At 26.7% G+C, this 63,153-nt stretch overlaps 2 protein-coding genes across 5 annotated transcripts; one reads left to right on the top strand and one right to left on the bottom strand.

The window, feature by feature from the left end:
* Positions 1-6,000: 6,000 nt before the first annotated feature.
* LOC129988948 (uncharacterized) lies at positions 6,001-31,607 on the bottom strand. 4 transcript variants are annotated; one of them, XM_056097241.1, is made up of 18 exons: positions 31,500-31,607; positions 26,226-26,420; positions 25,493-25,930; positions 23,790-23,967; positions 23,076-23,191; positions 21,865-21,921; positions 21,540-21,710; positions 20,436-20,626; positions 18,419-18,686; positions 16,590-17,504; positions 16,061-16,128; positions 15,700-15,828; positions 14,692-14,858; positions 14,306-14,425; positions 13,309-13,465; positions 11,536-11,665; positions 10,406-10,611; positions 6,001-6,865 (listed from the first exon to the last, which is right to left on the bottom strand). In XM_056097241.1, the coding sequence occupies exons 2-18, from the start codon at positions 26,416-26,418 to the stop codon at positions 6,713-6,715; spliced, it is 3,657 nt and encodes a 1,218-aa protein (XP_055953216.1). In that variant the 5' UTR covers positions 26,419-26,420; positions 31,500-31,607; the 3' UTR covers positions 6,001-6,712. The 4 variants fall into 4 exon arrangements, with proteins under 4 accessions (XP_055953216.1, XP_055953217.1, XP_055953218.1 ...); XM_056097242.1 differs by lacking the exon at positions 31,500-31,607 and adding an exon at positions 31,285-31,344; XM_056097243.1 differs by lacking the exon at positions 31,500-31,607 and adding an exon at positions 30,099-30,204.
* Positions 31,608-31,936: 329 nt separating this feature from the next.
* Positions 31,937-61,139, top strand: LOC129988947 (E3 ubiquitin-protein ligase UBR2-like). The gene is made up of 11 exons (XM_056097239.1): positions 31,937-32,072; positions 32,976-33,370; positions 40,219-40,339; positions 41,897-42,124; positions 44,428-44,692; positions 45,366-47,904; positions 50,369-50,592; positions 52,546-52,745; positions 55,906-56,723; positions 59,596-59,960; positions 60,440-61,139. The coding sequence occupies exons 2-11, from the start codon at positions 32,997-32,999 to the stop codon at positions 60,631-60,633; spliced, it is 5,328 nt and encodes a 1,775-aa protein (XP_055953214.1). The 5' UTR covers positions 31,937-32,072; positions 32,976-32,996; the 3' UTR covers positions 60,634-61,139.
* The last annotated feature ends 2,014 nt before the right edge of the window (positions 61,140-63,153 follow it).

Here is a 63,153-nt window from a genome sequence, read left to right as displayed (position 1 = left end):
TTAGTTTTCGTATATATCCTACTTTTCTTTCACCTTAAAATTTGAAAAAGAAAAAAGAAGAAATTAATAAATGAATAAAATAGTATAAATTTTCAAAGCAGACAAATGTCCGTTTTTGTAATTTCGCCAAAAGCAAGATGAGATTTGTATTAATTTATCGTAAAAAAATTTGAGAAAAGCATAACAATTTATAATTTATTGAATATATTCAAGAATAACTAAAAAAAACTCTTGAAGAATAGCTAAGAACTCTTGATTTAAAATCTTTTTCTCAGAAATTTATTGATCTTGTTTTCGAAATAAAATTATCGACACTTCACACATAACTAAATCAAATGGAATTTCATTCATAAATAAATTTTTTATTCAAAAATCAAGTAAATTTTACTAAAATGTTTTCATTTCAAATTATACAATGCGTTGCTTTTATTTAATAGAATTAAAAACATATGTGGTAAAAAGTTATTTTAAAATGCTAATTAACTAAATAGTCAATTAGATTTATCAGATTTTCAGTGAAATCAGGATGATCCCACGTTTAAAAGTATTTAAAAAGGTTCAGGACTTATAATCAAAAGTGGGACTAGCTATTAAATTAAGCATAATGGTCGAATCTAATGTGGTAATTAATCCATTGGGGTAACTGAAAGAGGGATAAATTCAATTGGTTAAATGGAAATAACTACAGAACAGAATTTCATTTAATTAACAAGGAATCCTTGCATTTAAAAGAAAAAGAAAAAAAAGAAAAAAAAAAAAACGAAACATGCTGGAGCAACATTTTCCTTACCGTGTCGCAATTAGCAACTCTTTTCGATATGCAGGATTTTCTAGCTCTAGGCGATTCACATTATGAAACTCTTCTGTCAATAAACCGGCCAATTTAGTTTTATATTTTTAACGTATTTCGATATATAAATATCAATATATTTTCAAAATATCGATATATTTTCGATTATTTTCTTATTTTAATATCTTTACGAATCACTTCTTTTTATTTATTTGTTACTACCAGCCGGTTCACCAATCTTAATGCTCGTTAAAATTTTAATAATTAAATATTTTATGTAACTCCTATTCTAATAGCTTCTTCAACAAAATATTTTAAAGCTACAAATTTTGGTAGTCATATAATTCATTCATAATATTATAAAGGCCTTCAATCATAACGTAATATGTATCTCTCTAATTTTCTTTTAGCTCCCGTAGAATTTATACTTTAAATTAAAGTAGAAATGGTTAAATTGCAATTAATATAAGGAAATTTTTTACTGAAACGAAGCCTTTTTTTTTTTAAATATGAGTACTGAAAACAGAGTCGCTGAGTATTTAAACTAAACCTTATGGAATCTGAAAGATCGATTAATTAACAATTTTTAATTTTAAATACATCAAACATTAAGAAAATAAACACAATCATTTGAAATAATCGGCAGAAAAATGTTAAGCCTAGCCTGATTACTGATGGGAAAAAAAAAAAAAAAAACTGAAGCCTTACTCATTTGACGTTGGGGTTTTTGGCGGGAAAGTTAGTTCTTAATTAATAGTTAAAATACTAATTAAAAATTCAAAAAAAAAAGGAACCCCAGGTGCACATTCCCGACTTCCAAGGTATACATGTACCAAATTTGGTAGCTGTAGGTCAAACGGTCTGGCCCGTAGAGAGCCAACACACATTGAGCTTTATATAAGTATAGATAGATGATTCATCAAGGCGCGACATCCACGCTTATATATTATTATATTTATGCAGACACTTGGTATTTATAAATTCTGTTGTTATTAAGTAAGCATAATAAAGCAGAAAGAAACCTGATCATCAACACTTGATTTTCTAATTCTGAAAATTCTTATTTTTATTAATTAATTTATTTATTTTATTTGGCAACTAAGATATTTATTTGGCAAATTGGATAGCAACAATTTTTAATCGATTCCCCCCCCCCTTCAACTCAGCGATCCTAGGCAGCTACCGTCAGAAATCTGGCACTGCTAAAAAATATATACAAATGGTCAGAAATGAAAATACCTAGCAATTAAATAGTAATTAGTCATTTACCTAACAATATCTTTGTTCTAAATTTACCTATTCTTTTTGTAGCTGAAACTTTTTTATACTAATATAAAATTTAAATTTTAACTAATTCAAAATAAAAGTAAAATAATTTCATAAGTTAAAAATAATTACCATAACATACGCAAATTAATTGAAGTTCAAAAGTATACAGAAATTAGTTGAAGTTTCTTTCAGAAAGGGAGGAGGAATTGAAAATACCACAACAAAACCTATCCGGGATTTAATTTTGAACTCAAATTTTATATAAAAGCTAATACATTTTTATTATATATATTTCAAATATATACATAATTTTTTAAATATAAAACATTTTTCAAAAAATTTGAAGTTTTTACAGTTTTGTTTTAAAATAACTATTTTCAATCTTGAAATAAAATCTATTATTTATTAAATTTAATAAAATATATTGTTACTATTATTCAGTCGTAAAAAAAAAAAAAGAAAAAAAGACCTAAGTATAAAGTAAAATATTTAAATATAGCTTTTTTCGTCCATTTTATTTCTAAACATTTTTATGATTTAAATAGACTGATTTAGTTTCAGACAAATATATTTTAAATATTAAATATTATTCAATATATGAGATGATGGAAGGGAAATATTCCCAAATGTTTTACAATAAAAAAAAATCTATAATATCGCATTGAAAGTAATTAATGAACTTAGAAACAGTATCAGAAAAAAGAAATTCTGTAAAATATCTTATCTATATAAACATTATATCATATTCAAAAAAAATTTATAATATTGTGAATTCATACTCATGTGATAGCCATTAAGTGTGCTACATAGATTAAAGTTTTGGAAGTGCACTGTACAATTTTCAGTTGGAAAACGGATGATAGGTCACAGTTTAGCGTAATCGTTAACTTCTCCGAACAGTCAGAAGGCAGACGAAAAAATTTAATTGATAGGACGTCGCGATAACATTGGCGGTAATCAAGTTTGAGTCCTAAGGAATATTGTCTGCCACATTAAAACTCCACTTATAGGAGGCACTGACATCCTATCAGCAATAAGGGATAGTCACTCACCAGAGCAGCGAGAACCAACCACCATTCTGGAAGCTTCTCATTGACATGGCTGATATATATCCTGCAGGGGGATCATAACTCAATGTAAGAGAATGTGAACTTAGGTGACAAACACAGTTACTTTTATTGACTATGAGGGCGGAATGTTCAAGACTCATTCAGCCCGAAATCTTCTACACTAATTAGATTTTCAACCCGCCAAATAAATTATTTTAATTTATTTTATTACTAGCCGCCTTTGGCGACCAGCCGGATTGCCAATCTTAATGCACGTTAAAATTTTAATAATTAAATATTTTATAGAACTCCCATTTTAATTGCTTCTTCATTAAAATATTTTAAAACTTCAAGTTTTAATAGTCATATAATTCACTCATATTGTAAGGCCTTCAGCCATAACGTAATATGTATCTCTCTCATTTTCTGTTAGCTCCCGTAGAATTTATGCTTTAAATTAAAGTGGAAATGATTAAACTGCAATAAATATAATATTTCTTTTTTTTTACTGAAACGAAGCATTTTTTTTAAATATGAGTGCTGAAAACAGAGTCACTGAGTATTTAAACCTTATGGGCACTAAAGAATATTTTTCTTAATTTATATAATATCTCAAGAAGATTCCAACAAAATTTTCAATGATTCATCATGAATAGATCGATGAATTAACAATGTTTAGTTTTAAATGCATCAAACACTAAAAAATGAATCAGAATCGTTTGAAATAATCAGTCGAAAACATATTAAACCTTCAAAACCAAGTCCGTATCCTTTGTTAACAATCAGAATACAATGCACATGCGTGAATTTTCAACGCCAATTATGGTAACGCAAATGCGCATAACGCAGTTACGCAATTGGGGTAACGCTATGCAGATTAGAAATTTTTAATTTCTTTTATTCTGTTTTATTTTAATTCAAAAGTACTTCAGAATGAATCTGAAAGATCGATAAATTAACAATGTTTAACTTTAAATGCATCAAACTTTAAGAAAATAAACAGAATCCTTTGAAATAATGTGCCGAAAATTTCTTAACCCTATCCTCTTTAGCGTAGGAAAAAAAAAAAAAAAACTGAAGCCTTACTCATTTGGCGGTGGGGAAATGAAATGATTTTTTTGGCGGGAAAGTTAGTTTTTAATTAATAATTAAAATTCTAATTAAAAATTCAAAAAAGGGACCCCAAGTGCACATTCCCGACTTCCAAGGTATGCAATTGCCAAATTTGGTAGCTGTAGGTCGAACGGTCTGGTCTGTAGAGCGCCAACACACAGACATTGAGTTTTATATAAGTATAGATTACCTGATTGTGAGAGGATTTCATTGAACATTCCAATTCAGTTAATACAAACTGCTTAACGATGATATAATATTTTCACGATATTAGTCGGCACTCAAAATATTGAAGAATATCGTGGAGATATTGTACAATATTATGTGAAAATAAAATAACCAACAGTGGAGGTTATGCCCTACGGCCATCGAGGTTCTGTAATTTATACAATATTATGCATTAATGCTTTTTGGCACAAGTTTACCTTTTCTATATAATTTTGAAAAATAAAATCAGTAATTTTTTTATATAATACGGTTATTTTTTTCAATGAAACTAAGCTAATTAAATTTAATAAAACGCTGTACTTAAAAGTACTTGTTAATTATATTATCTATAATCCTTACTCTCATTTATAAACATTTTCTCAACCGTGATTGAACAGAGGGAGGAGGCATGAAAGTGTAATGTTAAGATAAATATACATGCAGTGATGTCATTTCATATTTATTTAAAAGAAAATATTTTATAGTTGAATACTTTTTAATACATTTCTATTTATCATTAATTATCCTTCACTTCTTTTTATACATTTTAAAATTTTAGACTTTCAAATGTTTTTTACAAAAAGAATTGTTTGTATTTTCGTCTTCTAACATTCTCAGTGTGCATCTTTGATAGCACTTTCTTGCCTTCAAACACCTTATGGTATAAAATAAAGGTACTATATTACTGTCCAAATGCAATAATTGAAAAGCGGTAACACGTCGGTATTTTAAAAAGCAGTAATTTAAAAGTTATTACCGTCTATGAAAAGAGGAATATCATAGCCCATGGAGATTGAATGCTATAATTGTAATAGATATAACTATTAAGAGTAAAATTAAATCATTCCTCCCCACCCTTATGTTTAAAATATTAGTGGCACTGAAGTTCCATAGTGCTTATGTACGAGCAATCCCTACAGTTGAATAGTAAAAAGGTGCTGCACTTTGCTTGAATAAAACAAATGTTGCACCACTCATTCGTTTCTACAATCAACAGCGGTGGATTTAAGTAGTTAGTGGCACTAGACAGTGAACATTATGAGACCACTTATATAACAAGCTAATGATCTATTTTAGTCTTAATGTTTTTTTTTTGTGTGTGTGTATGAAAATGTGTTTGTTTCTATTTATTTATGGTACTTGACTGCTCGGCATCCACATTTATGCATAACATAATTGAAGCAGTCACTCATTGTTTATAAATATTCTAAAAAATAAGTGAACAGTATGAAATATTAAAAAGTATAATTTGTCAGACATTTATAATACCTTATATATGTTAATAATATTGCAATATTTCATAATTCATAAAGTTCATATTTCTTATAAAATTTGTAAAAATGGCATGTACTGAATAACTTGTGGTCTCTTTGCAACTTAATTTATGTAGTTGGAACTGGTTCTGACCATCAAGACTCAATGAATTGCTTTTTGCATTGCTTTATTGGAAATAAGTTTAAAACAATTTGACCAACAGGCATGAAAAACATTTTGAAAAGTAAAAAAAAAAAAAAAAATGAAGTACAAAACAATTTTACAAAATTTATTTTATTTATCATTTTTTTTCACCAATCAAACAATTACCAGTAACAAAATTATAAATAAATCTCATATCTTTGAAATGCTCACTTATTAGTCATGAAAGAAAATATAACATTATTTATTCAAACGAACAGTGAATAATAAATTATAAGACACAAAATGGCAATGAAAAGGCAGTAGAGTATGAATGATAAGGCTCTAATAAGTTAACAATGAACAATGAAAATTCCATGAAATTTATACAAAATATCAGTATAAAGAGTACTTTATCCCAGAACAAGCAACATGTTTAGTTATATACATACCTTATGGCACACATGCTTTTAAAATGCATAAAAGAAAATAGCACTGTACAAAATTATACAAAACTTTTCTAACAACAAGATACAAAAATACAACTTTGAATTTTTCGAAATGGCTCAGACATTTTGATTTCAAACTTCTTTTACAAACAAATAATCTCCCAAATTTAAATTTGAGGCAAAAAGTCAACTGGATTAAAGAATTATTAACAATAAATGTAAAATAAGTTCAATAAAAAAGAGCATTGTTTATAAGTGCTTTAAGATTACTTTTTCACATTTTCATATATAAAATTCAAAATTTGAATAGATTGCAATAAATGTTAAATACTTTTTCTAGTTAAGGCACATTGATTTATTTTATTGAGCTAAGGCAGAAAAATCAGGTTTTGAACAGATAACACACTAAAGGAAGATTATTCGTTAGAGTTAAAAAGATGTTAAGTAGTCACTTCGGGTTCAAATTCAGACAGAAAATAAGTTTCTGTATTATTGCTTTTGTCTGGTGTTGTTATCACACCTTCCAAATTTGTTGAAGACAGATCTTTCAATGGGAGTGCAAAGTTCCTTCCATCAGCAGAAATTAATGTAATCTGTGAGAGATCAAAGAAGATTAAATTAATAATGGCAGACGAGCATAATGAAATACAAAAATATCAGAGCATTATCATAAAAAAAGTAAAACACAACAAACAGGTGTGTTACAAAGTTCTAATACTTGAGCTAAATTACATGCAGAAATTAGTATTACATAATACATATTAAGTTTTATTCTTTTTACATAATAATAAAAATTTTTCTCAAATTTTGCAGATTAATTTTACTATTTTTCTTTCTTGTATAGAGATGATGTGAAGAACTGCAATATGTACATTCAGTTTACGACTTTAAACTGTTTATGCTAATCTTAAGTCAGGAAGAAGCTGCAATATTTTTTTACAGAATTTAGTTAGAGTATTATCATAATTGAAAATAAAGAAAATACAAGAAAATGGTGAAATAAATGTTATACTGAATCTAGAAAAGAAACACTTAAAAAAAAATTACTACACATTTCATTAAGCTACAGTAATTCTTGCACACACATAAAATAGATATTCAATTAAATGCCTTAATATAAATATAAGAATAATTATCTTTTTGCTATTAGCAAAATGGAAAGAATGAACTTTTAACTGAATCAATTCAACAAGACAATCTCAAAACAGAATGCATCATCTAATTAGTCGTCTGAGAAAATTGCACAATTAAGGAGTTAAATTGTACATATATTTTATAATATCCTTATTGACAAGCTCTTTTTATGTACACATATTCAGCGAAAACTTTAAATCATTTTTGTGCATACATATCCATGCAGATAATTGTGCAAATTTCATTTGTTTAATAAATGCACAATCTCAAAGTTACTGCATAAAATATTGGAATGGAAAGTTCAAACCTTATCATGATAAATTCATTACTTGATCAGGAAGGATTTCAACTTTATCAATCAAATGGGAATGATTCTTATTCTGTTTCCTTTTCCTGTCTATCACAATTAATTCCATTTGGTGAATTTATAATGTACATATGAGAAATTCAAATTAATCCCTCAAATTTATAAATAAAAAAAACTTTATTTATTTATTTTTTGTTTTGCTAATGCAGCATACAATAGAACAAAAAAGGATTTAAAAAAAAAAGTGAGATGGAGACAATATGATGATGAAATGTATTCCAGACTGAAGTTATGTTTTGGATTTAACAATATTTCTAGCATAGTTTGGCATTCAAGAATGATGGAATTATCCTCTTTCTATTAGAATTTTAATTTGTGAAACTGACATACAGAATGCATAGTGGAGGAAAATTTACTGTTGCTGCCCTAGAAATAAACTAAGATATGATTAATCGGAGGAAAAAGTTTCCCAGTCTGTCAAGGAGCAATATATATTTTTTCAAGTAACTTTATACCAGCTATTAGCATTTATTTTAATGTTTCATTTAAAAAAACATTAGATTTCTTCTGATAAAGACAAAATTATGAAAAAAAAAATTAGAAAAACTAATGAATATATACTGCAGGTATGTCCAATAAAGTAAAGGGTTGAACTAAAATTTTTCAATGATTTAAAATCTGGACTCCAAATTGAGTTGCCAAAGCACAGACAGCAGTAAACTTCTTCATTATAAATACGCAAGGAGAATAGATGGAGCCACAACCTGCTTCAGAAATTTTCTTTAAATGCTAACAAAAACTTTCTTTAATTATTTTTCAATTTATTAAACATATGAACTGCCTCTTTCCCTTATATTATATAGATTTTTTATCATCTTAATATATATAAATTACGTGTCACGTTGTTTGTCCGCGATGGACTCCTAAACTACTTAACCGATTTTAATCAAATTTGCACACCGTGTGCAGTTTGATCTAACTTAAAAGATAGGATAGCCCTTTTTTTGAATTTTTAATTAGAATTTTAATTATTAATTAAAAACTAACTTTACCGCCAAAAAAATCTTTTCATTTTCCCCGCCGCCAAATAAGTACCACCAACGATGTGCTTCGTGCACGGTGTAGGGGTGGAACGCCGCCAAATAAGTACGGCTTCAGTTTTTTCCCCAATAGTCATGAGGCGAGGCTTACGATTTTTCGGCTGATTATTTGAAACGATTCTATTTATTTTCTTAATGTTTGATGCATTTAAAATGAAACATTGTTAATTAATGTTTCTGGTCATGATGAATCTGAGAATATTTTGTTGACAAATTCTTGAGATATTACATAAATTAAGAAAGATATTCTTTAGTGCCCATAAAGTTTAAACGCTCAGTGACTCTGTTATCAGTAATCATATTATAAAAAAATGCTTTGTTTCAGCAAAAAATATTATTATATTAATTGCAGATTAATTCTTTCCACTTTAATTTAAAGCATAAATTCTACGAGAGCTAACAGAAAATTAGAGAGATACATATTACGTTATGACTGAAAGCCTTTATATTATTATGAGTGATGACTGAAGACCTTTATAATATTATGAGTGAATTATATGACTATCAAAATTTGAAGTTTTAAAATATTTTGATAAAGAATCTATTAAAGTAGGAATTGCGTAAAATATTTAATTATTAAAATTTAAACGAACATTAAGATTGGCGAACCGACTGGTCGCCAAAGGCGGCTAGTACACATATATGAGGTTAGCATTCCTCCCTAAAAAAACACCTTCAAATTCATAGATGGTGACACAGAATATTTTGTAATCAAAATCGAGTAGAAAGTGAAAATAATTCGAAAATGATACTGAACTAATTTATTGATTATATTTCAGCAATGTTACTTCTGCAAAAGTACTTTATTTAGAAATTCTCCCTGTTTATGAGATATTATATGAAAAAAATACCCCAAAAAGTAAACATGAAATGAATGAATTTTGCAATATAATAGAGTTTTTTGTAAATCAGTCAGTAATATTTAAATGCAGGTTTCTTCTACCATCAGAGTTTTGAATTTTATTATTATTTTGAAATCTATATCTGCAATGATTTAAAAAAAAAAAAAAATAGAAACGCTGGAAACTTTATTTTTTTTTTTTTTTTTCCTTTCCTACAAACTAAAGTGCCAGACTTATATGGAAAGATCAAATATCAAAAAGAATATAATGATAAGTCAGAATATGATAAACCTGATTTCAAATTTCTAAATTCAAAAAGAGACACCAAATACTTTTAAATTTTCCAGCATCATTTTAATGTCTAAATTTGTTGCAATCAAAGCAAATAGCTCTTACAATGTGAAAAATATCTAATCTTTATTATGCTTCAAATAATTAATCAAATAAAAACTGAATTCTTTTTATGATATTCAGATCTCTAAACATTTTTTTCTTATTATGCACTATTTGAAAAAAGCACAATCCACAATGTTATTTACTTAGTTTAATAAAATATCTGTTCCCCCCCTCCCATTCTGCTGATGATATTTTTTTTTTTTAAATTTCTTACGAAAGTCATTAAAATAACAGAATTTTAGCTGGAGCAAAGCTGAGTTTCACTTAAACAATTTAAACTAAATTTTTAAAAAAATTAAATTATACTGATGAATTCTACACTAAAAAAGAAATGTATAATTAATGAATACCAACCAATTTATTGGAGTCATTTCCCACAGGTAATAGAGTAAGGCTTTCAGGGGAAAACAAATCAACTCCTTCCAAACCATTAACAATTATCTGTCCATTCTGTAAGTTTGTAATTTTATCAGAATTCAATATAAGCTGGTTTGACTGTACAGGGGACACTTTTTCTTCAGCAGTTTCAGTAGGATTTGATTCTTGGTTATTTACAGTTTCTGTAATAGAAGAGATAAACAAATAATATAGATAGGCAGAAAATATAAAATATTACAAGAAAAGAAAATTTAAAAGAAATTCTAAGTGCCAATGTAATTTCACAATAGAAAAATGTATATCAGTGTTACAATTAAAAGTTGTTTTTGCATTTAATATTGCTTTCTTTAATTAAAATATAATTACTTCAATGTGTGAACTCAATTAAAAAAAACATTTCCTAAGAATTTGTTCAAAACTGTACAAATTCCAGAAACAATATTAATTCTTCTTCTTCTTCCTTAAAAATGAAAAGGGACTATAGATAAGATTTAATTAAGAGAAGTTAATTTAAAATTGATTATGTATTATCCTCTTACAGAAACATAATTAATCAAATTAGTATCCTTCATTATTTTTAATGAAAATAAATCAATGTAAGGAAGTTAACAAAAAAAAGTCATTAAAATTTTGAGTTGTGAATTTTATGAAAATTTATAAATGTTACTTAATAAAAAATGCATATAACATTTGGTTGATAATTTTCTAACACAAGAACATTTCTGGATATTTGTTGGAAATAATTATCTTAATAATCCATGACAAAAGTTGAAAAGGGAAACATAGGAAAACCAGCAAACATAATATGTGGCTCCACATGATATAGAATTATAGAAAGTGCTATGATTTAATTATGTTCTTTTTAATACAAAAACTCAATACATAAAATATAAATTATTGCTGCTTATACTTAAATGTTTCGTTTAATTACATTAGGATTAAATTTAGAACTATTTATCTTGATATGACACCTTTTATCTTCCTTACATTCTCAAGTGAAACTGTCATTGTTTAGCGAGACATGATTTTGAGAATAATTCTAATTGCTTGATAAGATAACTATCATCAAGATATATTTTAAAAGAAACATAAAATAATATTCTTACCTCCTAAAATATCAAGGTGTATTTCTGATGCCTTTTTTGCTTCTCCTTTTCCAAGGCTCACAACACTTCCCTCCATCACCACAAGATTTGATTCAGATGCCAGTTGACAATTACCATTTGATTTATGCCTCTAAATAATAACATAATACAAGAAAAAAAGTTATTATAAAATGTGGTTGATTTATAATTACAGCTGTGGTTAATTTATACTATATATTTATATAAGTTTTGGTTCTCAATAATAAAATAAAAAGTCTGAACAGTCCAAAGCATTAATAAATAAAACAATATATACATGGTTCCATCAATTAAATATTTTTAAATATTAAATTGCCATAGAAATTAAAGCTATGTTATTGTAAGAATTTTACACCAATACCTTTAATCATATATATGAACCTTCCTAATGAAATGAAATTTCTTAAAGTCTGGAAAAAACTTAAGTCTCTGGTTAATCTGGTTTAATTGCACAATGTAACCATAATATAATTTTGCTTTCTGATTCCTCATTTAAATTGTGTGAATAATAAATGGAGTATTTTTTAACTTAGCTTTAAAAAATCAGAGGAAATTTCAGAATTAAACTTTGATGAAACAATGAGAACTGTTTGAATTTCATAGAAATAACGTTTGTCAAAGGATTCTAAAATCTTCTGTGCTTTTCTGTATGCATTGGGATGGATTTAATTCGGTAAAATAGGTGTGAGAGGAAAGGTGGATATGTTTACATTTAACAATAAAGTAAATTACAGAAATTTGTACAACCTTCCGCATATCACCCCTTAGTGAGATAGAATCGTCAAAAAGGGGTAATGATATCCATTTTATAAATTATGCAAAAAATAATAACAACCAAATAAATAAAAAAGTTTGAAGAAAGTCAAAATTTAGGAAAAATTTACATGAAAACTAAATTGGTATTACTAAAAACCTTATTTTAAAAAAAAAATTAAACTTTTAAATAATGCAAAAATCACTTTTCTATAATATATGTACAAACTAACACAGGAAAATGCCAAAATATCATTTAATTCTTTCTTAATTAAAATTTCAAAAAATAAATCACACTGAAACCCACTTTTCAAAGTATATTTGCACCAAATTTGATAGGTCTAGGTCAAACGATCTGCAATGCTGAGTGAATTTGATATGGCAGTCCTTGTATATTGGATGGATAAATGGCCAGAACTTTACAATCTATTTAATATACATTTAGCATGCATATCCATAATATTAGCTGATATTTACATATATACATTAGATGTAGTTAAGAGATGATATATCAGCATATTGACAGTTCAATAAAATTCTACAATAATAATATTAATTTTGAAAACTGTAAAATGTAAAATAAAACACAGATTATAAATAGTCTGGATGTTCAATTCTGTCTTTTAGAAGAATACATAAATGTAGAGCATCAACACACACAAACATTCTCCTTTATTAATAGTAGAGATGTAAAATAAAGAATCTTTATCAAATAAGTAGTATAACATTTGATGTTGCAGCATAATATAATAATATTAATGTTACAACATAATAATAATAATATTTAATGTCCAGCAATAAACAGCATAAATATTGGTAAAATAAAAATCAAAAGGTTAAATTTTTATTACATCCTCATGGCTACAAAAAACTGCTATCCCCCCCACCACCACACTTTTTTTTAATTACATGATGGCTGCATTTAAAGTGACATTTTGATTAAAATGCTAAAAGATTTTCCTGTCTGTAATCTGTTACATATATGTTCAAAAATTTATTTACCTCTAATTCATCTTTGTTTTTAAAAACTAGCCCACATTCTAAACATGTACCAGTTTTAGCATCTGTATGCCGCCGTTCAATGTGTTTTCTGATATCTGTAAAAGTGTAGCCGTAGAACTCACAAATTCCACATTTGTAATCTCGTTGCTTCTTATGTCTATGGAAAGAAAAATCATATGAGTATTAAAAAGGATTAAAAATAAAAGAACATTATAAGATGTTACAGTAACAAATTCATTTTAAAGTATGATTCATTCAAAATACTGTTAATGTAACCCTAATGAATATAAATCAAACAACTATATATGAAATTATTTTTCAAGAATGATTTTTAATTCAGCCCCTTTTAAATATTCTTTTTTATGAATATGTCAAAATTTATGAAATATTTGTTAGTAATTAACAAAAAGTATTAATTATTATTTAATAAATAAATTAATATTCATTCACAATAATACTCTGATGATTCCGCTCTTTAAAAGCTCATGTTTAATATAGGAAGATTCAAATTTAATCATGTTGAACAATGAAAATAATCATTTGTAAAATCTACTACAATTGCAATCTGAATTAATCATCGTATAATTCTAAATGTATGTTCAAAAATAAATTCAATTTATTTCCTTTTATTTGAAGTAAAAACTTACTATGACCAAACCAATAAAAAAGAATTCTCAATTTTTAAAGCAAATTAGAAATTGCTAGCATTATCAGATGAGCAAGAATGCAAATAAAAATGCAACTGGATACAATGCTCAAATCAATCAATCTAACTCAGTGCTGCCAAAAATCTAAATAATCTATTGATAATAAAAACAACCTACATTTTAAAAACACTTTCTTAAGTTTAAAATGATGCTTTTAATAATTTGTTACATTTTATTACGCTTTCCTTAAAAAAAAAAAATAAGAAATACAATATATTGATTGGACTATGTTTCTGAAATTAATATAAAAAAAGATTGCATTTCAATCAGAGATATGAAAAGGAAATTACCTTTTTACATGCAGTTCTTTATTTTTCAAATGACGAAAGGCTTTCCCACATCTTTCACACTTATGTTTGGGTGCTTCATGAATAAGTAGATGTTTTGTGATGTCTGATTTTTCACAGCCTCTATAAAAAAATAAAGAAGTTGTCAATGGATAAACATATTTTATCTTTTAAATTATATTCAAGATATTTCTAACACTGCAGTGTGTAACTAGAAGCATCACAAATAATAATAATAATAATGATAATAAAAAGAATTAGCATGAAAATTTCAATTCATAAATCTAAAAAAAATTAGGCATAAAAAAACTAAAACATTAAATAGCATAATTTTTTGTAATAACAAAAATTTAACAGATTTTCTGTGATAACAGAAAAGTATACAATACCTATAACTGCAAAATGGACATTTAAATGGTCTATGAGGTGCATGAATTCTTAGATGACGTTTTAGATGAGCTTTCCTAGTAAACTTTTTTTCACATATTTCACATGTAAACATAACTTCAGCAGGCATATGAACCATTTTTATATGCATTTTTAAAATATAATGATCCTGTAAAATGTGCAAGTTTCATTGAATAAAAAGCATTAAAAATAGGAAGGTATTATACAAAGTCAAGATCTATCTAGAGAAATATATTTAAAAAATAATATTAAAAACATTCTATAAAACTAATATCCTTACATATTCTATGTAATTTTTAGATTACATTAATTTTTTAACAAAACAAATTCTTTATATTAGTAAAATATTTAAAATAATTATTTCCTTATAGATAATAAATTATATTTCATTAGTCCTTTAATTCTAATAACAATTCAACTAAAAATACAAAATTTTGGAAGAGATTTCCTCATCTTTTTAAATTTTTCTCTTTCCTTTAAAATTTTATTTCTATGCTCAGACTCTTAATAATATTAAATACAATTAATGCAAAACAATACTTTGATCAGTAAACTTTAAAGATCATTTGTTTAATCATTTCTCACTAAAATCTGAATGATCTTAGATGGAAAAAAAATCAAACTTTTCACTTAATTTCATCAGAATTTTCTAAAGCAGAATATAAATGGCTACTAATTAAAAAATTTCATCAAAAATTATAAGTTAAAAAAATAAAAGTTTCTTTTCATTAAAGAAGGAAAAAATCATTTTCAGGATCACGAAAAATTTTAAATGAATACTTAACAACATTGCATAAATTCTATGAAGGCCTATTAAATTCTATGAAGTTTAATAATTCAAATTGAAAAATTTAATACATTAGCTAATCAATATAAATAATTAAATATGTCAAATTGCTTTATTATTCAAATTCCTTAAATATAAAAAAAATTGTCTGTCAAATATTATTTACAATATGACTAAATGTACTATTTGAAGCAATTAATACCTTATAATGTTTCCCACATATATCACAGACAACACCATTTTCAATATGTCGAATAGAATGCCTCTTTATCACATATGCATGTTCAGCCATGTAATTACACTGATTACAGATACATTTGGGATGCTCTGCCTACAAATGTTAAAAAGAAGTTATTAATTGAAAATAAAATAAATATTTTTAAGATTTCACTGAAATGTTTTGAGATTTAAATAATTAGAAAAATAAATTGACAAGCTTAGAAAAACTTCATTAGACATAATGGAGACATTTTTCAGTAAAAGAAAAAAAATATATATATGAATACCAAGATATTTGCATTTTCAAAATCTTAAAGGATAGTTTGCATGTTATATATTTATACCTTAAAGTGTTTGATGATTTCTTCATCTGTGAAATAAGGCCTCTGACAAACTTTACATTTTTGTGCACCTGTAAAAAATTATTAATCATCACAATCAAAAAAGAATTCATATATAAGGGAAAATTCTGAGCAATTTAATTTATTAAGAATATCAGTTTTCTTATGACTAAATAATTCTAATATTCTTCCTTAATTACAACCCAAATATTCATTATTTAATTTAATCTTTTAGTATTAAATTAAACTATTTTTTTAAATAAGTGACAGATGTTGCTAACAACACAGAGTATCTAATATTGATAATATTGAGGCCCAAAGGATATCATATTTTTGAAATATATGAATGTATTAGAATAATACAAAGAAACTGAATATGTTCCAAGTTTGATATGTAATGAAAAAACACATTTTTTAGTCTCTGGCTGAATTTAAAAAATTAAGAATGTAACTTAATGCCAGCATGAATTGAGAAAAATTATTAACATTTAAATAAAAAATTTATTTAAAAACATAATTATATACCACTAACCTGGCAATTCCTGAGGAGAAAGAATTATTGGAAGCATTTTATCAGACAACTGTAACTGTTGATTTGAAGAAACAGGTACAACGGTAGCTGCAGGGACAGAAAGAATCGTACCTTCACTGTTAACAGTTGCTTTTTCCAAAGGTAATATAGGTTGAAATATTTTTTTATTGGCACCAGCATTTGGTTTGGCAAAACTAGATTCGGCACTTTTGATTTTTTCAGGTGCAGGTTGACTCTGAATAAGTAAATTATGATCATGTACAATGCTGTCAATAATGGAATGAGTCTGCGATGAGTCTTTTTCAGTATTACTGTCCAGATTAGAATTTGAAATATCACAGTTTAAAAAATCAAAATTTTTGGTCAGTTTCTCATTTTTAGTTAGACTTACTATTTCTTGTGAAATAAACTGCTTCTCATTTTCAGTACTTGCAACTTTTAAAGATGGTGGAGCAAAATCATTTTCAAAGTCTTTTAAGTTGTTATTTTCATTCAGTATAAATTGTACCTGTACATCTGATGTGGAAATATCCTTAGTATTTGAAGACTCTCCTTGTTCTACACAGTTATCTGATAGTTGGGATGCAGATGTATTAACAACGTTGTCCAATAGCTGATTCAGGTTCATTTTACCTTTTATAAAATCACTATTAATCAAAAAGTCTTTTGGTATTTGAAACTGATTGAAACTGACTTCTATATCTTCAGCTTTATTCTGGTCATTTAGATTTTCAGGAAGAGTTTCTATCGAAGAAGTTATATTGTTTGAGGAATTCGAAGTAGGAATATTCAGAGAGAAGTTGTCTTCAGCACATTGAGGTATTTCTAGGTTTGAAAATTGAGTAGGATTTTGCAGGATATTTTCAGACAGAAGATTTTCAGTTTGAGAACAAGGAATATTGACACTGTTTTCATCTAATAAGAAAAATCATCCATTAATCAATTTTATATTTATAGTGTATTTATTAATATGATTAATCAGTTATTTCAAATAATTTATTGCTTATTCTTAATAATAAAAACAGTGATTAATCACAGTGACAACAACATATACATGACCTAAAATACTAATGACATTAATCATGAAAATAAAAAAAAAAAATCATTAAATTTAAATTTATTTAACCCATTAACTGTTTTTATTATCTAATTAAATAACATCATTTGTTTAGGGAATGTACTGTCTTCCTGGTTCAATTAAGAATTTACAGAATACTTAAGATGCTTGAGAATTATGTGCAATTTTTATATTGAATTACATTGTATTTGACTGAATTCAAATTTAATTTCAATTTATGAGTTTAAATATATTAATTAGTTAATGAGATAAATTTTTATCCTGATCAGTGAAAGTTAACAGCAAAATGAAATTTGATTCCTTAGAGAGCTAGTTCTACTAATTCATTCTCACTCCAACCCTAAAAAGTTAAATTTTGTTCAAAATATTTTTTTTTCTTCAAAAATGCTAATTAATTATTAGATTATTTAAAAATGTCTCCATATTTTAAGTATATAGAAATTAAATGATAAAAGCACAGAATAATATGTATAACACAAATTTTTCCACAAGCAAAAATAATTCCTACTAATTAAAAAGACTTGAAACTCCATTTCTTAAATTTATAATATAGTTATATCTCTAAAGAATTTAAAAAAAAATGATTTTTAAAAAATTGGAAGATAAATTATCAGCATGATCAGATTTAACACTGAATTGTAAACCATAGAAAAAATACACTTATTTTAAAAACAAAATCCCTGAATGCACTATCACAATTCATACTTAAATGCTAACTATAAAGAAACTATAGAAATTAAACCTAGCATACTTTGTAAAATAATTTCTCTGACTTGTGAATCTTCCACTGAGTCAACAATTATATCATCTTTATCTGAGATGATCTTTTGTTGTGAGTCTTCTGCCTCATTTTGTACACTTTCTGTATTTGAAAACTGGTCAACTGAGGTGAAATTTGTTGTACTTCCAATGGAGTGATCCTGTACAGCTGGCTCAGATGTATTTCCTGCAGTATTAATTAAACTGTTCTTTTGTTCAGCATGAAGAATATTTCCAATATCAACAGGAGGGGAATTTGTCTTCAAAAGAAAAAAAAAATAAAGATTTTTTATTTTGATATTTACAAATAAAATATATAAATCAATCTTTTTAAGAGGTGTGATCAAAGAATTATGATATATATATATATATATATAAGCAAATAAAAATAATACTGACAAACTTGTCTTAATATAAATATCTTGTCTAAATTGAATATTATAAAATAAAATAAATTTACAGGCATTTGGTAAGTAAAGGAAAAGTATAGTTGGCTAAAGATCAAAGTAAACATCTTTTATTGAATTTGACCAAATTATAACTTAATTTATCAAATACAAAAGTACAAATAGTAATAAGGAATTTTTTTTAAGTACATTTTTTTAAATGGTATTTACAGATTGCTAATAGTAGCAGTAGTATGAACAAATTTAAAAACATTTATAAAATTTCTGTCTCCTTTTTTTTAATACAAAATGTTAAATTAAAATGCATGTATTTTAGCTAACAATTATCATTGTAAAATGAATAAGGAAAAATAATAAAAGTGTGATAAACATAGATAGTAAATGCAGCAAATATTTACTTCATTGGAATAGAAATACAACTGTTTCTAATTTTTGAATCGCTTTATTTCTTTTCAATAAAACATAACTATTTTAAAATCACACTGATTTTAGTAAACAGCTTCTTTTGTTTGAAACTGCATAAAAATGTATACAGTAGTAAGACCAAATATTCTCATTCTTTGTGATGGATTAAGCATGTTTCTTTGAAACAAAGTATTCCTGAATACAAAATAAAATATTTACATGTCTGTGTTATGTCTGTTATCTTAGCCATGTGTTAGCCATCTATCTTTTTAACAGGTGTTATGGACATGCCATAATATATTACAAAAGATTATAACTTTCCTCCTCTCCAAAGCAGAAACTTAAAATATATATTATAATCATGCTGATTATGTATTGGCCTTTGCTAAATAAAAATAATTATTTCAAAATATTAGCTTAAGAAGATAGTATAAATGATTGTGAAATGCATCACAGCTTTGCACATGCTCCTTACACTAAAATTTATTATAGACAAAGAAAATACATTTGAATGATTGAATTATTTATATCATATGTTGAAAAGGGGTTTGATTAATGACAGACAGCATAAAATCTTGGCACACTAAAATGTCTAGCCTGTTCATTATCTTCCTAATTTTGTAACATTGTGACTTCATTTATTCCTTCATCTTGTAGACTATATATATATATATATTGAATACTATATTATATATACATACAGATTATATTACATCTATATTATACAGAATCCCTCTTTTTCAGCTTTAAATAATGGAAGAAAACCATGCAATTAAAAGTTTGATGAAACAATGAAAATTATTTGAATCTCAGTCAAACAATGTTGCCAGAAATTTAAAAAAAAATATATTTTTAAAAATCACCAAAATTTCATGAAAAATTCACAGTTATTAAATTGGTATAATTAAAGAAATAACTTTTAAAATTCAATGGTAAAAAATTAATTTCTGAGAAATAATAGTTTTGAAAAATGAGGAAAAACCACTAAATTCAGCTTAATTTTCATTAATTAAAATTTTAGAAAAATTATTCTGAGACATACAATTCTACTCTCCAAGGTATGTACGTACCAAATTTGGTAGCTCTTTGTCAAAAGGCTGGTCTGTACAGCATGTTTATTTATACGTAAATATGAATGATCATTTTAAAAATCAGATACAAAAATCAATTCCATTAAATAAATTAAAGAGTACATACCTGACTTAAACCAACATTAAGTCTATTAGCAATATTTTGAGCAACTTCCTGTAAACTGACTCCAGGTGGAATACTTGATAGAGGAACTTGCATCATTAAAGTTTGACCATCTGCAGTTTGTACTAAAAATGCCTGAGTTGGTTCATTTTCAAGGACTTGCTTTTTTGGCCTTCCTCTTTGACGTTTTACACCTAATGCCAAACAAATCAATATCAATATTGCAGGAATTAACTCAGATATTTATGTTTAGACAAGATTTAAGTTTTTAAAAATCTATAGTATCATTATGTTTTAAGAAACTTATTATCTATTATCCATATGGGCACAAAAAAAAACTTAAAATAATATAGAAATTACATAAAAGTTATTATTCATTTAAAGTAAAATTATTATTTCGCAGTATTGTGAAAAAATACTCCAAGATCAGCTTCAGCACAAAAATACGACAACAGCAATTAAGAGCTGAATTCTAGATCAGCAGATGCAGAGATAAACCTTAATTTATGGTTCTCTTCTGAATGATGTTAATCTGTAAAGTGTTTTTGGTAGACTAGCTTCATCCAGCAAATCATAAGGAAGGATAGCACAATCAATCATTAACACTGATCTGAACTGCTCAGCATATAAAGACACTTTTTACAATTAAAGAATAAAAATTTTTAAAAGTTTTAGAATAAGATAAAGATTAAGCAGATGAAAGAAAAATTTCAAAGGGTTTGAAATAAGATAAAGCCTAGGTTAATAAAAGAAAATTTCATTGAAAATACCTATCAAGTTCATTCTTGAAATAAGTGCAATAAATTTTAGGAAATCTGTAATATTCTTATCTTTCTAGTTTTTTTAACATACTATTTATCATACAAAATAAAAACGACAATAAAACCATCACAATATTTTTTTATACATTTATCCAAACAGAATTTTTTTGTTTGTTTTGATTTTTTTAGAAAGATATATATGACTAAAAAAATTACTTTCAAATTATATTAATAATTCATCAATTAAGGATGAAATTCTTGTTCATTGTTAAACTATCAGAATGCTTAATAAAACTAAAAGGAATCTGAGCAGCTCTGGAAACACTTAATATGACTGATTTCTCACCATTTGCTTCAGTAGTAACAGATATATCTGCAGAAGTAGAGGGATATTTTCTAGGTCTTCCTGGTCCTTTTGGTTTTCTTTTACGGGAATGAAGTTCTGGATCAGTATCAAGAGTTTCTGGATCTTCAATATCACTGCCCAGTTCCTGCTTCAAATTACCTGTTTCATAATCTATAAAATATGAATTAATTAATCTTTAATTTTTTGAAATAGAAGGTAAATTATAAATAAAATACTACAACATGAATCCAATGCAAAATTAAAATAAAGGGTGAAAAGTAATACAATTTGAATTATAGTTTCTCTCTTTTCTTTTCATCAATACCTTTTAAAACTTTTGCTTTTTTTCTTCTCCGTGTACTTCTGCGAACTAATGCACCATCTATTAGGAAGAAATAAAATCATGATTTAATACTAAGCAGTTGTCCACAGCATTCCTAATACAAAAAATAAGTCAATTTACAATAACATACATCGTAAATATATTTATAGTTATAAATATTCCACATATCTTGACTGAGATAATCAAATATTATAAAAATTTTGTTTAATAATCGAAATAAATAAATAAATTTATAAAATGTTTGTTTTAATAATTGACATATAACATTCAAAAAGATATTCTGTTTCACAATTATGATAATTCTATAAAATGTTGATAAAAATATCAAAATGAAACAATATTAATTTAATTATGAAGCATTTATCAAAGCTTTAAAGTTTTGTTTTCTTTAAGTACCTTATTGCAGATTATTTATATCTTAAAGTAATTATAAGATATAAAATTTTAGGACGAAAACAAAAAATAATGATTTAAAACTGAATAGGCTTTAAAATACACTCTAATTTCTTATAACATTTATATAATTTATCTTATATTTTCAATATGTGACAAATTTGATTACTATTATTTAAACCCCATATATGGCGGGAGGCATACTTTTTCATTATTTAGTAGTTGTAGAGCTGGTTGTGTGTATTTAAGCCAAGGAAAGATGCTTTCTTGTCCTTTCTTATTTATTTTGCACACACACACATATAACAACACATGGACGATGACTTCACATATACTATATACAATACTATAATAATACTATATAATAATAATACTATATACTATATACACATAATACTATATACAATTAAAGTAGAAATTGCCGCTAACAAAGAGCGAACGAATACTTCTTTTTGCCGCTAACAAAAGAGCGAGTGGTGCCTACTTGCACCAGTTTCACACCAACTCTCAGGGAGAAGTGTTTACAAAAACAGCTTAAGTGCGCTTTCCCCACATTCCAAACATACATATGGGTTAGCGCATACTGCGCCATCTATGTTCAGTATTAATCTTTACTGTATGAATACATTTACAAAGAAACAAAAATACAAATAAAGTAATTAAATAAAAACAAAATATTATAAATAATAAAATCACATAAACAGTAGTGATTGATTTCTTGTAGAAAATTTCAACTTATATCTTTGTAAAGTATATTACAGTACAAATTAAAACTATAAATGTAAACATCAGATAGTTACCATCCGTGACTACTTCCAGTAAACCTTTTCCTTCATCAGAAGCAGCTTCTGGTTCAGTAGGAGACAATTCAGAATTGAGTGAAGTTTCTTTTGAACTCAGATCAACTGAAGATTTCCTTGGAAAAAGTAAACACAATTTCATTATTGTTCCATTTAATCTGCATAAAATTTACATTTTTTAAAAAAATAATTTCAATACTTCTTGCAGTTTATTAAAAATGTTTAGCCCATTGCAAAAAGTATCCTTATTTTTCAATGAACCCAATTAATTAGATATTTATCAAATAGGACAGCTTCATTCCGATTTTTTAAAAGTTTATTAACAAAAAGGCTCATTACAATAAACTAATTAGAAAGACTTTTTTTTTTTTTTTTTTTTTTTTTTTTTTGCTCAAACAGCTTGGTTTTAATAGGAATTATTGCAATGTTTCATCTTATTGAAAGTTTAATATGTATGCATTCAGAAAAAGATCATTCCGGTGGAACTTGTAATTAATTATCAGTTATTTAAGTAAAAAAAAAATTTTTTTAATGCAAATTTAAAGCTTTACAGCTTTTTCTCTCTCTCTCTTTTCTTTTTACATAATAACTATTTATTATGTTGTTAAATTCATTTAACATAGTTTTTCATTGCAACTTTCAAACTTACGCGTGATAAAAAAAGTAGCACCAACACAAGAAATTTCTGTTTTGTTATCAATACATTTTTACTACCTTGGTCTGCCTCTTTTTCGGCGAGGTTTTTCTTGTTCTTTTACTGGATATGCAATAACTTGTCCTGTTTGTGGATCATGTTGAAGTACACATTTTTGACCATTGACCATAATGAGAGAATTTTGGGATAACTGAATTGGCTTTGATACATCAATCATGACAATACCTTCAGTAGAACCTTAAAGGAAGAAAATAATAATCATCCTTTAGAGCAACATAAAAAATAAAACCATTTATATGCTATAAATAAACTATATATAAACTATGCTATATATAAACTCGAAAAACCATTTATATGCTATCAGTTCTAATTATAATTATAAATTCACTTGTTTCAGAAGTTTCATTAATTTTAATGATATTTAGTTATTTAACAACTTTATAAAATATAGTTACAATTAAAAAGCAGAATCAGTTAGTTATTAAACTTACATATAACCAAATTTCATGAGAAATCTATATTTATAATAAGAATAAATGTGTATGTGTTGGTGCTCTGTGGACCAGACTGTTTGATCTACATCTACTAAATTTGGCACATATATATCCTGGAGGTCAGGAATTAATACATTTTTTTAAATTTTTAAACAGAATCTTAATTAAGTAAAAATTAAGCAAAAATTCTGGCTTTTTTTCCATGATAGCTTCCAAAAATATTACAACAGAAAACTGAATTTTACATCATCTAAAGGCTCAAAAAATAATCTTTTCAGTACTACAAATGTTTTAACCTATAGGTTGCTTCTATTTATAATGAATTAGAAAATATTTTAATCATATTTTCCAATAATTTATTTCACACAAAATATAAATAAAATATAGCCTGCATAAGCACATTATGAGTTGAATGGAAAAAATTAGTTTTTCTCAGCACGTTGACAAAAACTCAAACTCTAAGATTAAATTAACTCACACTGCAAACTAAACCAAGGAAAGTGCAATTTTCAGCACATGTTTATATGAAATAGAATAAATATGAAATGTGTTTTAAAGAATACATGAAAAAGTTTTCTGTGACTAACCTATATTATTAATTAAGATTTATTTAAGGTGCATATAGCTTAATACATGCATGATATCTATTCTAAATAGGATAGAGCCAGATCCTCTGTTCTGTGAATCATATATAATAAAATATTCTTGAGATACAAATATTTTAAAAGAAAAAAAGTTATACTCTTTTGCAAACAAAACTTACTGAGTTATAAAAATTTAAATGACTATTCTATAAAAATGTGTAATTTTAGACCTCTTCATAGAAGAGAGTACACCATTCAAGGTTTGAATTTCCCACATGACTAATTGTCTAAAATAATGGTACTCAAAGCTTTAAAACTTGATCTCAGAAAATTTGAACGTTAGACAGTCAAGTTAATTTTACTGAATATGATTCATAGAATCGAAGAATTGTATAAAATTTAAACTTCATCACTGTTTTCAGAAGTATATTGATTGATTGAAACAAAATAAAATATTATTTACTGCATTTAAATCTTTTTGAAAGTAAAACTGAATTTTATGATGAATCAGAAAAATGCTTATTGAATAATTCTTATAAAAAATAACATCATTCTAGATTTAAAAACTATAACCAAACTTACACAAGTTTTCTGAAAACAAAGGGATTTTTTAATCCATTATATTTTATATATACAATAGTTAAGGGAGGACTAAGAAATACAAGATAACAAAAAAAGTCAAACCTTCAGATTCCTTTGGAATATCAGGTACCAATCCTTGAGAGTCTTCAGCATTGTTTGATTGACTATCTTGACTGACATTCAAAGTTTGAGGTGAAACAATTGGTGTTGCTTCTTGAAGATCCTTATCTGTAGAATCATTCAAGCTTTTAGTGAGGGGTGCTGTAACTGACTCTTCAGCTTCATTTAAAAAGCTAAGATCAATGTCCGATATATTTCCCTCAGAATACATAGGAACTTCTGATCCAAGTGCTCTATTTTGATCATTGGTTTCCACCAATAAATTTGGTACTTGGGCAGCATTTGGTACATCAATGAGTTCAGAAGGAAATGTTGAATCTTTATAAATAATAGTAGTATTATTTATAGAATTATTGGCTAGTTCCTTTGGAGGAGGTACAGCCAAAATTGTAGAATCTGGTAAAATTTGCAGAACAGTGCCTATATAGAACAAAGATTTAAAAAAAAAAACACTTGAATAATAAAAATGATTGAAATTTCTTATTAAGTATAGAACACAATTCAATGTAACCAAATGTATTTACTGGATGGTTTAGCAAACATTTTGATATTGCTTTATACTTTATATAGTTCATATTACAAAGAATTGAAAAATAAAAACAACCATTTTGAAATATTTAATAACTTCTTGACAGTATATTTTCAGAAATATATATATCTCAATTTAAATTTATTCTCTTAATAGATCGTGATATATTTAGAAAATAAGAATTACCTTCAGGAAAATTGCCTGCTAAATCAGCTGCAGTGTAAAGACATGAACCATCAATGGTTAAACCAGGATTAAGGTACAAAGCACCCTCTAATTGTGATATTGATGTACAAACATCAGTTGGTGTGGTGACAGTAGTAGCAAGATTAGTACTTGGATTTAAAATAGAGCATCCACCATCCACATCTTCAGTCATATCTAAAAATTAAATATTTCATTTTATTTATTTATTTTGGCATAAAACATTTTTAATTAACATTTCAGTAAAATGTTTTAGCTAAAATAATATTTTATAATGGAGAAAAGAAAAATTTTTGTTATCTTTAAATGAAAATAGTATAGTGATCTTTGCAAATATCATTATATCAATCTGTTACAAAAGATACTAGACATCAATCGGTTACAAAAAGAATATATATTAATCTATTATGAAAGTGATAGAGATAATGTGTTACAAAAAATATAATAGGAATAATTTGATTATAAGAGAATGAATGTAAAACTACTTATAGATTCAAATATCATAATACATTTGCAAATTCTTATTACAATTTTTATTCTGGAATTAAATGAGCAAGCAATGGTTGTTTATTCTAGATTCGGATCCTTGTGATTGAAATCACAATTGTAAGGTTTTTATTACGGACTTTCAATTACACCTTCATCATTTTTTTTAAGTTGTTGTAGGTGTTATATATATATATATATTTGTTTTAAAGAATTTCTTAAGAAAAAAAAATACATTGGGATTCTTGACAAGCATTTATAATTGCTATAGAGATAAATATATATATTCTTTAATTTCCAAGAAGTTAAAAAAAGTATTTAAGGAATTTTTAAAATACCATCAAAAACCATTTAGAAATTAGCAAAATATTTTATCAAAAATTTTTTAAAAAATCAAAAATATCACTGGAAGGTAATCTAATTAAAATGTATAGTATTCCTACCTAACATAATGCTTCTTCAAACTTGATGTCAAATATAATGGTTCAAGTTACATGATCAAATTATAAATTTCAAGTAAAGTTTCATTTCTCCCAAACAAGTTTTAATTAGAGCTAAATCTTTTTATTTTCAATAACATATAAATGAGAAATAATAGATTAAAGAACTCATCTATCCAGTCTTCAGTTAATCCCTATTCACCATCAGAGAAGAAACTGATTACAAAATATGCTCTTTAACAAGAGCTGAAAATTATAGTTACTGCTCTAGTGATGGATAGACAAAGAAGAAGTGGTGAATAGTTTCCCTTGCATTAATTTTTGGATTTTAAATACATTTCTTTCCTAATTTTTAGAATTTTTTTCTATACCATATGAAGTATAAAATAAAACATGCAGTGACGCAAATGAAATTCTAAATTTCAAGTATTGTTTACCTTTACTATATCATTGAATATAGGCTTTTGTATATGGTCATTAAAATATTTTTTCATGTATATTCAGATCTACAAGACACAAAATTGATGAAATATTTAGCAAAAATAATTCTTTCATTCCAATTTGGCTAAAAGATGGGGAGATTAATTCTATGCAGAACTGAATTTCTATCCAGCTTAGAAGAATAATATTATAAATAAAATTTAAAATTACAAATAAATTTCTAACAGAATCAAAATAAATAAATGATTGTTTAAGTTCTGAATTTAATTATTTTTTATTCTGATACCTAAGCTCAGAATGAAAGTATCTCTTAGCATTTTCTTTTATATCACTGTTATTATAAATAAGGAATGAATTTTGGATGAAATCTTCCACCTGTTTTCAAATTAAAGTATTAAGTCAAATAATCATTCTTGTTCAAGAATACATTAACTTTCAGTTATCACAACCCTATTTTGTCTGAGAAATTTTGCTGTTACTCCTGAATTGGGAAGGAGGCAGGCTTTTAAGAAAATGAAGCATTGGTTAATAAGTAAAAAGAAATTAATTTAAAAATTAAAAGAAAGAAATTAAAAGAAATATATATATTAATTTTGATAACATTTATGACTCTGATCCACAGTTTAAGTGGATCAGAGTGTGCTACATCTTCTAGCATCTCTACTTTTCTAGTGCTGTATCTTTTTACTTTTTCTTATATGAAATGTGTAAAAAGAAAATATTGTAATCATTAAAAAAACTGAAGTCAAATTTTTAACAGCTATATGTCCCAGATCACAATGAATCTTAAAAATACACTCTTGAAAATATTTCCATCTGTGTGTATGATAGCTCAAAAATGCTTTGAGCTAGATGGTTGAAATTTAGTATGTGATCTTTACATAACAATTGTATATTTCATCAAATCTTGAAAGAAACCCCCTATAAAAGTTCATCTGTCTAAGTTCAAGTGAACACAGTAATTACAAAGCACAATGAGCTCGACAGATTACATTTAGTACACAGTTTTATTATTTAAAATATAGATCTGCATCAAACGTTGTGAAAGCATTGACCATCTGTCAGTCAGTCAAAAAAAGATTTAGGTAAATGAAATTTGGTATATAATCTCGTTATTGGAATTGTATTTATGTGTAAAACTTTCATTTCAATCAGTTAAAATAAAGAAGTTCAAAATGTTTGATTAGTTTTCTTTACTATATTATGAATCACAAAATACTCAAATGGGTCTGAAAATAAAAATGGTCTTACTCAAGGTCTAGAGTTTTCATGTTGGATAAAGTTGTAGGGTTCCTTTATTAGGAAAAATAGAGATCAGTTTTGGAGAGATTACTTTTACTAGTTTTTAAATCAAGAGCAATTTGTAGCCATATTGAATAAAATTGTACATAAAAATATTTTAAAATCCTCCATTAAATATTGACAATTCATAAAAGCCATTTACAAAAAATACATAATTTTTCTTCTAGTGTTCTAGTCCCTCTGAAATTTCTCTGTTTTTGAAACTAATAAAATGTATCAATTGGTCTGGTTTCTATTCCTATCTTCAAAGACAGAAACAAACATCTCTAGAGTTTAATTAAATAAGGGTGTTTTTTTTTTCTTTGGTATCTATTTTTTTTATTTTACTTACAAATACCAACACATACAGAAGGTCAATATACTGAAAAGTTGGTAGAATAAATTTCAAGATATTATTTATATACCAGTATTGATTATGGTACATATATATATTTAGATTATAAAACTATTTATCATATTGTGGATAGCCCTCCCACTACTTAAAAAAAACCAACCATAATGTTAACTCAATGATTGAGTAATAATGATCTAATTGAAATAAATGTTGTCTCTGCAAGCTACATTTCTATAAAAATTAGCAGAGAGCTTTCTTTTATCTGATGATAATGTATTTTCAAATTTAAAAAATAAATTTACATAAATGAACACACTAGATTAAATCTTATGTTTAAAAATAAATATTATGCTTTTTCAATTACTTCCATGCCAGGTTTTTCAGAATTAATTCTGTAGATAAAAATTTGATAAATAATCTAATGCAACACTGATTTGTAATTCTTAAAATTATGATTTAATGCATTTTTAGATCTAACAACCTTTCTGTCCCAAAGATTATTACCATTAAAAAAAAAACTTATTAAATCACACTTTCTAGATAAGGAGTTGGCTATATATACATATTTGTTTAATATCATCAAGTTTTTAGATACATGACATTAGCTGAAAATCTATTCAAAGAGGGGTGAAAATCTTTTTAATTTTTAAAATTACATCTAAGGATCAAATGTCACTAAACTACTGTAAAAAACAATAAATGCATGTAACTTTTTGCTAATCTGTGTATAATAATATATGCAATTTAAAGATCAAATTGCTAACCTGTGTATAATAATATATGCAGTTTAAAGATCAAATTGTTAATCTGTGTAAAATAATGTATGCAGTTTAAAGATCAAATCAAACCTACCTTATTTAGTAATTTAGTATTGGTAAAATTGAATTTCAATTACCGAGTAGACATATCAAATAGATTTAATTTTCTAAAGTTATGAAAAAAATTAATATACTAAAATATAATCCAAAAGAGATATTGCAATCAAACATTTCATAGCAGCAATAAGAAAATATCTTTTATTGTACGCTATTCAATTAATATTTTTTTTCCAGCTTCAAATGTATTCTTATATTTTCTATTATATTCAATAAAATAAAAAATGGTAAACAGAATTAAAAAAATTCGAAATTATATGCATAAACTAAGTAGTTTCCTATTTTAAAAACATCTACAAAAAAAATGCATTTTTTAAAAAAGAATTGGTTGATTAATAAGAATAGTTTAGCAAGATATTTACATACAATTTTAAGATATTGTATATAATAGGAATGTAAATATGTGAAGTTTAACAAGTACAAAAAGATGTTTATTGAATGAAATATTCAACAGAAATTCAAGAGGGGTTATTTATTTATTACAGGGTTACAAACAGGGTTATTTATTTATTCACTTTTTTGGTCTAGCATATCTAAAGTGATATTCTGTACACTAAGATTCATCAAATATATGAAATATCGGTAAGTATTACTGATATTTATCATTAGAATTTCATGTGTGCAAAGAAATGAGTTAGGTTAAACTGTTCATGAAATGTTTACATTTTCGTGCTATACTACAGTTCACAAATTGGAACGAGAGTTATCTAAGCCTTTCCTTTATCCCAACAATAAGAATTTCCTACTTCATTCCTTTCGGGGATAGAGAGAGAGAGAGAGAGAGAGAGAGAAGAAAAAAGATATGCAGAGTGAATCGACTTTCTTTTTATTTATTTTTTTATTAAACCTCAATGATAAACAAACGTATGATACAGCGGATTTAATATATAACTATAATCGAGAAAACAAGCGTAATCGACGAAGCTAACCCATGAATGTACGACCTAATCAATGTAATCTAATAAAATAATTCTATCCCACACATTTAACCCGCCTGTCAAATGAAAACAAATCGGTACTACACGTGCTAGAAAAATGGAAATAATAAAAACAAGCTTTTTTTTTTCATGAGATTCATTGAATTATTGTTTACTAAATTTAATAATTTATAATTCAAATTTGCTTTAAATATTAGATTAAATAAAAAAGTTTATTTAACAAACTGTATTTTTTTTTTCATGCAATGACAGTCCCACAGCTAAAGTTTATTTATCGTATTTAAGATGGCGACTGAATAGTGCAGCTCCGCGCGAACGTTATGCCACAGAAAAACCTTTCATTAAGCCAAAGCAATTTGCAAAAGAATAAAAAATAATAATTTCTTAATTAATCGAAAATTTTCTTATTTTAAAATTTTAAAAATATTAAATGTGCTTACCATTAGCTTTAAGAATAACCTTCGATTTCAATCGTTTCTTCGGGATAATATAATATGGAAAACTTTCATAATACCGGAAATTTGTGCTGCCCTCTTATGCTCTGTTTCCGGTTGTAGATTTAATTAAGAGATTATTTATTAATTATTTAAAACAATGTTATTAAGTTTTCATTTTCAATAATTAGGTTATTTTGCGTTACATTTAAAAACTCTTCTATTATGTATTATATTCTCAAATGAATATTAAATTTTATTTCTGATTGTATTATAAACATGGCTCAGATGTGATGAAATGTTTGTTATTTGATCATTAGGAAAGTTCAGCCTTTTGATTATACGCTCTTATATGTTTTTTTCTCTAATTTATTTCAAGAAAATTGGTAAAAAATTTTTGTATTTGCCTCAAATCATGCATTAGCAGAATTGATGCTTGCGCATGCGCTTAAAAAAAAAGATGCGATTTTCTGTACTTTCAGTAATGTAAAGTGAATTCAAGAAAATTGAATGAGAGTTCGAAGAAAGTTAATTTTAGAATCATCAAGAACGTACACATAACATGTAATTATACATTAAGTAAGTTAAATATTTTTGTTTATTATTTTGTGAATATTTTGGTTTTAACAGTGTACTATAAATTACTCTTAATTGTTATTTGTGTACCATCATGCCGAGCAATTATTAATGACAAACAGGTCGAAATAATGCTGCAAATTTACTATGTTTGGATCCTTTGTATTTCAGTTGTCTTGAGGGTTCTCCGCTGTACGTAGACTTTGTTAATTGATCTGTGGATATTTGAAACTAATTAAATCTAAAAGCTGTGAGGAATTACGCACGAACATATGAACAATGAACTTGTGATCACTGAGTTGATTGCAATATTTTCTCAAGTTAAATTGATTTTAAATTTTATTTTGAGAAATTGAAGCAAAAATTAGTGAATTTGGTCATTTTTCATATTGATTGTAATTGCAGCATCATTTTGAATTGCCAATGTAGAGAATTACAGGTTTATTTCTAGGGCTAATTTCTGCATTATTGTCTTTTATTTTTTGTATTGATAAATAGCATTTTATGTAATCAAGGTTTAGAAATGATAATCGTATAGGGCATGATGTATATATATATATATATGATAAAATTATGGATAATTAATTTAAAGGTTGTTGTCTTATGTTTGACACATGCTGCATCTAAATTCTATTTATTTTCATTTGATTCTTAACATATTTTATTTTAGGTATAAAATTTTTTATCATTTTTATTAATGTTATTTTATATACTGAGTAGGCTAATATGACTATTTCTTTTTGTTTTTATTAGCAACAAAGTTATGTGAAATTTGTGCTTAAAATAAAATATGAAAATCAATTATTTTTATGGCCTTAAAAATTATTACATGCATTGAAACATGTTTAAAAAAATGTTTTAGTGTTGTATTTTTTGTTATATTTACTTATAGCTTTCTTATTTCAGATTCAGTTTTATGAAGTTATAATGACAGATTTAGATCCAAGTCTTGTGCCACAAGTCAGGTCATTTGACAATGACCTGGTATATATATGGAGCAAAAAATTTGAAGGAAAATCATTGACTGATGCTGAATTCAAAGAATTCTGGGTGAAGAATGTTCCCATAATATACAACCCAAAAGCTGCTACACCAGGAGATGAGAGTGTTATCTTCACTCCTTTGGAGCAGTTCATATGTGGCAGTAAAAATACTGCTCAAGTGTTTGAAGACTTGAAGATGCTCAATGACACTCCTTCATTATGTGGAAAAGTCTTTAAGTCTGGTGAACCTACCTATTCATGTAGAGAATGTGGCCTTGATCCCACTTGTGTCCTTTGTGTAGATTGCTTCACTCATAGGTAGTGTATTATTTTTAATATAACTATTTATAATCTCATATTATCTTTTTTAGTTGAGAAACAGAAATTTTCAATCTCATCTTTATTTAGTTTGCTTATGGTCAATTAGAAAAACCATAAAAAGCGAGAAATAGATTCATAATTCAAATGTTAAGTGAAGATAGCTTCTAAAAAACATTTTTTGCCCTCACAAAGGACTGAATATTAAACAGGGTGCGTATGAAAAGTGCTTAATTTGAAAACCATTTTTAAGCACCTTAAAAGTGCTCAATTTTTAGAAGAGGTCCTTAAAAAGTGCTTAATTTTCTCGTGAAGATGAAGAAAAATTTTCGTTTTGTTTTGTTTTTAATGTACTCTACTTTCTTCTCCTGCACTTTAGGAGGTGTTGGTTCCAGCACATATCGAGATAATGCTTAATAATACTTTTTCTTTTCCCATTTTTTTTTTTTTTTTTGCTTACTTTTTTTTCTTCAACAATGTGCATTGCCATTTATTAAATTACTGGAATAGTTATTTGGAAGGTGCAGTACGAAATGCGTACTATGTCATACTTATTGTGAATCGAAAAATATTTCAATTTTTATTGTTTTAGGTGTTGAATAATTTATTTAAGTTATTCCTATTAAGTATATATTTAAATTTTTATGTGTTTTTAATGAATATGCGATATGATCCGATCAAAGGAAAATATGAAAAAGCAGAATGAATTTGAGGCGCCAAACGATATATCGAAAATGGGAAAGGCTGGTTTAAAAACACTAACATATTCGATCAACATTCTCATTAATATGTCGTTTTTGAGCAATCGCTTAAAAGACCTACTACAGGTATTTAGCTGTACTATATCGAATTGTATTTAATTGTGGTATTGAATTACATTAGTCAATCGCGTAAAATCTGGTATGATGAAATTTTAACTTGAAGCCTTAAATTTTCAATGATCGTGGTATCTTGAATGTCCATTGAAGATTTTTATTTGATAAACTAATCTTGCCAAATTTGTTTTGATTCAGGGGGGGAAAAAACTGTGTGGATCTGGTACTTTAGTAATTTTAAAGAAATAAAAAAAAAAAGGTTATTTTACATTATTTTTTTTTTTCCAGGATATAGATTTTATCTTTTTATGTTGTTTTTTTCTTCTTCTATTTATAACTGGTAGAATTAATTTTTTGTTCAATGTAATGTCTCTTTATATATAAAGTCTTGTCCTGAGCAATGCCCAGCATAAAGCCATTGAAATTTAGAAGCATGAAATTTGGAAAGTTATTTTTTGGGCATTAGAGGCACACTAAGTTCAGATTTCCCAAACTTTTAATTTGTTTTATTAAAAAATAGAATTTTAATGTGTTTTCATCATAATGCCGAAGCATATTATTGTTTTAACACCATTTTAAAAGGTAATTTCTGAGAAATCAGTTTGGTTACAGTTTATAACAAAGATTTTAATTATAATGAAATTCAAAATGATATTGCTTCTTCGAATCATTAAATCGCATTATTCTGCAACTGATAAAATTGTAGTAAAAGAAAAGAAAAAAATATATTTCCTTTGCTTTTATTTAAACTTAAAAAATTTTAAAGAATTTTCATTTAATAAAATTTTGGATTTGATTTGTTTTGTTAAATTTTGAAGCATTGTGTTATATTGTCCCACGTTGGCTTCAAGAAAGACTTTTTAAAAAAATGCTTCAGTTGGGATTTTTACTTTCTCATGTACAAAATTTGGAGAAAATATTACAAATGTAAAAAAAATTCAAACTCGAGATTTTAATGAATGTCTACGTTTCATACTTTTTTTTATTCAAAAACACATTTTCGGAAAATGTCAGTCTATGGCAAAGATAACAAAAAGCACTTTGAGTTAGATGGATGAAATTTGGTATACAGTCATCACACCAAACTTGTAGAATTCCAACAAATTTTCAACAACATTCGTTTAAAGGAAATCTTGTCTGTCCGAGTGTTCAATTATAAGCATTAGCATGGTAACTACAAAACAAAAAAAGCTAGATAGTTAAAATTTGACACACAGATTTAAAATCTAATCTTTAAAGATCTATCAAATATTGAGCCAAATCCAACAAGGAACTTATTGCATGTCAGTCTGTAACTTCAGAAGTATGTAAATGCAATAGCTCAAAATTGTAGTAACTTCTTAAATATATCAAATTTGGTATGTAATTTTGTGACTATAAGTGTAGATTTCAATCAATTTTTGTTTTTAATCAATTGGGAAGAATGTGTGACACTTTCAGAAACTTTCAAACACATGCCAGAGATTAATCCCAAAAAACTTGCCAATGATCACACGATAGAATCAGTAAAAATATTTAATTCACGCTTAGTGTTATTCTGCAACTATTGTATACCAATGTGACACAAAGCATTTCCTGACAATATGCGAGAAAGTTTTGGGGAGACACTCTAGCTGATTTATTTCCGTTTTATTTCTAATTGCAGAGCTTTTTACTTTATAAATTTGTTCGTTATTTATGAAAACTGGGACTTGCTAAAACATTTCATTTCTTCATTTTATATTCTTATAGGTTAAAAAGCAGGTTTTCCTTAAATTTTAAGAACGTTAAATGATCAAAAAAGACTTTTACTACACTTTAGAAATAAGAGGCGATAAGATAGTTCCTTTTTAGTCTGATAATTTGTGAATTCTGCTATTATTCCTATTAAAAATGATTTTAAAAACTTATTTAGAACATGGCATTGTTCTATCATCAATTTCATAGCAGTTTTTGCAGTTGTATTATGGTAACCATAGGAATGCTTTAGTTCTCAGCTTTATAAGATTTCAAATAAAATTACTTAATAGAATGAGTCAATGCAGGGAGAAATTTACTTTTTCCATCCCAGCCATGTTGGATCTTAATTGTTATTGCTTATATAAAAATAAAACATTTGTGGTCGTGCTGAGTGTCTATATCATTATCGACATTTTCAGAAATATTGTATCTATTTAATATTTCATTTCAATTTGATAAGATGTTGAAAAAGCTCACAGATCTTTATTGTTAATATTATAATAGTTGGCTTAATTTTTTTGGGGTTAATATTGTATTTTTCATTTTTGTGATCATTTCTGTGCTTTTGTTAAATCCAAAATGGCATAATTTTACAATACAAAATGTGCAAATACAGAAATAAATATTAAAATTAAAAAAAAGCATTTAAAATTAATTTTTAATATTATTTTTTAATAAAAACTATGCATTATTATAAAACAGGAAAAAAAAATACTATGTTTGAAGAATACGCAGTTTATGTATGCATACTTATATAAATGTGCTTAATTTTTGGGGCTAAGGTGCTTAAAAGTACTTAATTTTTGCAACAGTTTGGCACTATGCACCCTGTTAAAAGGAAACATCTCAAGAGATAAAATAAATCCAGATGTAGGTGGAGTTATCTTCTATCAATTACAAATGTAACATGAACCTATTTGCTGCTCTTTTTGCCGAATACTTTGTGAATTGTTCAATTAAGCGAATGTTTTTTTTTTTTTTTAACTCTTACTAAGATATTGTTTAGAATTTAAATATTACTTTTATTGACTTGTTCCTGACAAAACTGAATCTTTTGAAAAGCAATGGTTATGTATAGATAATTTATTTGTTAAAGAAATGAAAATATCTCCTATAAAAAAAATGAATTTTATAAGGGTTTCTTTTATGTACATGCATAGTGTATTATGTTTATGATTCTTATAATCCATTAGTTTCTATTATTAAAAAAATCTATTGAAAGAACTATTATGGTAATAAATTAATTAATATGATAATTTTTTACTTTTACTTTCTCTTGTTTAAAGTATAAAGGAAATATAGTAGTCATCAAAAAAATTTTGAACTCCAGATGTTAACAAATCTCCTCATTTTAGGCCTTTCCGAGTCTAAAAAAGACATTATTGATATTATGTATGTCTATCTATGTATGAACACGTTAACTCAGATTAATGAACATCCAAATCAGGTTTGTAGATTTCTGTCAAATTTTAAACAAAATCCATTCTCAGAGACTCTGGCTGGTTTTTTGATTACACATTAACTCGATTATTCCAAAATGTAGAAAGTTAAAATTAGATTTATAATCTAAAATATAGTTTTATATCAAAGTTTGAACCAAAACTGTTAAAGAGCTGATTGTCTACTTTTGCATGCATGTAAACACAAATACTCATAAATAGAATGACTTTAATTTCTGAAATACTGTACACTTTCATGTGACTACAACTACAGTCCCATGTCAAATTTTAATTTTTCATTTAGTTGAAAAAAAAACATTAAAAATACACATTTGTATAATAGATTCAGTAAAAAGGTTAGATTCATGTCAAAGACTTATATTTTGTAAGTTCGCTAATACCATGCAAGTCTTTTGCAGTCTTACACATGAACCATAATTTTATATAAGGTGGTGAAACAATGCCTTAATTAAAGAATAAGCGAGAAAACTTTGGGAAGAACATTGTTGCTAATTATATAAATATTAAAATCAATTCTAGAAATACAGAAATTATCATACAATGTCCGACACATGTTGCTAGAAAATTTTACCTATTCTAATATTAGATGATAAACTTAATTTTGCTTGAAACTATATCTTCTTATCCAAGAGGAGGTTTGATTTGAGAATTGAAAAAATTATAGAATAATAAAAGAGTATGAAGACATTTGACATTTATTTTCGCTTTCTAAGTTTGATGTTAATATTTGATAACTCATTACTTAATTTCTAATTGAAAACTGTTTTATGCTTATAAAATGTAATCATCTTAAAATTTTATCTGTATTTTCATTCATTTAATATTTAACTATTTATTGTTCCCAAAACATTTATTTTTACTTGACTATAGAACCTTTGTTAATTTTTTTTCTCAATATTTTAGCTTACGTTACTCTCTCTCTCTCTCTCTGTCTCTCTCTGTGTCTGTATGTATGTATGTATATAGTGCTTTCTAAAATTTCAGTCTATATCAAAGTTCCTAGATGCTTATGAATGCAGATAATAAAATCTATAAAAAGACAAAAATATGTGTGATGGTTTTCCCAGTGCTCACATTGCATCTAATCCCATAAAAAATATTCTCTTGTGGGTTATCTAAATTATTTTTATTACTGAAATTCTGTTTTAGTATCATTATAAAACCTTATTATTTTTTCCTTATTGAATTCATTTCATCTTCATAACTGTAGTTGTATCAAACTATCAAGTCTGATGAAATCTCTGTTTGAGGTAGAAAAAAAAATTAGTTTTCTAGGTAGTTTCTTTGTCTTTCAAATCACCAAGAGTTTTTTTCATAGAATAGCCAAGAAAATCTTAAACAGAACAAAACTAAACCATAAGATCATTTAAGTTTGGACTCAATGACATTTTCAAATATTTTTTGGAATAAAATGGCAAATTCTGCAAACAAATAAAAAGTTAGTGATTCCAATCCATGCATTTAATAGATTACTATTGAAGTTATTATCAAATGTTCCCAGAAACTTACTTCATATTATATATCAAAATAGCAAGTGCCAGGAAACTATGAGATATATCTTCCTTTTATTTCACCCTATGTGGCTGAAAAATAAGAAAGAATATGATAACATATAATTACCCAGATAATTGTCAGATCCTATTATTATTAGTTTGGAATTTATGACAATCCTTATTGTCCTTTTAGTAACATATATAATATCCGTGCATTGTTTGAAATATTCACTCGTACAAGAAACTTTTAACTATAGCAAAAACTTAGACAAAACATTTTTAAGGTATGCTAACTTTGATCGCAGAAAATTTGATACATATACTAACTTTGGTTTGTTTTTCTTTTTTGTCATTAGGGCTGACAACCCTTCTTACTGAAGAGAGATCCCAGTCAGTAGATACATTAAGAAAAAATAATTATTAAGTATCTTAAACTAAAAGTTCTTTAGGATGCCTTTTCCTGACATTGTTGAACTTTTAATATAAAATTTGAATTCTTAAAAATGCTTCTATGAAAACTGGAAATCCCATATTTCTCTTGCATTCAATTAATTATATGTAGCCTTATCCTAGATTGGGAACTCAAGCTTTTACTTGTATTAGTTAAACATTAAAATTAAAAATACCAGATATTTTAGAATAGTAATAAGTTAGGGTATTGAGGTTATGTAATTTCGTAAGAAATGTACGACATAGAAGTATATACATTTTCTTTTTTCACCCATACATACATACATACAACAAATAGATGCAGACAAAGGTAGAGATCTAGAGTCTAGTTATAATATAAATTAACTTATATCAAATTAAAACAGTGTGTTAATACTTCAAACTTCACAATTTTTTGTAATCTATGAAAAATATAAAAATAATGTATGAATTTTTATTAAAAAAATTAATATGTAATGAGTATTTTTCTTCATGGCTGAGTAAAGAATATATTATGATACAAATAAAATAAATAAACTTATGAAATTTCAAAAATAATTAAGATTATATAAAAATGTTTGATCTGAAAGAATGTTTTTTTAATAAGATTAATAATAAGCAAGATTTAGTTGCCAATAAATTCAAGTAATGTCTCTCTTTGTTATGCTAAACTAACTCTGATTCAAAAATCATTTTTATTGGATGTTAATTAATATTAGTTATTTGTCTTTGATACTGCAATGTTATGGAGATAAATTGAGTAAAAGAATCTAACTAGAATATTCTAGTGAATTCTACGAGCATTAAACTAAAATATGTCTTTATTTTTTATTTATTTTTAAAGATAGTGGAAGAGAAACTGAACTGATTAATGTATGTTTCATATAGTTTTCTGTAAAATAATCATTGTTTTTATATGTTTATATTTGTAGTGAACATAGAAATCATCGCTACAAAATGAGCACAAGTGGAGGTGGGGGCTATTGTGATTGTGGTGATGAAGAAGCTTGGAAGTACTACAGTTTTTGCAATAATCATCATGGCAAATCTCAGGTTTGAATTCAAATAGCACTTTTTAAAACAGTACCTACTACAGTATTGAATAATTGTATTTGTTTTTAAGTAAACTTCAAACTTTGTTTTTAACATTATTCTTGTGTTTATGAAATTCTAAACATTATAAATTAAAATTTTATATATGTAAGCTTAAAGTTCAGCTAATCTTTGTGTTCTGCCTAAAATAATTTTACCTTAAATTACAGATTTTCTTTCATTAATATATTCTTTGAAACCTCATTTCAAAGATATTCAAAATTTTTAGTTAATAAGCTTAAAGTGAATTATTTAATATTTAATGTATTCAGAATATACGAGTCATTTCTTAGTTAGCGAAAAAAAATAATAAGTGTTAGATAACTAGTTTCAGCTTAAAATAAAAATTATTTTCTAATATGCAAAATGTATATATTGATAAAATTATTGATATTCTATGAACTTGATAAAAGAATACATTTTTTTTTTCTAATTTGTTTTTGCTGTAATTAAAAATTTTTTAAAAAAATTATCAAATACCAACATAAAAGGTTCTATAAACAAGCAAGGAAAAAAAATTAACTTTATCTTAAATTTAACATTTTTTTTAGAAGAAAAGAGAATGATAATTTAATTTATGAAGACTATTTTGATACATGTTAAATTATTTCTTAAATTCTATTTAAAAAGTGCTTTTAGAAGTGCTTTATGATATAAATAAGTACCTTATCTTTCTATAATTTTTAATCCTTTAAAAACAAATATGCATTTTTTTTTTTTTTTTTTTTTTGAAGGGCAGTTTATTTCCAGAATTGTTAGTTCTAAGAAAGACTTATGCCAAGTGTTTATGAAGCCTTTCATTATTAGTGAGATTAGAATACTAGGAAAATGTCTTACTTTATTATAAAACTCTCCAATAAATTTTATCAAATTATTTTACTTTGTCTTTAATTAGTCATTTGAGCATTCTATGTTCTTTGTTATATCACTCATTTTTCTATTTCTATTAAATATTTTAGAGAAAAGAGGTAGTGAAAATTGTTCTGTAATTGATAAATTATAGTGAATTTTAAAAAAAATTAAGAGATTAAAGAATGTGCAGGAAAGGAGAGTTGGAGGAAGCTGTTATTCTAGAATATTTCATTTTTAATTCAGATGTCATTTCTTTTTATGGTGATGTAAGGATAGCATTACTTTATATTTCTTTTATATGGTATTGTAATTGAAAAATGTCAGTCGGATGTTTCTAAAGCTTGTATAATGTTTTTATTCCATTTAAGTTTGTGCAATACATTTATTCCATTCTTTACTGTTCTGAAAATTGTAAGTTTCTAAAAATTGTTGCTATAAAATGTGAAATTTACAAATTAGTGCAAAGATATAAATTGTGTTAGACATTCATGATAGACATTTATAAATTATTATTGGCCTTTAAATTGAGCTGCTTGTCTGTTAGTGTCATTATCTTAGCCATTAAATTATTTTGCTAAAATATTTATTAATTGCTGAATAGGTTTATTTCAGAAAATTATTTTTATCGCATATATTTTAATTTATATGTGTTTTATTTATCATTAGACTAGTGAAGATGCAAATCCTTTGGAAAAATTATCTCCAGATCTTGTGGAGCGCTTTCGTTTAGTGTTAAAAACAGTTCTGAAATATTGTCATGTTATGCTTACCTGGGAACAACCTGTAGATCTTCCATCTGATTTAATATTTCCTTGGCAAACAGCAGATGGAAGTGATAGCTCTGATACTTATTGTACTATTCTATACAACGATGAAACACACACATATGAGCAGGTGAGTCTTATTTGCAATTCTGTAATAAATTTTTTCATTAAATGTATTTGTATATAATTGTAGTCATTGTTCAAATATCAAAAATGCAATAAATTTTTTGTGGAGTATTTTATAATGTAGGATTTTAATTAAATGTGATATATTGAACATTTATTTAAGCTATTTTCTTTGAAAAGCTCAATTTCATGATATTGCATACATGTTTATTATTTACTTTAAAGTTATAGCTCTTTCTGTGATATATTCTTTTTTATATGTTTATTGAATTTTAAAAGAATAAAAAAGAAAAAATAGCTAAATTCATTTTTGTGTAGTAACTGCTTACCAAACACTATAATACTGTATCACAAAAATGTATTTAAAAAATATTTTTGATTTATTCTTTTTGAATTGTTTAATGAATTTCAAAATAATGGCAATAAATTTGATATTGAAATTATGTCAAAAATATTCCAAACTAGCTTTTCTAACAAAATCTAGTATTCTAAAGCATGCCGAAACATTTTAGAAATATCCCAGATTTTTGTTTTTCTTATAAAGTAACGGAAATCTGCTTGAAGATTTAATTTAGCTCTGTAAACAATTTAAGATTATCAGTTCTTAATGTTATAACATTAAGGTGTATACCTTCACATATCTCATTTGTTGCATTGCTTTTTTATATGTGTTTCTTATATTTTAATGAAAGGAGTGCAAAATATCATCAATATTTTGTCAGCGATCTTTTTTATTTAACAGGTCTTCCACTCACCACATAGAGCATCTTTTCTGTAGCACATAGATGGGATGCAATACAAAATGTAACTTGAATATTAGTTATAAAAACATTGCAATATGTCTTTGATAGATGTAAAATGTCATATTTTATATCTTATTTGTGTATTTTAATGAAATTTAATTCGTTAATTTTATTTTATGTACATTAAAAATATAGGAATAATACCTATATACATGTAAAATAAATAGGAAACTCTCCCCTCTCCCCAAAATAATCATTTTATACCAATTTTATTTGACAACTAGCTGATTCACCAGAAATATTGGTTATAGTTAATTTCAGTTAAGCTATTTAGACATAATTTCATCTCAAAGATACCATTAAATTTTCCAACATTAAAACCATTTAGTTTTAATAGTCTTATGTGTGTTTTGTGTTCATTGTGTGCATGAATATTCTTAATAGAGACTAGACTCGTAACATCATAGTGCCATTAAAAATGTAAATATCCAGTTCATTTCTTTTCGTTCACAATATTACAAATTCACTTTTTGTTCTTGTGAACTACACAGATATTAAACAAGATGCTTCTTCCTTAGCTTTCAATGATGGAAAAAAATCCTGCTGTTAAATATTTGATGAAACAATGAAAATAGTTTCAAGTCAACAATTATCTACAATCTGTAATTCAAAGCTAAGAAACTAAATAAATAATAATTGCCAAAAATTAGAAAATTTGCTTGAATATTAAATTGGTATAGTTAAAAAAATAATATATTAAACTTTGGAATGACATAAATATCATTTTCATTTAATAATATATTCAGAAGATATTAGAAGAGATCTTTAAATTCACCTTAATTTTTAATTAAATAAAGTTCTAATTGAAAATTCAGAAAATGACTATAAAGTGTAAATTCTCATCTTCCAAACAATTATGTGCCATTTTTTCCCCCTACCTTGAGGTTAAATTATCTGGTCTGTAGAGTACTAACACAGACACATATTTATCTTCATTAATAATAGAGATGACAGCTTATAACCCCTAGATATTTCCTCGTTGATCCTTCATCCCTTATTTACCATCATTCATTTTTGAGAGAAATCTCAAAAGCATAACTACACTGCATTATCTTTAGGAATAATCATGATGGAGTCAGCCGGCTCTAATTACTGTGTAGATTTTGCCAGTTTTTGCTTCATTTGAAAGAATTGTGACATTTGAATATATCATTGATAATCAACTGCTTCCTTCCTCCCACTATTTTCAAGAAATATAGCAAAACAAAACCTGTTCACAACCTTCAGCCTCAACAACTGGATTGATTTTATCACTTTGCATGCATAGCTAATTAATCAAAATACTGTTGTTGTTGTTTAAGTATAATTTTAGGTAGCACTTATATTTGGGTTAATAAAAAAAAAAAACAATTTGTCACAGTTGATTGATATTATTAAGTCATTAATTTGGTAGATAAATATCTAAACATCAAAAACAGCTAGTTGGTATTTATATTGATAAAATATCTGTGCCTTATATCCTGCTTATATGATTAATTAAATCATTTGTATTTTACCTCTTTAGGTTATAGACACCTTAACCAAAGCAATAAATTGCAGTAAAAAAGTTGCTATTGATTATGCTACTACAATTGATCGAGAAGGAAGAAGTATTGTCAAATGCTCTACATTTGCAGAGTGTAATCAAATTCGACACTACATCGAAAGGGTTACTTCAAGACTTGCTAGCAAACTCAAAGTTTCTGTCATGCATACAGAAATTATTGCTCATCAAACATTTGCTCTGAAACTGCTCAGTTGGTTACAGACTATTATATCACTAAATAAAGGTAAAAAAAAAAATGTATATTCAGACTTCAACATATAGAATAAGATATATTTCAGTTTTTTGTTTACTGTGCCTTCTGGTTTTTTTAGATTTGCATATATAAAAGTCATAAGAGATTTTATTCTTTCAATTTCAATGAAAAGTAATTTAATAAGCCATACTCTATTATGAAAATATTTTGGTTGTTATCTGAAATACAACTCCCTCAAATTATATTGAATTATTATTACTAAGACTTAAAATTTCTTATTAATTAATTAATAATTATAGTAAAAATTAAGCTTATATCTTCAGTATCATTTATTTTTCTTTATTGATGGGGAAAAGAAATAATTTAGATTTGAATGATGTGTGATTTTCATTTATGAATTTAAAATTTCAGTGTTTTTTTCTGCTTTTGCTGGCTTGTTTTTTAGTTTCTGGAAATTAATTATCCTTGTGTGCATCCATTTGGCAGCTCACCTATGTTGAAAATAATTTTTCAAATATTATAATAGGAATCCTTCATTAAATTATAATTTACTGAAACTTTTATCTTGATAAACAATTTTAGCCTATGCATATATTTCATCATTGCTTCTGAGCTACCATATTGTCTAGAAATAGTTGTTTTATAAAATATAATTTGTATATATATATATATCAATCACTTCACTTAGATCATTTTATTTTAGGTTTCTGCCATGTTTTAACTGAAGAAATTCTACAAGATAATCTGCTAGAAAGTGTGATGTGTGCAGATACTAATCTATGGAAAACAGCCCGCAATCAGTGGCATCAGTTATTTATCACAGGGATGTTGATGGACATGAAATGCAAAAAGGTTTTTGCCAAAGCTTTTATTTTAGCTTACCCAACTTTGATGAAGGAATTCATAGCAGATGACCATGACCATTCTATATCAGTGACTTCTCTATCTGTACAAATATTTACAGTGCCTACTCTGGCTCATTTCCTTATTCAGGAACATGATGCAATGAGTGTTGTCTTAAGAACTTTCATTTCAGAATGTAAAAGGAACCATGTAAATGCTGCAAAAAAGCTTTATTTTCAAAGAAATTTGAGTAATGGTCCTTTCAGAAGAGCACAATATATGCTGTATGATCTCAGCTACATTGTTGCAGTTGTTCCACCTCAGTGGAATGATGCATTACGAAAAAATATTTACTGTGGTATGAAAAATTTCTTTGAATTGTTAGAAATGATGCAAGATATGGATCCTGTTGTCCGGCAAGTAGGACAACATGTTGAATATGAAGCTGAATGGGAAAGTGGAATAAATCTCCAATTAAAAGTAGCACCTATAGCTACATTATTGTTGAGAATGTGTTGCAGTGATTATTCAGTTTTTGTAAAAACTCTTAGATCTAATATCAGGCATTTTGAATCCTCACAACCAAAATGTAATTTTATTGGAGTAGAATTAGCCGATCACTCAGCTTCTTGCATTGAATATGATGTTGCAATTGATCCTGTTTCGATTCACCTTCCCTTGGTTCGTTTCATGGCTGGTCTCTTATTGCGATTAGGACAATTTAATTTGACTTATCAGGATTCAAATTTCATTATTGAAAATGTAGAAAGACCTAGTCCTGAACAGTTGATGGAACTTCCTCTTCGAACTTTAGTTATGTTGGCTCAATTTAGGGCAGGTATGTGGCGAAGAAATGGATATTCTTTGCTTAATCAAGTGTATTTTTATCACAATGTACGGCTTCGGGATGAGATGTACGATAGGGATATATTAATGCTTCAGATAGCAGCATCAATGATTGAAAGTAATGAATTTGTTATACATTTAATTTACAAATATGGATTACTGAATTGGGCTGATGAACACTTTGATGGCTCTGCTCGTAAACCTGAAGAAGATAATATAAGGCAAGTTATAACTGTAGCTGAAGAATTTCTTAGCCTTGTGTTGATTATTTTATCTGAGAGATATACACCATATCTGGGTGAAGTTACTGAAGCGGAAAAAGTCAAGAAAGAAATAATTCAGCTTCTTTGTATGGAACCTATGCCTCACAGTCAACTATTCAAACTTTTACCAAAAGATCCTTGTTCTGATATTGCCTTGGAAACTGTTGTAAATGAAGTAGCTGATTTTAAAAAAGCTCATGGTCCTGGAGTGGGTAAATATGAACTGAAACCTGAATTTTATAAATGTTTCAATCCTTTTTACTATCACTACACTCGCGAAGAACAATCTAAAGCAGAAGAGGTCCAAATGAAAAGGAAAAAACAACTTTGTGAAGAAGTTTGCTGTCCTCCTCCTGTTCCTCCTAAATTCGCTCCTCGTTTTGCAATTATCACAAATATTCTGCAATGTGATGTTCTGCTTCACGTTATGGATATTGTCCTTAGGAGAACTCTAGATCTCCATTCTTCTGCTTTCTCTGAAACACAGCTGGAGAAAGTTCTTCATCTGATGGGTCTAGCTTTGCATGAAGAGGAACGTGCATTAAAATCAGATAAGGAAATTTCCTTTTTCTGTTTTACTGCCAAAGCTCATAAACGAGTATTTTTAGGTTTATTGGAGGAATGCCTTAAATGCCCACGAGTTGATGTCTGTGGAGAACCTCAGAAAGATCTTATTACTTGGGTTATTAACAAATTCAAATATGTTGAGAGTCTTCATAAACGGAATGATGAAAAAATGCAAGGTGCTGATGTTGCATCGTCATCTACAAGCACCAGTAGAAATTCTGCCAGAGATCGTAAGCGTAAAACTGAAATGGCTGCTGCTCGTAGAACAAGAATCATGGCTCAGATGTCAGCTATGCAAAAGAATTTTATTAAAGAGCATGCTGACATGTTTAAGGAAACTTTAATTGAAGATTCCAGTTTATCAAAATCTGCAATGGATATTTCTTCTGAAATGTGTGAAGAAGATCCTGTTTGTTTCAAAAGGAGTTCTAACTGGAAAAATCCTGCTACAAAAATGTACACTTGTATTTTATGCCGAGAAGATCAGGAATTGAGTTGTTCAGGAAGAGCATTAGTTCTTTCAGCATTTGTCCAGAGATCTTCTATCTTGTCTAAAAATCGTAAACGTCAGTTACATGATGCTTCTATTTATGATCCTCTTTTAATGCCTGCGGATCTCTTTTGGGCAGTGCATGCAAGTACTTGTGGACATGTTATGCACAGCGATTGCTGGCAAAAGTTTTTTGAATCTGTTGTGCATAAAGAACAAAGGCGGCCTGTAAGGTAATATTGTTTTTTTTTGTTGTTGTTTGTTTGTTTTTTAATCTCTTGTCATTTTATATTATTCTTATATAGTGCATTTATTATCATTAGCTTTAAAAGTGTATTGCAGCTGATAATTTTATGAAATACCCTATAATTCAAGCTTTGGTACAAAAATCTTTTATTCTTAGACGATACAAATTTGTATTTCGGTTCATTTAGTTTATCTTACAAGGGGAGGGCATGGAGTTAAAATCTGAGATCGGAATGAGATTTAGTATCATGATAGTATACATTTAGAATGTTCAGTTATGAAAATATTAAAAGGCAATGGCCAGTCAATTTCGAAACAATTGTCCTCAAACTTTTGGTAAAACTTATATACTGATAACTTGACTCCTGTCCCAATGATCCCGATGGTATGATTGTCTAGGTAACCGTCTCGTATGTGGAAGGTTAGGGTTCGAAACTGGCAAGGAATTTTTTTCTTTTTTAATAACTTTTATTCAATTAAAAATTTACAAATACTCTTAATTAATATCTTTTTAATTTTTTTCATCCAAAATAAGTATTTATTATCAAAATACATATTAAAATTTAAAAAAATTTAAATACAGATGCATTTTTAAACAAAATAAAATTATTTAAATTTAACTATTTACAGATAATTTTAATTAATATGCTACTTATTTTTATGCAAGGATGAATGTTTATTATTTTAATACTTAAATTATAATTTAATGTTTAAAGGAAAAATAATTAAAAACATAACATTGATGACTACAGATAATTTAACTTGCTTGCATCATTTTCAAGCAATTTTCAAATTCTTGGATTTTAATAATAATAAATTATCAATTCTAACTCAACGGAGCTGTATTTATATCAAAAATTGAAGGAATCAGCTTATATTTGTTAAATATGTAAGCAAACATCCCCAACTGCAGTAATCAAAAGAAATAGTAGAGAGCAGGTGTTAATTTATTGAATGCGTAGGCAAATGGTTGAAAGCGTATACAAATCGAAAATGATCAAGAAATAAATTCTTGCGAAGATAGTGTAAAAATTCGATCAATTGTACATCATCAATTTTTAATAAGATAAGGTATGCATGGTACGCTGCTCAAATTTCTGATGAAAGAGAGATATTTTTAAATGCAAATGAAGTTTGTTTTCCCATAGATCTCTTAAAGAACCCTTGCTCTTGTGGACAATCATCATTTATCAGTTATTTAAGATGTTGAAATATATTTTGTTTCCAAGGTTTTTACTATAGTTACCTTCTGGTTCTTGTATATAATCGAAAGTAAATGTATATAGGATAATTTTTTAGAAATATTGAATAATTTTTTTTACGATGTGAGTATTTATAATTCATAATTATCACCATTTATGTTATATTTATTACTATTTTTTAAATATTAAATTACAATTTAAGTATTAAAATAATAAACATTTATCCTTGCATAAAAATAAGTAGCATATTAATTAAAACTATCTGTAAATAGTTAATTAAATTTAAATAATTTTATTTTGTTTAAAAATGCATCTGTGTTTGTAATTTTTTCTTTTAAATTTGTTTTTATTATTATGTATTTTGATAATAAATATTTATTTTGGTTGAAAAAATTAAAAAGATATTAATTAAGGGTATTTGTAAATTTTTAATTGAATAAAAGTTATTTAAAAAAAAGAAAAAAATTCCTTGTGAGGTTCGAACTCTGACCTTCCACATACGAGACGGTTACCTAGATAACTCTGCCATCAGGATCATTGGGACAGGAGTCGAGTTATCAGTATATAAGCTTTACCAAAAGTTTGAGGACCATTTTCTCGAAATTGACTGGCCATTGCATTTTAATATTTTCACGAATGAACATTCTAAATGTATACTATCATTATACTAAATCTCATCTCGATCTCAGATTTCAACCCCGTGTCCTCCCCTTGTTAGTTTAATTTATTATATGCAAAGATAGTTTTCATAAAGATTGTAATTTTTAAGCACTAATATTATTACCTATTTCATAATCCTGTCTTGATTAATATTTTAAAATGAAAAGTGGCTTCTAAAACTGTGTCTGTAAATTTTCTTACCATGTTTTTAAAAGTTTTGGAATTTTTAATCCAATAATAACTATAGATATTTTTATTACTTTATTCCTTTTCTTTTTCTCGTGATTTTGTATGTGTGTGAGAGAGAGATTAGATATAGCACCTCTCATTATTTATAGATTTTTTTTTTTTTTCCTTATTGCCAAATTAATAGTTTTTTTACCTTTATGAATTTTTCATAGAAAGTTTGTTGAAGAATGTTAAATAGTACTATTGAATATTATAAGGCATGAAATAAAGTTTCATGTTTATACACATATCATAATGTTTTGATTATTAAAATAAAGACTTTTGCAAATTTTTAATTTGATCCGTTTTTTTGTGTGAGTTTACTGTTTCATATATATATATGTATACATTTATTCAATAGATTTGGTCGACATACTAGTTTTGATGTGGAGAAAAAGGAATTTCTTTGCCCATTGTGTGAAAGATTAAGTAACAGTGTGATTCCTCTTATCCCTCCATTATCAACGCTTGCACCATCAGATGTATATGCCAAAACAAATGTTGTTTCAATTGATGAATGGCTATTGAGCATGAGAAAGATAACTGAAGTATTCTTTGAAAAAATTGACTATCCCAATGAAGATGGTAAATTTATTTTGCCCATAATAGTTTCTATCATTCTTTAATAATCATTTAATTTTCTTTCATTAATCATAAACGAGTCTGCTTTGAATGAATGAAATTTTCAATAATATATCCAAACAGCTCTCAGATTTCCAGGAAAATTCTGTCTAAATTTATGGAGATACAGCATATTTTACTTTGTTGATTAAGTTTCTGTTCAAGATGCCTATAATGAGGCTTCTGACATTTTGTTCTATTTTGAATTAAGTTTGAACCAAATGAATAAACAATAATAGAAAAAATTATAAAATAACCCATTTTTAAACTCTGTTATTCTTTTCTGTAATTTAATCAGATGTATAAAATTATATTATTGCTCGCAATGCTCAAAAATTGCTTTCTCTCTGTAATACATTGGATTTTTTTTTTTTTTTAAATCTCAGAAATATTTATTTACTAGCATTCTTGGATATTATCTAAATTATAAAATATATTGTGTAGCTGTATAAAATTTTAGTATTACTTTCTATTCTTATAGTTTTAATAAGGATGTTTAATTTCAGCCAGAAAGTGTTTGAATAAGTTACTTTTTCAACTGAAGTTCTAATTTTAGATGAGATGATAGAAAAATTGATGTATGAATAGCACATTAAATAGAAAAGTGCAAAATTTCTAAGTCAGTAAATACTTTGAAATTTAAAATAACTTTTCTATAAAAAAATAAAAATAAAAAATTCAGGTAAGGTAATATTTAAAGTGAAATTTTTAGCAACGTTAGTCTTCGAGGATTAGGTATTCACCAAAGACACCAAAGATGATTAGTTAAGTAATAAATATCAGCTCCATTCCATGTGGAAAGTGATTTTAAAAATGGCATGTATGTTGCACTTTGGCAAATATTTTATTCTTTATATATGTAAATGTTCTTATATGAAAGATTGTTCCAATTATTAAATTCTAGGCATATTATTGGATAAATAATCAATGTAGAAAAGGAAGTTTTTTACAGATTTTCTATGGGGGGGATGCAATAAACCTTATTTCTTGTTTTCTGTTAGTTTTTATTTAATAACACCATTTTAGTAGCATTTCAGATTTTTTTCCTGATGGCACAAAATGACAAAATTTTCGTATGTACATAAGCTCATGAAATTGTTTTCAAACATAATCAGTTTTGTATTTAAAAAATTATATTTGCTCCTTCATATAACAAAATTTCTTTTGCAGAAATTTCCTTCTATGAAGGACTAAATATAATTTTTTTAAAATTCATATTGATAAGTATCTCAATATGAATGAATATAATATTTTCCCCTCTTATAAGAAAAAAAAAAAAATTATATCAGATTTTTAGGGGGAATAATATTGAAGTATTTGGTCATTACATTTTATTCATCAGTACCAAACTTTTTTATAAATTTAAAAAGAAAAAACTCTTATTCTGTAAACTAAACTTCAACAATAAACATAGAGCATTTTTATTGGTTAGCAATATCAAATGTCTGGTTGGATTGAAAATATATAAGCTTATATCTAAATATGAAGCTCTCCCAAAGTTATATTTCTTGATATCTCTTGAAAGCTTTAGAATGTTTGGAGGTTGGCAATTATTAATGGTATATCTAGGATTCTAGAGCTTTCATATTAAATAAAAAATTTCAAAATTGGTGCAGTAATCAGAGTTGGTAGTCTCTGTTGCAGTTTTCCTTTATAGAAAATGTAAAGTTGTATTTTAGAAATTTTTTTCAAAGATAAAGGGCGGTGGCAGGCATGCAACTATTGATAGCACATCTAGTGTTTAAAAACTTCCGTATGAAATGAAAATGAGCAAAATTGGACCAGTGGATGGTGTTGGGAAACAAATTCACTTTTTTTCTTACAATTTTAAATATATAGATTCTTGAAAGAAATGATTCAGAAGCTTTGTTTTGTGTTTTCCATGGTTAATTGTGAATGAATGATTATAATTTGTAGGTGATGCTGTGAAACATTATCCTTATCATTACAAGGCTTCTGATATTAATGATGCAGTCAAAGAATTACCTGAAGTGAATCGGGAAAAATTCAAAGCAATATTTGCTATGTTTGAAAATGAAGATATAAGTGATTCTGGGCCTTCTTTCTCCCAAAATTTAATTGATATGATGAAGCTTTTTGCTGAAGCTACTTATACTGTGAGTATCAATTTTTATTGCTTTTAAATGTGTTTTAATTTTATTTGTATTCTAAAATTTGTTGAAATAAAATTGCTATTTTAGAATTATGTAATTTTTTACCAACATAGTTTAGGCTGACATACATTGTTTATCATATATATAATTAAAATGAATGTACATGAAAATATTTTATCTATACTCTGTGCTTAAAAATATTTATTAGATTATTGAACTATGAATTATTTATTGAAAATGAAAATTTAAATATTTGAAATGAATAGTAAATATTGTATAATTTTTATACTTGCAAATCATGCAGTTCAGTTTGTTCTAATGAATTTCCTTTTAAAATTTTACCTTTTTTTCCTGGGTTCTTGCATTCCATGAAAGTTTCTTGTATTTTACTATGCTTGGGGTCCCATAAAAATATTCGATTTCTTTTCTTATTATTATTAGGGCTTCGAAAAATAAGCAAAATGTACATCCATTACTTTTTGGAAGGAAAGGCAAAAAGTCTATTTTTGCATTGAAAATTCTATCAAAGGCAATAAAGATGAGATGAGAACATTGTCAATTACCAATCTTTTTTTTTTTTTTTTTCGGTGTTGTTTTAAGGAAGCTGAAAGGAAAAGGAACAGGCAAATCTGTTTAAAATACAAAGTAGCTGGAAATTATATGCCATATGTTTAGATTAGATAGCTTAGATACGGAACTCAAATGTCTTTAAAGTGTTTGAAAAATTAATATTCATGCATTAAGACTGCCAAAACGTTATCCCATGGATCAACAAAACACTTATTTAATTTCATTTAGCATTGCTTCATACATTAAAAATGTCTTATTTAAATGTATTAATGTATATTAATGTTTTGACAAATAATTCAATGAACCTGTGCAAATGAAACATGTGTTCATTTTCATATTTGGTGTTGACATTGCAAGGAGGGGAAAGTGATTGAAACAAGATATATGGGCCATTCTGCAGTTGAATATGTTTTATAGAAATTTCATAATTCTACAAAAATAAACAATCTGTGCTGGTTTATGATCCATCAATAAATTGAACCCCCCCCCCCCCATTGAATGATAAAATGCAAAATTTTGTGTATTGTTGATATATATGGGTTATTTATAGTCTGAATGATTCAATAATTCATTAAAGTTGGCTAAACAGTATCTACATGGGATTTTGACTTCTTTTTATTTAGTATACAGTATTTAAAGATTTGCTAATGGGAAGAAGGAAACTTCTAAAAATGTTAAGATTAAGAAAAAGTTACTTCAAAATCTTTCAGAACCAGGTGACCAGTGAATATAGCAAATACTGAGTGAGTTATCAAAATGTGGAACATATTATATATTTCAAAAAAAGCAACTTCAATAAAATCAAAATGATAACAATTTGTTGCTAATATAACAAAGATCTGACTTAGGCTAATGACAGGAAAATCATGATATACAATATTATGCTAGCAGAGGGCTATTGGGGAAGCTTCCATTTTTAGTGCAGGAAACTTATTTTTAAAAATTATAGGTGGTTTTAAAACTTTTAATTTTATTAAAACTGAAATTTTTGAAGGTCTTAACTGTAAATATCATTTCTGAATTTTATTTTTCAAATAAGATTTGTATACTGGTATCATCAAAGTTAGTTAAGAGAGAATGCTGAAAAGGGCTTACTAATTGGATGGGGGGGGGGGTAGTGAAATAATATGAATGTCAATAATATATACATCTTCATTTATAAAATTATGAATAAGTTTCCTCTTAACTATGTAATTGCTGGTAATATGTTAATCTAATAAGAATAAGTGAAAAAGCTCAATCCTTCTATTCAAGTTCAAGAAGAAAGTGACTCTTTCTGTTCTTATGAATAACAAGAAAAGGATGCAATTTTATTTTAATGGAATTTGTCAGCTGTTTGAATGATGTAGCTGGTAAATCTGTAGAATTTGGGAAAATTGAAATATCTAGGAAATCAAGTTAATAAGTTTTTATCAATATATTTAGAAGGTTATATGCCTTATCATAAATTATTGGTGGTAATTAAGATTCCTATAATACTATCCTAATGGAGATTTCTCTTGAATTGAGGTGAAAAATCCTTTATAAAAAGGGACATATGCTTCAAAATGTTTGAGTCTAGATAAACTGAAGAAATTCAGTGAAATCGAAAATTTTTAAATCATAAAGGAGTTTTTATATATATAAATGCCCTTTTTAAATATGTGTGAAGCAAGACTGCAAAGATTACAATCTCAAAATGGGGGCGAGGGCTGCATTGCAGATAAACAAAATAGTTTAAAATCAAGAAAGGTGAAAATTAAAAGGATTCTACAATATAATATGTGAAAAAAAAATTAGTTGGAAAGGCCTAGATATTTTCAGTGCATAGGAGAAAATCAAATAGTTTTAGAAATTGAAGTTTTAATAGAGCAACATTAAATGTCAATTTTAAATATTTTAAAGACATGTTATTTTCCATTCCTTTGTTTAATAAAGTTTGTTTATTTGCATTTTTCTCTTCATCCTGCAAAGCACTAGTGAAGAATAATGTTTGTAATTCCTTAACAGTTAACTTTTTTTTTTTTTTATGAGTTTTGTTTCCACTAAAGTTTATAATTTTTAAAAAATCAGCTCTAGGTAGTAGTTTGTATGAAATGAGGATCTAGTAGTAACTGTGCAATTGTTAGCATTACTGTGATGCTAACAATTGCTATTCTTAATCTGCTTTGAACCATAATAATCATAACAATGTCCTTAGAACGATTTATTGAAGTATACTTCTCTAGGCATTAAGTAAGGAAGTAATGGTGTATTTAGTTTGTTAATGCTGATAGTATTTGATTTGAATTTAGCATTTGCATTTTTATGTCTGAAATATATGATTTTATAGTCATTAAATCCCCCCCCACACACACACACACATATATATATTGAGAGTGGACTCCTTATTAGTTCTTAACTTTCTCCAATTCCTGCTAGTTAAAATATTTTTTTAAGTTTGATATTAAATATTTCTTAAATATCTTTATTAATTTTTAATTTGCAGACTTTTTTTTACTATTCTAATTAGTGAATGAAAAATTAGCATTATACTAATAATTCTAAAATTGTCTTTGTAATTTAGCAACTTTGTTAAAATAAACAATATTAAACAAGGATTTCTTAATTTCAGGTTGGTTTCAATGCTGATATAGATCCTACAGATGTTCGAAATGTTTCAATGGCATGGTGGACATGTACTTACACTATCCATGCCATGGAGTGGCTCTTAAGGGACAAAAAGAAAGCCCTCTTTGGGGCCCATTCGTCAAGGAATGCTCTCTGCCTTGATGGTATTATCAGGTTCTGTGGTACCAGTCTACGAATATTTGACCAAGGTGTCATTCGTACAAACTGTGTTCGCATCCTTCGTTATCTACTCTTGAGTGAGCACTATCTTTCAAGCCCCTCGTGCTGTTTGGACTTGGATGCTTTCTCTATGCTTGTCTTTCTTACCCTGTCCATACCTGTACTGTTCAAACATTCCAATCCGGACACGGCTCCCCTCCATCCTCTTGGAACAACCTTGGACAAGTACATTCTGCATGTCATTCTAACCTTACACTTTGTACAAGTGCTTCTTACGTATCCATTTCATGAGGAAGAGAATATGGAAACAGACAATCAATCTTCAGTAAATGAGTCCTCTGGGCCTCATGGAGAGAGTGTCACTGCTCTCCTCTTTTATGAAGAAGTAAGGACTGCAGCAGGATTTGACCAGGGCAACCCTGCTCCATCTGGGCATACCATTGTCCACTGTTTGAAGTCTGGTTCTCTTCCATTTTTGAGGTGTGCAGCAATTTTCTATCATGTTTTGACAGACACACCGGCACCTCCTGCTCTCCAAGAGTATAGGGACAATGAATTTGAGAGCATTTGTAGTTATCTTGGTTTGCCTCCTACATTGGATGAGCTACTAGCTTCAACCTCTTTGAAACATTTGGCTTTAAGGTAAGATTTCTATGTTAAATATAATTACACACACACATATCATAATCAGAAAAGTGAATGGTTAAATATTATATAGATTATATAAAGGCCTTTAACCGTTTGAATTAGGTAGATTACTAAAATTGCTAAGAACTGTTCATATAAATATTTAAATAATTTGATGATAGAGATGGCAGCATATGTTTAAGAATCAAGTATATTTACTCTATATTTTTAAAAAGTTATGAGAATCACACTTTGAATTGAAAGTATATATATATGCTTAATATGTATGTGTAAAATTTATCCACCGAAATATGTGTGCAGAATTTAATTATATATTTGCTTATTAAATTACTATTAGGATCGTTATTAAATAAATAATTTTAAAAAGATTATTAAGTTTTCTTCGTGGTTTAGACTGTTCAAGAAAATTCTTGAGAACATATTAATTTTATTTGTTACACACAGAATCCTGGAAAAGTGAAAAAAATAAGTGAAATGATCACCCATAAATTTTTGAACAAATAGTCGTGACTTAATTTTACCACCAACAAAAAAAGAGTTTTGATATAGAAACATAGTCAATTATCAGACTGTAATTATCATAGTCAATTACTTTCTGTGTAATTTGATACTTCTATCTGTTCTATAACTGCAAGTAAGAAAAGTTATTTTAATTTTAATAAAATTTTATAACTTTTAAAATACGGTGGCTTGTAATTCAATTGAATTGTTGAAGTCTGAATCAGTTAAGAATAAAATTGATAAATTTTTATTAAAATATTTAGTTAAAAGTTTTACCAGAAATCAGTTTTAAAAAAAACCAGAAATTGTAGGTGTTAATTAAAATTTTTATGATCCTCTCTCATGATTAGGTCAAAGTTGAAAAAGGATTTTCTACAATAAAAATATTGAGGTTAAAAACTTAAATATGGAAGCATATTGTATAAAATATTAAATTTTAAATGAATTGAAAGAAAAAGTGCCAGAGTTAAGAATTTCTAATCCTAAGTCCTAAAAATAGCAACTCCAAAATGATGGAAAGAATAAAGCAAACAGCTTTTCTGCTTTATGAACTTGTGAACATGCTAATTAAAAACAGCAATTTTCAGTTCATAAGATAATTGAACAGTTTTGGGAATTGAGGTTTTGATATGGCAATTTAAAATGCAATAAAGTATTTTAGTCACTTTTATTCCTTTTTTATTATTGTTATTACTATTATGTCAATAAAATTTATTCAGCTCTATCTTCCTTTATTCTGCTAAGTAGGGTCAAAGCAAAGTTTGGAATTGCTCCCCCCCCCTGGCTTAAGTATGCTTGTTTTGATATAAGCACCCAGTACTAGATTTTGTTAAATTAAAATCTATTAGGAAAGAGTATCAAGATGGTTTATGATAATGGCCTTTCATTATTATTTCAAATGCCTCTTTGAATTGTTAGTTTTGGCTTATTAGCACAGAAAGAGGACATTTACCATTTTAATTTATTTTCTTCTTTGTACCACCATTTCACTGTACTAAGATGCTGTTTATTTGTTTTTTGCCAATTTTAAATGAATAATAATAAAAAAAAAAAACTTTATATATTTCTTCTTATATAATGAAATGGCCCTACGAAGTTCATATTACATATTCTCTTTCAATTCTTATTCTGAAAATATTTCATCAATAGATCAATTTGTATTTTGATTGAAATCAATAGATCAATTTGTAGACCATATTCAAATGCTTGTAGAATGAAAGACATATAGTGCATAGATAAATTAAAAATAAAACTGAAAAGGTATCATGGTACTGCAGTATTTTTTAAGAATGAAAATTACCTAAGTCCATCTTTCTAGGTACACATTTTTATAGTGCCAATAATAATGAACAAAAAATTATAAATTTATATATATTATAAATTTTGTTCTATGCATTCTTTGTAAATCTTTAGGAAAAGATAATGAATTTAAAAAAAAAAATCTAGGAAAATATAAATTTTGAATTTGTGGTCAAAGTGAACTGCTTAAATGTTTTAGTGTTAACTGCATTATGAGTATAAAAAAAAAGTCTTCAATTCATTTTAGTATCTAGAAATTTTAAACAATAAATAAATGTTGAAAATATTTTATTTAAATTTAGCATTTTTTTAACTTCTAAAATTTATAATTTTATGTCTGTTATTTCTTCCTCCTTCAGTAAAAGTGTGAGCCTAGTTCTTAAAGAAATTTTCTTACCAAATGGCCTGTATTTTGGCAGATAATTAAAAAATTTTATCTATTTTATATTCTTTCTGTATGGTGTTTGTTCATGTTAATTGATTGAGCTAAATCCCAACAATTAGTTGCATGTGTATTAATTAATATTTTTAAAAAGACATTTTCAATCTTGACAGTTTTTAAGTTGTATGAAATAAAATTAAATCGTTAATATAAAATGACTGAAATTATTTATTATAACCAATTAATTATTTATCTCATTCTCTTATTTTGTATTTGTTTAGGAATTAATAAAAGGTATAATTTATTTAAAATTATGTCATATATTTGAGCAAATGGCAATACTAATACTATGCTTTCCCTGTTTCATTAGATTTTATTGAAAGGACTGGAAGTAAAAAAAAATAGGCTAAAACAATATTCTTATATAAATTTTCAATTTTTGTAGATTTTTTTAAAAACTGATTTAATTATCAAATTTCAAAATAGAAAATAATAGGAGAATTTATCATAAAACATCAATTATCTATGCATATATAATATTTCATTCATTATTTTAAGTTGGATTTTTATTCATCATGTGCTTATTTCCTTATATGTTTTAATAAATATAAAATTTCCATTTGTTTCTAATCAGTCTTTTTTTTTTTTTTTTCCTTCTCCCTCTTTTTTTTTCTCTCTTTCCAGTTGGTCTCGGCACCCACGCACATTACATCTGCTTATGAATAGTGATCCTACAGAAATTGAAAATTTAGTGCGTCATCCTCTGCAGATCAACAAACTGGTTCCTTTGCCTTCTGACTACAGTGACCTTATTAACAGCGTCTCTCAATTTACTTGTCCGAATTCCGATGGCGATGACAGTCGCAATCCAACTATGTGCCTCGTGTGTGGTGAAGTCCTCTGCTCGCAGAGCTACTGCTGCCAAATAGATCTTAATGGAAGCCTTGTGGGTGCTTGTACTCATCATGCCTACTATTGTGGATCTGGAGTTGGAATTTTTCTTAGGATTAGAGATTGCAAAATTTTGTTGCTTTCAGATAAAAATAAAGGTAACATTTTCCTTCTCTATTCTTTAATCTTCAAAGAGACAAAATAGCTTTCTGCTTTCCCTTTATATTTTTATGAAGTTGACAAAGAGAAAGTGTTTTTAACTGCACTTTTTTAACTGCATTAACTCGAAAATGCATTAACTTAGATTATTATAGATTATGATTATTAAATTAAGTTTGAAGTCTGATTTCATTACTAAAGTTATAATTGTGTGTTAAATTTTGGTTTGACTCTGTCAAAATAAAAATAAAAATAAAAAAAAGGATGCTTATAAGTGGAACTCTGAAGAAAAAAAAATATGGTGTTCATAACTTTGCCCAAGGTTCAGAATTTTGTGTGGTGAAATTGTACCTTTATTACTGAGTTTAGGGAGGACTAATCCTGTTCTAATTCAGCTGTCTGTTTTAATTATTATATATTTTAATTATTTATAAATATTTGCTTTATTCTGATTAACAGTGTAATGTTTCAATTATAGGTTGTTTCACTGCACCTCCATATGTAGATGAGTATGGAGAAACTGATCAAGGTTTATACCGTGGAAACCCTCTTCATCTCTGCCGTGAGCGTTACGAAGAGCTTCATGAACTGTGGTTGAGTCACAATATACCTGAACGGGTTTCTCACAATATGGAACAATCTACTACTTTGCCCAACTGGCAACTATTGTGATGCCATTCTTGTCATATAAATATCTATTTATTTTATATTTTGCTTCTTTTTAGTTGTTTTTAAAATGGGAAACATATGTTTTCCCTGCGATGCTTTTTAATTTTTCAATTCTCATTTGCTACTATTTTGTCCATATCTAATACTGATGCAGCTTTTTTGTCTTTCTTTTTTACCAAAGTTGTTACATTTTTCTTAATGAAAATGAACTGGACTGGTTTGAAGATAAATCTGTTGCTTCTTGAGTTGATAAACTATGCAAACTTACACTTCTTTCTGTAACTTAGTTGATATTTGGGTTTGCTATCTGAGTGTTATGTGTGAAATGAGAGATTTTCTCCTCTATTTCTTGTTGTACAGATTTCAAGCCAAGCTATGCAATTTTCCCCCTGTTAATACTGTTAGGCTTTCATAATAAATGCAATCAAGGGCTCAAATTTGGTGACTGAGAAGACTTGACCTAAATGTATAATTGATTATCTTAATAAAAAATTTTTATTTCTAGTGTATTAATTGAATTTTATTTATTTGTTTTTTGAAAACACACAAATATGATTCAATTATTATTGTGCCATTTGAATCTCTTGGAACAGCAAATATTCATTTTTAACTAAAATTATAGGTCTTCCTTATCATATTAATCTTGCCAAACATGAAATAAATTAAGATTTTAGAATTATTGTAAATTCATATCATTGAAAAGTTGTGTCTTCCCAAAAGAATGGATTTTCTAGAAAATTATTTAGTGATTACAAAAGTACTTTGCAGTAAAGTAAATGTTATTATAAACTGAAGGCATTTCATGAACAGCTATCAACTGTCTCTGTTCTCAGTACCGAATGAGGCCTTCTGGCTTGTATAAATTCAGCTACATTTGTTATATCATATATATAAATCAGTCTTGAGTAAAAAATATCAGTTCCAATATATCCTGAACTTTTATCATAAATATGAATCATTTTATTTTCTACTAGACAAATTATTTTGCAATTCATTATTTATCATTCAGAAAAAAGAGCGACTAAACTTTAATAATACAAATATCAAGTATTTTATTTAATAACGTGTATTAAGCATTCAAATATGAATATCTTCAAAATTGGATAGTTTTAACAATTATTTTCACTGGCAGGCTATCAACAATATTTTTTTATGAGAAGTTTTCTTGCACAGATCATGTATTGCATCTATAATTGATATTTTTTACAGTTTCATACATTTATTTCTTGACATGCTTTTTCGGTAACTTTACTTTTCATCTCCTTAGAGATAGAATTCTTAAATTTTCATGGTAATTCAGGTGAAATGCAGAAAAATGAATTAATTAGAGCAAAAAAATTGTAGCATTAAAGTAAAACTTACACTTTTACAGTAATTGAATAAAATCGATATGATTATAAAGCTGCTCCTAAATTTGCTCCAAAACGTGACTGATTAATATTTTTTGAAGATAAATCATTAAATGTATAATTATGTTATGGAGCATATATATATACTTAGGATACTTATATGGAGCTTATATATATAATACTTAGTCCTTATCTTTAATCATGTTTAAAGCTTTTTTTTTTTTTTTTTTCCCTGATTGAATTTTTGTGACATCTACATAGGATCACATATACATTAAATTTATAATAGTTCTTAATATTATGTTGCTATCCGGTATATTTTGATACAAACATAATATCAACTATGTATGCAATTGTTAACACAGCAATAAATATAATTCACTTTCACTGATTAGATTTTATACCATATGGTGTTATATTTGGTTCAAGTTAAAGATGAAAATATTCTATACACTGTTCTTTTATATATCTGTATAAATTCTCTAAAACATGAATGCCAGTCATAGATTTAATTTTTTAAATACCATTCCATTAACTCGATTCTGTGTATCGAAAGAACTTTGCTTTCTTTGAATTGCAAAATTGTCAAAATGAATTTCATTTTCTGTGGTATGGATATTTACCAAAAGAAAAGTATGGTATAATTTAAATGTTATGCTGTTTTTTTTTTTTTTTTTTTTTTTTTTTTGTGGGATTTTTAAACATTTTGGGTAATACATTTATAATGCAGAGATCAAATGAACCTACTCGCGAGTTCTCGACCCTTTATGATTTAATTTCTTGAAAATAATTAAATACTTGATGTTTTGGTACGTTTGTGTAAATAATACATATTAAAGTTTGCGAAATTTTAATGGTAAATTTAAAAATATAAGAAAATATAATTGTTATTTAATTACAGGGTTTCAGATTATTCAATAAAAAAGTATAAAAATACTTCAGAACAATTTTGCTTCTTGTGATGTCATAAACATTAAATAGAAATATCTTTTTGATTTTTCATGATGTTGACAAACAAAAATCATTGCCTGTTTCACAGAGAGTTAATCAACTTAATAATAACCAGTTCATCTAATTTTCAGGAAATGTACTAAAGTTGGATAGAGTGACATATATCTGTGCTATAACATGGATTTAAACTTGATTATTATTTTCTAAACATTAAAATGGAAAC

The sequence above is a fragment of the Argiope bruennichi genome, chromosome 10 (genome assembly GCF_947563725.1).
Source record: "Argiope bruennichi chromosome 10, qqArgBrue1.1, whole genome shotgun sequence".
In the NCBI taxonomy this organism is placed as follows: Eukaryota; Metazoa; Arthropoda; class Arachnida; order Araneae; family Araneidae; genus Argiope; species Argiope bruennichi.
Note: the sequence above shows the minus strand (reverse complement) of the source record. Positions and strands in the feature narration are given on the sequence as shown.

What these genes read in the sequence shown, in the direction of transcription:
- LOC129988948 (XM_056097240.1), bottom strand. An exon ending in AGCAGGCAATTTTCCTGAAG is followed by an intron (nt 25,931 to 26,225) that starts GTAATTCTTATT and finishes TGTTCTATATAG; the next exon opens with GCACTGTTCTGCAAATTTTA. An exon ending in ACTGGAAGTAGTCACGGATG is followed by an intron (nt 21,922 to 23,075) that starts GTAACTATCTGA and finishes TCTTCCTAATAG; the next exon opens with ATGGTGCATTAGTTCGCAGA.
- LOC129988947 (XM_056097239.1), top strand. Translation starts at nt 32,997, where the DNA reads ATGACAGATTTAGATCCAAGTCTTGTGCCACAAGTCAGGTCATTTGAC. An exon ending in ATCATCATGGCAAATCTCAG is followed by an intron (nt 40,340 to 41,896) that starts GTTTGAATTCAA and finishes ATTTATCATTAG; the next exon opens with ACTAGTGAAGATGCAAATCC. An exon ending in TGACTATCCCAATGAAGATG is followed by an intron (nt 50,593 to 52,545) that starts GTAAATTTATTT and finishes TATAATTTGTAG; the next exon opens with GTGATGCTGTGAAACATTAT.